Source organism: Bos mutus, chromosome 3 (genome assembly GCF_027580195.1).
Source record: "Bos mutus isolate GX-2022 chromosome 3, NWIPB_WYAK_1.1, whole genome shotgun sequence".
Taxonomy (NCBI): Eukaryota; Metazoa; Chordata; class Mammalia; order Artiodactyla; family Bovidae; genus Bos; species Bos mutus.
This window is the reverse complement of record NC_091619.1, coordinates 38710533-38782621: the sequence shown is the minus strand read 5'-3', so window position 1 is coordinate 38782621 and position 72089 is coordinate 38710533.

Genomic DNA, 72089 nt, shown 5'->3' with positions numbered 1-72089 from the left:
TAGGAAGCATCACTACAAACAAAGCTGGTGGAGGTGATGGAATTTCAGTTGAGCTATTTCAAATCCTGAAAGATGATGCTGTGAAAGTGCTGCACTCAATATGCCAGCACATTTGGAAAACTCAGCAGTGGCCACAGGACTGGAAAAGGTCAGTTTTCATTCCAATCCCTAAGAAAGGCAATGCCAAAGAATGCTCAAACTACTGCACAATTGCACTCATCTCACATGCTAGTAAGGTAATGCTCAAAATTTTCCAAGTCAGGCTTCAACAATATGTGCACCACGAATTTCCAGATTTTCAAGCTGGTTTTAGAAAAGGCAGAGGAACCAGAGACCAAATTGCCAACATCCACTGGATCATCGAAAAAGCAAGAGAGTTCCAGAAAAACATCTATTTCTGCTTTATTGACTATGCCAAAGCCTTTGACTGTGTAGACCACTATAAACTGTGGAAAATTCTGAAAGAGATGGGAGTACCAGACCATCTGACTTGCCTCTTGAGAAATCTGTATGCAGGTCAGGAAGCAACAGTTAGAACTGGACATGGAACAACAGACTGGTTCCAAATAAGAAAAGGAGTACGTCAAGGGTGTATATTGTCACCGTGCTTAGTAGATCACCTGATGCCAAATGTATTCCCTTCCCCATTTCATAGCAGCAATGCAACCTTAACAAGCAGAATCAATTTACCTCCGACAAAGTGGTAACCCTTTTCTTGACTCTGGTATCTTAGAAGGAAGAGACAGAAGTGACAGGGAAGCAGCTGTAGTTTAGTTTATGAGACTTTTGCTGTGACCCTTGTTGGAAGCAGTGCCTATCTGGGAACTAGGGTGTCTAATCCCAGGGTTCAGGGCCAGGAAGCACAAATTCCCCAGGTTGGTTCCTATATGGTAAGTGGTAACTCGAATGTAATGGTAAGTGGAACTACTTCTACTTTTGCCCTTAGTTTCCATTCCATACCCAAGTATTCTATCTAGTGATGACACAGAATTATATACTAGTTGTTGACTTAGTGTGTATAATGTATTCTTAAAGATGATGATTAATCCATACAAAGTAGCATCACTAAGTTGGTGCCTTGGTCATTATCTTCAAAAAACTATCTATCCCATCACTCTCTCAAGCCAGCAACTTCTGAGTAATGCAACATGATATAACTCATGTATCCCATTACCATGCATTCATTGCTAAACTTCCTTTGCTGATTGAAAGTGAATTTCTTGGTCTGATGTAATGTTATATACACTCTGCTGGCAGATCAAGCATTGCATCAACTGGTCACGGCCATGTAGGTAAGAAAGAGATAATATACCTATGGTCATGATTTAATACAATCAAGATAAATCATTGCCACTCCCAGAGTGAAATGGGTACAATATTAGCTTGATAGATGGGGAAACAGTGGAAACAGTGTCAGACTTTATTTTTCTTGGCTCCAAAATCACTACAGATGGTGACTGCAGCCATGAAATTAAAAGACACTTACTCCTTGGAAGGAAAGTTATGACCAACCTAGATAGCATATTCAAAAGCAGAGACATTACTTTGCCAACAAAGGTTCGTCTAGTCAAGGCTATGGTTTTTCCTGTGGTCATGTATGGATGTGAGAGTTGGACTGTGAAGAAGGCTGAGCACCGAAGAATTGATGCTTTTGAACTGTGGTGTTGGCTAAGACTCTTGAGAGTCCCTTGGACTGCAAGGAGATCCAACCAGTCCATTCTGAAGGAGATCAGCCCTGGGATTTCTTTGGAAGGAATGATGCTAAAGCTGAAACTCCAGTACTTTGGCCACCTCATGTAAAGAGTTGACTCATTGGAAAAGACTCTGATGCTGGGAGGGATTGGGGGCAGGAGGAAAAGGGGAGGCCAGAGGATGAGATGGCTGGATGGCATTACTGACTCGATGGACGTGAGTCTGAGTGAACTCCGGGAGTTGATGAGGGACAGGGAGGCCTGGTGTGCTGCGATTCATGGGGTCGCAAAGAGTCGGACACGACTGAGTGACTGATCTGATCTGATCTGATCTGAAGTGAGCTTGGAGGCTCAACATTGACCATGGTTTTTGTTGTGGGTCTGTGTGGGCTTCCCTGGTGGCACAGATGGTAAAACATCTGTCTAAGGCAGGAGACCTGGGTTCAGTCCCTGGGTAGGGAAGATCCCCTGGGGAATGAAATGGCAACCCACTTCAGTACTTTTGCCTAGAAAACTCCATAGATGGAGGAGCCTGGTAGGCTACAGTCCATGGGGTCGCAAAGAGTCGGACATGACTGAACAACTTCACTGGTTGCAACTTCACTGGTGCATGGGTTGGAAAGGAATTTCCAGACATGAGACAGAATGAGAGAAGAATAATGTTTATTAGACTGAGAGACACTGTTAGAACAGCAGGCCAGCTGCAGAGAGCCAAACCCTTTCACAGGCTAGCAATCAATATTTATAGCCTCAAGACAGAGAAAATTTCTATTGGAATGCTGGCATTTGGTGATTGATTAGGATGCTGTAGGGTAATATATTAGGTATTTGACCTAGTATGGAGGTCAGAGAACTGGCCAGCTTAGATCTGGAGGCTCATGGTAACAATTGCTGTGGGGCTTAGTCAGTGCCAGAGATTTTTATCCTATGACCTTGGTATAGTGCTCCAGAATTTTGATTGGATATCATCAGTGGCAATTATTTTATCTGCACTTGTGGTATAAGAGCTATTATAATAGGAAAAGTGAAGTCAAAGGCTCTAAAACTAACCCTCTCCCAATCAAGATTGTAAAATAAAAACATTATATCACAGCAACAGAAGTGATGTGGTGGCAGATTTTTGAGCCATCCTTAAAGACGTGAAGGAGTAATCAGATCCTGGAGGAGGATATAAATTTGCCCATTCCTACAGCTCCTCTTTCAGATGTGACATTTTTATGACAGCAGATTAACATTGTCTCAGGTACATGGTATGCACTCTTTGATCTGGTGAACCATTCTTTCCATCCCTATCAGGAAAGAAGATTAGACACTTCAAATTTATTTGGGACAGAAAGTAGTATGTATTTATGGCCTAGCTCCAGGATATGATAACTCTCCTGCCTTCTGTCATAATATAGTCAGAGAATCTTTTACCATCTGGCCATTCTGCAGAATATCATCCTCATCCTCTATATTGATGACATCATGTTAAACTGAGTGACCACAGTGTGTTACCCATGCTGGAGGCCATGGAAAGTCGCCTATGCTACAGAAGATAGAAGATAAAACATATGAAGATTCAGGATCTGTCCTTTCAGTGAAGATTTTTGAGATCCAGTTGGCTGTTGCATGTCTAGACAAGTTATTCAAAGTAAAGCATATATATAAAATTATATGTGTATGGTACCATATACCTTCCACCATTAAAAAAAGAAGGATGACATTTGATAGAAGACCTCTTAAAGTTTCAGAGGTAGCATATTTCATACTCATAAATGTTACTCTGCTCTGCTTACTGGATGATACAAAAGACTGCTAGTTTTGGATAGGGTGGAGAATAGGAAAGGCATCTTCAGTAGATCCAGGCTGTATAGCAAGCAGCACAAGTGCCCTGGAGTCCTTATGGTTTTAGAATATCAGTAGTGGAAAAAAAATGCTGTGTGTGAGTTTTACAGAAAGCCTCAGTTGAAGAATTTGGAGCTACTTGAATAGGAATGAAGTTTAAAGAATTTCGCACTATATGTTACTGTGCCCAAGAGAGCATTCACAATGAAAGGAGCACCAAATTAGAGAAAATGACCAGTTGGCAAAAGCCAACATCTATGATTGGCTATCCCAGTGTTGGCACAAGGAGTATAATGGAAGGGCTATGACGACAGAAATGGAGGCCATGCATAGGTCCAGTTAACATGGGTCAGCTGGAGCTGGACGAGGAACCAGTACCTGAGGATGACAGAGCAGCTGATGCAGAAGATCTGGTGAAGAAGCCAAATGACCACTGCCAGAGTCAGCAGCTGGGCTGTGATGAATGTCCAAGAGCTGGACATTCCTGGAGCCTGAAGACCCAGACATCAAAACCTGAACCTGCCCTTACTTCTTATATGAAAATAAAGCAGAAAAAAATGCAGATAAAATTACCATCACTGATGACATACAATCAAAGTCTGGTCAAAGTTGAGCATCCAATACAAAATTATCTTTCAAGGAAACTAACCAGCCATTTTGTGACAAGTTGATTACATTGTACTCTTTCACTATGGAAATTCCTGATTGTACAAGATCCTACAGTCATTTCAAAGAGGGTATCATCTCTTTCCTTTTTTAGCAGGGCCAGTGCTTCCTGACTGGGTCATTAAGAGTTATGCTGTGGTGCACAGCAGTGTGCATGTTTCTTTAAAGAAGAGATCTCTGAATCATCTTCCAGAAAACAGGTGTGATAAAGCAGAATATAATAGAGTGAGAAAATTCTGCACACCCAAAGGATTCAGAGGAATCTGAAGATTCAAAATTTTTCTGAAACATTGAGTCAGAAATACTCATCTGATACCACCAAACCTCACATTTCTCTAATCAGGGCTCAGGGTGGTGTGCCAGACTTTCCCAGGTTGAGCATTCAACCTCCTCTAGAAATCAATTACAATTATGTACTGGACCTGATGCTCAGTTTTTTCCGCAATACACTTGAAAAATAAAAGAACTTCGTTGACTGCTGAAGGGGCTTCTTGGATTTTGTACATGGATGTTCAGTTTAGTTCAGTTCAGTTCAGTAGCTCAGTCATGTCTGACTCTGTGACCCCATGGACTGCAGCAAGCCAGGCTTCCCTGTCCATCACCAGCTCCTGGAGCTTGCTCAAACTCATGTCCATTGAATCAGTGATGCCATCCAACCATCTCATCCTCTTTTGCCCCTTTCTTCTCCTGCCTTCAGTCTTTCCCAGCATCAGGGTCTTTTCCAGTGAGTCAGTTCTTCACATCAGGTGGCCAAAGTATTAGAGCTTCAGCTTCAGCATCAGTTCTTCCAATGAATATTCAGGACTGATTTCTTTTAGAATTGACTGGTTTGATCTCCTTGCAGTCCAAAGGACTCTCAAGAGTCTCCTCCAACACCACAGTTCAAAAGCATAAATTCAGATGTTCAGTCATTTCAGTCACTTAGTCATGTCCAACTCTTTGCAGCCCCATGGAATGCAGAATGCCAGGCTTCCCTGTCCATCACCAACTCCTGGAGTTTACACAAACTTATGTCCATTGAGTTGGTGATGCCATACAACCACCTCATCCTTTGTTGTCCCCTTCTCCTCCCTCCCTCAGTCTTTCCCAGCATCAGAGTCTTTTCAAATGAGTCAGCTCTTTGCACCAGGTGGCAAAAGTATTGGAGTTTCAGCTTCAACATCAGTCCTTCCAATGAATATTGAGGACTGTTTCCCTTTCGGATGGACTGGGTGGATCTCCTTGCAGTCCAAGGGACTCTCAAGAGTTTTCTCCAACAATGCAATTCAAAAGTTGGTGACTAATCATCTCATGCTTAAAATTTCCTTTTATTTCTCTCATATGTCAATTACCTCCAGCAGCAGTCATCCAGTTTCATAGTTTTTCTTTCCCTTGAACTCCTGATATGCCTGAGATATTGCATCTGCTAGGGGGAATGTATTATATTAATTATTACTATTATATTCCTATTATTATCATTATTTTAGAAATTTTAAAGGCAAAATTTAAAAATCAGGTCTCAAGTGATAGCATTTCTTATAACATGTTGGCATTTATTTTTCCAGCTCCCATGAAAACATTAACTTATTATAGCTTCCCCAAATGTACATATCATAACCCTTTTTGGAGAATCATAAAACCATTCATTGATAATTCAGATTCATATTCAGACTTGAGCTATGCAAAAATATTTTATATTGAGAAATGTTACAAGTTTCTAAATGTTCGTTTCTCTGTGGCTTTTTTCTATATATAAGAAAATGAAAGCCTGAACGAACTTCAAGGTGGCAGGCAGAGAATCTGTGTGGGAGTGTTCATAAAGGAACCCAGATTTCCTGCTTTCTGCCTACATGTTTCAATAACTGGTTTTCTTTGGTTTCCACTGTCTCTTTATAAGCATTAAATTTTGTTAAACAATACAAATTTTAAGTTAAGCACATTGAATCATTCTGACAATATTTGAAATTAAAGTCATTGGGTTTTAGTTCTGTAAATCTACACCTTTATATTATTTTAAATAGAATGATTTTAAATGTGTGTAATGAACAAAATCAAATGACTTCCACTTATTCCTGCATTGCCAATGAGGATAAATTGTATATAAAGTGGCTAGATTTTCTGTTCGTCTTTATTCATTTTTAGTGAAGTTTCAGGCATTATCAAAAGTTTTTCAACATTTATTGAATATTTACAGTATTTTTGGCACTGTTTTATATACTTGACAAAAAATAACTCATTTTCCTAACACTTTTATAAGGTATATACTATAAAGTCCCCATTTTTCAGATAAAGAAAAGGACAGAGAAATTAAAGAATTTGCTTGAGTCATGTAGCTTGAACTAGGAATATTGTTCCTTCATCTGTGCAAAAAAAGGGCTGGCTGATTCATATCTTGGAGTTTCTGCTCAAATGTCACTTCCTCAAAATGACATTTCCTGGTCATTCTATTTGGGGTTCTACAATATACTTCACAGAAATTATAATCAGGAATTATCATCCACTTATGTGTTGACTAGTCTATTTTTGATATTGTCAATCAGATTGCAAGCTTCATGAAGGAATAAAGTTTACCTGTCTGCTGCTGTGTCATGAATGTCTATCACTGAGTAAGGAACTCATTAAATATTTCACAAGTGAATGAATAAACACTTCTTTGAAATAGCACATGAAGTACATCTCCATCATACTTCTTCAATTAAAACAACTCTTCTCTACTTTCAGATAAATTTCAGGATCATTTTGTTTAAGTTTGATCAAAATTGTTGTAAATATTTAAATTAACTTAGCATGTATGAAGTTTTTTGAAAAATTCATTTTTTACAATCCAAGAGTATAGTATATATTTAACTTAGGTTTTATTTTTCCTGACTTTCAGGTATTGTTTTGTTATCTTTATAGAGCTCTCTCCTATTTATCAATGTATCAATAAACCCTTGGGGTTTATTGTTGCCATGGTCTAATAGTAAGAAAAGTCCTAGTAACATGCTAGTAGTACTAGTACTGCACCAGCTCTTGGTGACAGTGCTAAGAGAAGAAGTGGGAGTCGAAAGAGAGTAGGAAGAATAAGAATAACTGTCCTAAGCAAATTAGTGTAGGAGTGGTAGGAATTATTGCCATGTGAGTAAGGATTTCTCTCAATTCTTATTTTCCAATTACTATTGGTTAATGGAAGCTATTAACTTCTGTCAAACAGAACTGCTTTATGAATTCTAACATTTATTCATCTAGTTTCTTAGATTTTCTTAAGATATAAAATGCACAGCTTATTCTTATCTGGAAGATAGAAAAACTACCAGCAACATTAGATAAACAATAGTGGTGGTAAATGTAGGCAGGTTTGTGACACAGGCAGGAATGTGACACATTAAGGGGAAAATGCACATAATCTGTGTATCTCTTATGGAAAAATAAGCCTAGATTTTCCAATTAGGAACACAAATTCAGTTCAGTTCAGTTCAGTCGCTCAGTCGTGTCCGACTCTTTGCAACCCCATGAATCGCAGCACGCCAGGCCTCCCTGTCCATCACCAACTCCTGGAGTTCACCCAGACTCACGTCCATCGAGTCAGTGATGCCATCCAGCCATCTCATCCTCTGTGGTCCCCTTCTCCTCCTGCCCTCAATCCCTCCCAGCATCAGGGTCTTTTCCAGTGAGTCAACTCTTCACATGAGGTGGCCAAAGTACTGGAGTTTCAGCTTCAGCATCATTCCTTCCAAAGAAATCCCAGGGCTGATCTTCAGAATGGACTGGTTGGATCTCCTTGCAGTCCAAGGGACTCTCAAGAGTCTTAGCCAACACCACAGTTCAAAAGCATTAATTCTTCAGCGCTCAGCCTTCTTCACAGTCCAACTCTCACATCCATACATGACCACTGGGAAAACCATAGCCGTGACTAGACGAACCTTTGTTGGCAAAGTAATGTCTCTGCTTTTGAATATGCTATCTAGGTTGGTCATAACTTTCCTTCCAAGGAGCAAGCGTCTTTTAATTTCATGGCTGCAGTCACCATCTGTAGTGATTTTGGAGCCCAGAAAAATAAAGTCTGACACTGTTTCCACTGTTTCCCCATCTATTTCCCATGAAGTGGTGGGACCGGATGCCATGATCTTCGTTTTCTGAATGTTGAGCTTGAAGCCAACTTTTTCACTCTCCTCTTTCACTTTCATCAAGAGGCTTTTTAGTTCCTCTTCACTTTCTGTCATAAGGATGATGTCATCTGCATATCTGAGGTTCCTGATATTTCTCCCGGCAATCTTGATTCCAGCTTGCGCTTCGTCCAGCCCAGCATTTCTCATGATGTACTCTGCATAGAAGTTAAATAAGCAGGGTGACGATATACAGCCTTGATGTACTCCTTTTCCTATTTGGAACCAGTCTGTTGTTCCATGTCCAGTTCTAACTGTTGCTTCCTGACCTGCATACCAATTTCTCAAGAGGCAGATCAGGTGGTCTGGTATTCCCATCTCTTTCAGAATTTTCCACAGTTGATTGTGATCCACACAGTCAAAGGCTTTGGCATAGTCAATAAAGCAGAAATAGATGTTTTTCTGGAACTCTCTTGCTTTTTTCCATGATCCAATGGATGTTGCCAATTTGATTTCTGGTTCCTCTGCCTTTTCTAAAACCAGCTTGAACATCAGGAAGTTCATGGTTCACATATTGCTGAAGCCTGGCTTGGAGAATTTTGAGCATTACTTTACTAGCTTGTAAGATGAGTGCAATTGTGCAGTAGTTTGAGCATTCTTTGGCATTGCCTTTCCTTGGGATTGGAATGAAAACTGACCTTTTCCAGTCCTCTGGCCACTGCTGAGTTTTCCAAATTTGCTGGCATATTGAGTTCAACATTTTCACAGCATCATCCTTCAGGATTTGAAACAGCTCAACAGGAATTCCATCACCTCCACTAGCTTTGTTCGTAGTGATGCTTTCTAAGGCCCACTTGACTTCACATTCCAGGATGTCTGGCTCTAGGTCAGTGATCACACCATCGTGATTATCTGGATCGTGAAGATCTTTTTTGTACAGTTCTTCTGTGTATTCTTGCCACCTCTTCTTAATATCTTCTGCTTCTGTTAGGTCCATACCATTTCCGTCCTTTATCGAGCCCATCTTTGCATGAAATGTTCCCTTGGTATCTCTGATTTTCTTGAAGAGATCTCTAATCTTTCCAATTCTGTTGTTTTCCTCTATTTCTTTGCATTGATCGCTGAAGAGGGCTTTCTTATCTCTTCTGGCTATTCTTTGGAACTCTGAATTCAGATGCTTATATCTTTCCTTTTCTCCTTTGCTTTTCACTTCTCTTCTTTTCACAGCTATTTGTAAGGCCTCCCCAGACAGCCATTTTACTTTTTTGCATTTCTTTTCCATGGGGATGGTCTTGATCCCTGTCTCCTGTACAATGTCATGAACTTCATTCCATAGTTCATCAGGCACTCTATCTATCAGATCTAGGCCCTTAAATCTATTCCTCACTTCCACTGTATAATCATAAGGGATTTGATTTAGGTCATACCTGAATGGTCTGGTGGTTTTCCCTACTTTCTTCAATTTCAGTCTGAATTTGGCAATAAGGAGTTCATGATCTGAGCCACAGTCAGCTCCTGGTGTTGTTTTTGCTGACTGTATAGAGCTTCTCCATCTTTGGCTGCAAAGAATATAATCAATCTGATTTCAGTGTTGACCATCTGGTGATGTCCATGTATAGAGTCTTCTCTTGTGTTGTTGGAAGAGGGTGTTTGTTATGACCAGTGCATTTTCTTGGCAAAACTCTATTAGTCTTTGCCCTGCTTCATTCCGTATTCCAAGGCCAAATTTGCCTGTTACTCCAGGCTTTCTTGACTTCCTACTTTTGCATTCCAGTCCCCTATAATGAAAAGGACATCTTTTTTGGGTGTTAGTTCTAAAAGATCTTGTAGGTCTTCATAGAACCGTTCAACTTCAGCTTCTTCAGTGTTACTGGTTGGGGCATAGACTTGGATTACTGTGATATTGAATGGTTTGCCTTGGAAACATCAGAGATCATTCTGTCATTTTTGAGATTGCATCCAAGTACTGCATTTCAGACTCTTTGGTTGACCATGATGGCTACTCCATTTCTTCTGAGGGATTCCTGCCTGCAGTAGTAGATATAATGGTCATCTGAGTTAAACTCACCCATTCCAGTCCATTTCAGTTCGCTGATTCCTAGAACGTCGACATTCACTCTTGTTTGACCACTTCCAATTTGCCTTGATTCATGGTCCTGACATTCCAGGTTCCTAGGCAATATTGCTCTTTACAGCATCGGACCTTGCTTCTATCACCAGTCACATCCACAGCTGGGTATTCTTTTTGCTTTGAACACAAATTAGGTAACCAAAAAGCAAGTGATATATACTAATAATGAAGTAAGTGAAGAACAATTTTAAAAACACAAGGAAAATAATACCTTTTTTCTTAGGGCTTTATATACTAAATAAATATGTTATGACTAGATAGTCTGTTATTTTGTTTTCCCACAAATTTGAAGATATTTCTGAGGTGCAGAATAATAGTTGATCCCAAGTTTATTTCCCTGGAGAAGAGACAACTCTAACAATTGTCACAGTGATTTTCTAGAGTTGAAGTTGCAAAACGCAGACATTGCAAACTTGGAGAAAGTTTCACACTATACAGAACATGGATAGATTTGGGGTACAATAAATCCACAAACATTAAGACCAATTTAGATATTTATAAGGAATATATAGGGAGAGTTGAGAGGAGAACTTTGACTAGCTAGAAAAAGGACTTCTTGAAAAATATTTAACAAGATCATTCAAATTGTGTGCCTAAATGAACACTGAAGTTAGGGAGAATGAAAATTTTATTTAAATACATAATATCAGTGTAAAGGATGCATGCATGCATGCATGCTAAGTCGTTTCAGTCGTGTCCGACTCTGTGCGACCCCATAGACGGCAGCCCACCAGGCTCCTCTGTTCCTGGGATTCTCCAGGCAAGAATACTGGAGTGGGTTGCCATTTCCTTCTCAATGCATGTATGCATGCTAAGTTGCTTCAGTTGTGTTCAACTCTGTGCAACCCCATAGACGGCAGCCCACCAGGCTCCTTTATTCCTGGGATTCTCCTGGCAAGAATACTGGGGTGGGTTGCCAAAGGATAGTATACTATAAAGATAATAAAAATAAAAAGAATAGTCTGCAAAAGAGTTGAAAGTCTCCATAAGCAAGGTCATTGACACTTAGCTCATAATTTTGTATTTATAAGTTTCATTTTTCATATTATATTTCATTATTTCATACATACTTTATCTGTAGATATTTCCATAATGAAATTCTGTTTACTTCAAAAAAAAGGAAGGAATATATAATCTTTTAAAAAACCTCTCATGAAGAAAGGATATGTTTAGCTTACATGTTCAGAGTAAAAATGTTGTTTTACTTATCTATGTATTAGAAAAGCATCAACAAAATCAACTCTTCTCTCTTTCTCTTAGACACACACACACAGAAATAATGAGCATCATGAAAATTACAGATTTAAAAGATCAAGTTGTTCACATGAGATTATTTAGAGATTATAAAGATGATTATTTTCTCAAAGATAATGTCTACATTTTGGATAGCCTCAACAAAAGTGTTTGTGTTTTTTAAATCTGTCCATGGAATGTCTTTAGGTGTGATAATACTGAATATTGTAACATATGGAAAAAGAACAATTTGTGCCGTATTTCTTAGAAGTGAAAATGATCTTTCCACTGGAATAGCCAAGTACTGTCATTCCAAATTTTGACAAGTTTCTTCAAAGACTTTTATAATAGAACAGAATCCAGGTACTCAGGAGACCTTTCTGCTGAAATGGACTGCAATATCAGCTTGTGTTTTCCATGCAGTCATATTGGCATTCAAATATATAGCTCAGAATATATCTAAAGTAATTTACTTAATGAGTGCATATAATTTGTTTTTGTGGTTGTTGATTTGCTAAGTCATGTCCAACTCTTTGGGACCCTGTGGAATGTGTAGCCCCCCAGGCTCCTCTGTCCATGGGATTTCTCAGGCAAGAATTCTGCAGTGGGTTGCCATTTCCTTCTCCAGGGGATCTTCCCCACCCAGGGGATCAAACCCACGTCTCCTACATTGCAGGTGGATTCTTTGCCACTGAGCCACCAGGTAAGCCAATATGTACATCCATATCTATGTTCATGTCGTCCCACTATCATAAAGGCTCCCTGGTTGCAAGAACTGCACAGAAACCAAAAAGTGATTATAAGTGATTTTTGTTTTATTATGTGAAGTTTTTTCTATAATAAATAAATATTTATTTTGTTTTCAGTAAAAATGTAATTTTAAATGAGTTTTAGAATAACTGCAGGGGCAACTGAATAGGAATACTATCAAAGATCAAGTTTAGTTTTGAAAGGCAGGGCCCCCTGGACATAATTTAGATTGAAGGAGATTAGACACAGAATTAATTTAGTCTCCTTAATAAATCCACAGAAATGAAGCAGGAGGTCCTCCATGTCTGTCTGTTGGGTACAAAGTAGGGTTGGTGTTGACATCTGAAATAAGAACTTGTGGAGGACTCAGCAACATTATGGCAGGCAGATACTGGTTCCAGAACTTTAAAACAACAAGGATGTCTTTTGTGCACCTTTGATTTGCAAAACCCAGTATTTCATAGAACATAGCAGGCAAACATATGGTCTCCAGTGCAGGAAAATAAGCTAGATAAGAGGAAAGTCCCAGGCCTGAGAATACAAGAAACTTCAGAAGAGGTTAAGGCTGGATTGACTAGATTAAGTGTCCCACCCACCATTTACCCTATCCACTCCAAAGATACTGTACAGTGGTTTTAGCTTTCCACTGTACTTGCAAGGAAAAGGGTAGTACTTGTGTTTGTTTCTGATTGTGTGTGTGTGCTCAGTTGTATCTGACTCTTTGAAACCCCATGGACTGTAGCCCGCCAGGCTCTTCTGTCCATGGGATTTCCCAGGTAAGAATACTGGAGTGCGTTGCCATGTCCTCCTCCAGGGGATCTTCTTGACCCAGGATACAACCCACATCTCCTGAGTCTCCTGCATTGGTAGGTAGATCTTTACCACTGAGCAGTCTAGGAAGCCCTCAGGTCAAAATATATATCCAGGTTAATAACTGATATCAGTACTTCCTAACTTTGTTGTTTAGTCGCTAAGTTGTGTTCGATTCTGCAATGCCTTGGGCTGCAGCATGCCAGGGTCCTCTGTCCTCCACTGATTTCCAGAGTTTGCTCAAATTTATGTCCATTGAGTAGGTGATGCTATCTAACCATCTCATCTTCTGCCACCCCATTCTCCTTTTGCCTTCCTATTTAGGGAAAACCTTAACCTGTGTTAAGTGATATTATGGATTTCTCCCATCCCTTTTGCTAATATTTGATGAAGAAATGAAAGCAAGCTGTAATCTGTGCTGGAGACCAGTAAGAGGATATGGTGTGTACTCATGCATGTTTAGTACATCTATAGCTGGATCCACCAATATCAAAATTAACTTTTTTTTGTTGTGTATTTAAATTTATTTAATTTTTTATTGAAGGATAATTGCTTTACAGAATTTTGATGTTTTCTATCAAACCTCAGCATGAATCAGCCATAGGTATGCATATATCCCCTCCCTTTTGAACCTCCCTCCCATCTTCCTCCCCATCCCATCCCTTTAGGTTGATACAGAGCCCCTGTTTGAGTTTCCTGAGCCATATAGCAAATTCCCATTGGCTATCTATTTTACATAAGGTAATATAAGCTTTAATGAGACTAAAGAATAAAGGTGCTTTCTTTCATATTTACTTTGGCAAGTTTGATTTACAGACATGAGGGGAATATAATTTAGTTCAAAGTACCTATATTTTTTTTGAAGTTTTTGTTCTTATACAGTCAGTAGGAAATTGCAATTTAATTGAGGAATTTATTTTCTTATAAATGTGTGTTTGTGTCCTAAATTTTATATTTGCTTTGCTAGATTGTATGAAAGGGAAGAATTTTTTCCATTTTTGACAGTTCACTAACATGGTTTTAAAGAGATTTCAATTCTAAATCAACTTCACCAATGTATGTTGTTATTTAAGTGAATTCAGGCAACACCATTAACTAATCTATCCTCAGTCCCTCATTTATAAAAATAAGTTAACTGAATTTTTAAAATATTCAATATTATTTTAAAATCTGATATTCTGTGAAATGATATGCAATAATGAGCATTTAAAATGATGAGTCTTTTTCAATACTAAAATTAATTTTATTGCTATGTGGATTTTTTATTCACAGAAACTTTATGTTCTGTGAAAATTTATATTCTTTTATGTTTTCAGTAGCAGCCAGAGTAGTGATAGGCAACTGCTACATTCCCTAAAATGTTTATTTTTAAAACATTATAGAAACTTAAAAAAATTATTATTTATTCATGCATTCAACACATTTTAATGATTGCAAGTTTACCATACACATAGAATTACTTCCTAGAGATAAAAAGAGTGGGAAAAACAAGTGTTTGCCACTAATAAGTTCACAGTCTCTTGATATCCTTTTAGCAAATTAATATTATTTTCAGAAAATATTTGTCAAAAATGCTTATTGAGGAAATATTATAAAATTATAAATTGCAGTAGAAAATGTATTTAATCTAAAATTTAAATGTATCCTTATGAATGGGTAAGACAATATTAAAAATGTAGAAATTGTTACCCAAACTATAGAATCTTAGCAGGTAAAAGTATATGGAAAATTCCACCTAGGATGAAGTGGGCCTAGAAATCCAATTCTATTGCTTCAGAGATCAGTTATTACAGGACAACCTAAATATGGGGGAAAAAATTTGATCGTGAAACCAAACTGACTCCTTTCTTTGTGACTAATATTCTATTTCTGGAAAATATGCATTTCAAAACACCATGAAGAGCTGAAATTATGAAAGAGGAATTCAAAGGTCTGAAAGCTCAGCTGGTCTGAGGTGAGGAAAAGAATGTGGAGTTTGAAACACCAAAGTAAATTACTCTGGGCATGAACTCTGGGAAATCAGGAGCCATACTCTAGAACAACCTTTTATTACTATTTATGATTATTAAATTCCATACCCTTTATTTTTTAATCAAAAGTCTTTTTGTTCTATCCTAATCCTTTGGGGATGAAAATATTTAGTTTGAAATGGCTTCATTATTTTCCAAAAAGTGAATTCATTGCAGTTTTCTATTAATGAAACTCTTGATCTTATTTAGTATTGGCATAATCATACTTATAGACACATGATACACACTTTAAGAACAAAAGCAGCCATATGTAATGAGGAGCACTTTAAACTAGAATGGTCTTTTAGAACACTGAAATGAATTTTGTTGGTATGTTGGTATCCTGTTAAAATTTTAAATAGGTACTTAGTCATTCGTTTTTTACCTAAGTATTCAAAATATGATAACTATATGACCATAGAGAACTTTATTTTGAATGCTTAGCCTTGAGTCAGACCAATATTTTCAATTAATATTTCAGGAGTCAGATCTTCTAATTTAAATCAGCATCATTAAAGCTATCATCTCTGTCAGAAAAAATTAAAGTTAGCACATCTGCAAGGCAAAGCAGCTCGCCAAGTCCCACTGTCTGCAGGCAGACTGCCCAAACAAACAAAAAATAAATAAATAAAATAATTAATGTCACTTTCAGCCATTTGTGCTGAAGCACAGTATTACTCTTAGCTTGAATGGTGCTAGTGGAAGGAGTTCAAAAACAGGAAATGAAAGGGGAAAAAAGAGGCTCTTTCATGAATTACTGAATCTTTAGACACCAAACTGCCTTTACCTTTGAATTCTCTTCTCATAAAAATTCTAATTTACCTTTATTCTGGAAAAATAAAAATATATAAAGTAATAATCTGATATAACTTTAAATGTAAAAGTCAATTTCATCTTTTTCATAAGCTTGCCTTATCAGAGTTTGACTGGCCAGAGAATCTGAAGAAAATACCTCCTTATTAACAGTCCCTCTCTAAAAAACTGCCATTTCTCAAAGAGATGAAAAATAGTCTAATTTCATGTACAGATAAAAAGTTTTGCAAATTTTGTATGTGCTCTAGTATAAAAGAAGATTGATGCTAGTAGTAGAAAACTACATTTGGGGTTTCTAATTTCCATGAAATTTTTAAGTTATTATTTTTTTAAATTTCAAGGTCCTTAAATGGAAGGAAAAAATGCATTTTTAGTTCATGGCCTGGTTTTAATTTTTTCCACTCTACTTCAGTTGACTACAACCATGTAAAGAAACCAAAAAATTATTTCACATTAAATGTACTGTAGGAAGGGAGTGGTGCTAGTGGTTAGAGAGTGGGACTTAGTTCAATTTTGTGAGTTCTATTTCTTGCTTAATGCCTGGCAAGCCCTGTGGTTTTGTGATCATCACTTATATGGTCATTTAGGGATTTGCTTGTCTAACAACTTGGTGTTATGAGTGCTCTGCCCTCCTAAGAAGTCATGTTAAAGAGAGACTTGCATTCAATTCCCTACACAATGTGAATCAAGTTTGTATTTTAAACTTGTCATCTGACCCCACCTCTTGTGATACAATGCTTAAAATGTTTTATTTCAGATTTGCCCCAATAATGTTCTCTTGTACATACCATGTGTAATATCCACCATATATTGAAATTGTACCTATCCTCCATATCCAGCTGTATCTCATTGGGTCCTAATTACTAAAGTTTATTTGGTTATGAGAAACAGGAATCTTCTCTGGTTAGGTTAGGCCACAAAGGAAATCATTTGGAAATGTTCATCAGTATCTCTCTGAAGCCAAGGAGAAATTGATCAACCATGCATTAAGGGACATGGGAATTAGAGTAGATTCTAATTCTATTTATCAAAATAATTTATGAATTCTTCCACTGAGATACTGTCAATAGTATGGTTCTGTTTCCATGGTTCCACAAGTTTTTTCATTTTAATACTGTACTCCAAATGCCTAGGAAAAGACTGTAATTGGCATGTCAATATGGAAAGTCCCATTTCTAAATTGTCTTTTTGTGTGTGTGTGTGTGGCCTGGGCATAAGATTATTTTATTCAGCAGGAAGTTGCCATGAATATAAGAAAGAAAAGACAATTCCCAGAAGCAATTCTTGGGAGATAAAATAATAGGTCTCTAGTATATTCAAAATTCATCCATTATTCAACATTTTTAACTAATTTTTTATCATTTACTAGATACTGTAAGATGGTCTTAGAACACAAATGTAAATATAATGGCATCTTTGCCTTTGAAGAATGTTTGGTCTATGTGGGAAAAAGACAAATAACAATACATTATGCAACTATTACAAGGTAGGTTTGGAAAGAAATTTAATGTAATAAAAATGTATAAAGAGGAGAACAATTAATTCTTCCTAAAAAAAGCATGGAAGTTATATAGACAGAATTGCTTCAAGTTCCAAGTAATAGAAAACCAAACTGCAACTACTTGAAATGAGGTGTTTTATTTGTTTTGTTTTGAAGCACATAATAAGAATTCTGAAGGTGTATGGTTATTGACATTTGGTCAACAGTTCAGTGAATGATGTCAAATTTATGTCCACAATTAAGTGCTGGGAAGCAGCCTGGAAGTCAGCAGGATCTCTTTTATCAAGAAAAAAAAAAAGAGCTTTCCCCATAAACCCCAAGCTGACACTGTTTACTTCTCAAGGTCATCAGATCAGCTATAGATATAAAATAAGCATTTGTCTTCCCCAAGACCTTTAGCGATATTGCCACTGACACTAAGGGACCATAGAGATTGTTCTTCAGAAAATGTTGCAGGAAGTGTGATTGTCTGCACTTCCTATTTCTATATTGCCTCCTCATTTTCCAGTCTCGATTCCAGGTCATCTATGAACATAGTTCATGTCTTTGCATGACATCCAAGAGCTCCTCCCCCTCACAGTCTTCACACTGTGCTCTCATGAACCCTGGTCTTCCCTGGTGACTCAGCAGTAAATGAGACCCGAGTTCCACCCTTGTGTCAGGAAGACCCCCCTGGAGAAGGAAATGACAACCCACTCCAGTATGCTTGCCAGGGAAATCCCATGTACAGAGAAGCCTGGTGGGCTATGGTCCAGAGGGTCTCGGATTCAGACACGACAGAGCACACATGCCATACATCATTCTCAAGCTCTTCACAAAATATACATTTCTCTTTGCTTGACTGAAATTCACTGTCTGACTTTTCCACACACTTTGCGCCAGGAAGTGAGGTTCATTTCCTCTTTGTTATTCAGCTATTTCTTAGAAATTATTATTTCTCCATCATTGCATAAAAACTCATGCATATTTGACATTTTAGCTATTTGGTCTTCTGCCCTTCCTCATTATTTTGCTGCTATGTACTCCAATTATCAAAGATTTTACCATTGCTTTAGAATTTTCTTCTCCATTTTAACCTCTGCCATTGTCTTGGAAGGGCTTCCAGGTGGTGCTAGTGGTAAAGAACTCGCAGGACGCAGGTTTGATCCCTCGACTGGGAAGATCCCCTGGAGGAAGGGACAGCACCCGACTCTAGTATTCTTGCCTGGAGAATCCCATGGACAGAGGAGCCTGGCAGGCTATGGGTCCATAGCGTCGCAAAGAGTTGGACATGACTGAAGCAATTTAGTGTGTTCTGCACTCATTGTCTTCAAAGGATTATTAAATTCAAATGGATAACTGACATAACACATGGCTCTTTTTCCATGTGGGTGGGCAGTTAGGCTCTGATAAAACCCCAGTAGGTTAGGTACTGCTAAGACAGTTTCTCCTGGGGGCAGACCTTATTAAGAAAAACATATGTGTTCCACCATGGCTCATTTTCCCCTTTCCCTTCCAAAAGCATGAGTATATTTCTCTCTAGGATTCAACGTGAGAACCTAGTAGGAGGCCTAGAGCTGAAAATCACGAAGTGTAGGTATTATGCCTGGGTCCCCCTGAAGTTTCTGACTCTCAGAATTTTCCACACAGCCTCTAGCAATTCATCAGTTACCGCTCAGGTTTTCCTATGCTGGGTACTGGTTCCCCCTGGGGTTTCTACTTGTTGGCTTCTGCTCAGGTTGTAATTCTTTGTCTGTTTCTCCAATTTGGGGTGCAGCAGTTTGCTCTCTGATGAAGGTAAGAAGAGTTGTTAATTTTTTGGTTTGTTCAAATTCTTACTTGTTAGGATGCACTGCCAAGCATTTTACTTATGAAAATTGGAATTTCATTTAAATTTTGTGGCCTATCTCATGGTAGAAATCTGTCTTCACAGCTCAAGTTCTAGTATTTTTTTTTTAAAGTGTTCATTTAAAAATTGTTTCTTACACCGAGTAGTTAGAATTTCTGAGTATAATTTTTCAGAAGTTAAAAATATTTATATTTTAACAACATACTCCTAGATATTCTTTCAAATGGTCTCTAAATTTCATTTAACATTTATAACTTAGGCATTGATAATGTAATTGTAAAGAAAATTGACAAAAACCCCTTCCTATCTGGAGTTTTGTTTCTAGGAGAGGAGACAGAATTGAACAAGGTAAGTAAGATATGTATCATATTACATAATGAAAGAACTACAGAGGAAAAATAATCCAGAAAGGCAGTTATAAAATGGTGTATGCTTATGAAATTTCAGTTAGCATGGTAAAGGAATACCTAATAATAAAGTATATTTAAAACAAGGAGGAAGTGAGGGAGCATGCCAACAATGTGACCACAGTAAGTACAAAGTCCCTGAGGCAAGACTGTGTATCACAGGGTAGAGAAAACAGCAATGAAACCAACCATTGTGGCTGGTGTGGAGAGAACTGAGAGACCTTGAGGGCTACAACAAGTACTTTGATTTTTAATCTGGGCAAGGTAAACTGCCACAGAGTTCTTTGATCAGGGCAGTGACATCATTATGTTTTAACAAAATCTTTCTGGCTACTTTGCTCATAATACACTGCCAGGAGGCTAAGTACAAAAATAGGGAAAACTATTGGGAGGCTGGGACTTCCCTGATAGTTCAGACAGTAAAGAACCTGCTGGCAAGTGGGAGACCCAGGTTTGATCCTTTGTCAGGAAGATCCCCTGGAGAAGGGAATGGCTACCTACTCCATTATTCTTGCCTGGAGAAATCCATGGACAGAGGAGCCTGGCTGGCTACAGTTAATGGTGTCACAAAAAGTCCAACATGACTGAGCAACTAACACTTACACTTTTCATTAGAAGTCTATTGTAAAAATCCAGGTGAAATATTATGGAAGCTTGGACTATATTGATAGCAATGGAATGGGAGTAGACAAATTGCAGAATATTTTGAAGACAGACAAGCTTCTTAACCAATGATTCTAAAATTATTATGATAGTAGGGGGTGTTACTTTAATACATGAATATAATTAATTATAGTGTGTTGTGAAATAATTATTTTGAAACCTCATTTTATTTTATTTTTTAATATAAATTTATTTATTTTAATTGGAGGCTAATTACTTTACAATATTGTATTGGTTTTGCCATACATCAATATGAATCCGCCACGGGTGTACATGTGTTCCCCATCCTGAACCCCTCTCCCACCTCCCTCCCTGTACCATCTCTCTGGGTCATCCCAGTGTACCAGCCCCAAGCTTCCGGTATCCTGCATCAAACCTGGACTGGCGATTCATTTCTTATATGATATTATACATGTTTCAATGCCATTCTCCCAAATCATCCTACCCTCTTCCTCTCCCACAGAGTCCAAAGGACTGTTCTATACATCTGTGTCTCTTTTGCTGTCTCGCATACAGGGTTATCGTTACCATCTTTCTAAAATGCAAATATATGCATTAGTATATTGTATTGGTGTTTTTCTTTCTGGCTTACTTCACTCTGTATAACAGGCTCCAGTTTCATCCACCTCATTAGAATTGATTCAAATGTATTCTTTTTAATGGTTGAGTAATACTCCACTGTGTATATGTACCATAGCTTTCTTATCCATTCATCTGCTGATGGACATCTAGGTTGTTTCTATGTCCTGGCTATTATAAACAGTGCTGCGATGAACATTGGGGTACACGTGTCTCTTTCCCTTCTGGTTTCCTCGGTGTGTATGCCCGATTGCTGGGTCATAAGGCAGTTCTATTTCCAGTTTTTAAAGGAATCTCCACACTGTTCTCCATAGTGGCTGTACTGGTTTGCATTCCTACCAACAGTGTAAGAGGGTTCCCTTTTCTCCACACCCTCTCAAGCATTTATTGCTTGTAGACTTTTGGATAGCAGCCATTCTGACTGGCGTGAAATGGTACCTCATTGTGGTTTTGATTTGCATTTCTCTGATAATGAGTGACATTGAGCATCTTTTCATGTGTTTGTTAGCCATCTGTATGTCTTCTTTGGAGAAATATCTGTTTAGTTTTTTGGACCAATTTTTGATTGGGTTGTTTCTTTTTCTGGAATTGAGCAGCAGGAGTTGCTTGTATATTTTTGAGATTAATTCTTTGTCAGTTGCTTCATTTGCTATTATTTTCTCCCATTCTGAAGGCTGTCTTTTCACCTTGTTTATATGCAGAGTACATCATGAGAAACACTGGACTGGAAGAAACACAAGCTGGAATCAAGATTGCCGGGAGAAATATCAATAACCTCAGATATACAGATGACACCACCCTTATGGCAGAAAGTGAAGAGAAACTAAAAAGCCTCTTGATGAAAGTGAAAGTGGAGAGTGAAAAAGTTGGCTTAAAGCTCAACATTCAGAAAACGAAGATCATGGCATCCGGTCCCATCACTTCATGGGAAATAGATGGGGAAACAGTGGAAACAGTGTCAGACTTTATTTTTCTTGGCTCCAAAATCACTGCAGATGGTGATTGTAGCCATGAAATTAAAAGACACTTACTCCTTGGAAGGAAAGTTATGACCAACCTAGATAGCATATTCAAAAGCAGAGACATTACTTTGCCAACAAAGGTTCATCTAGTCAAAGCTATGGTTTTTCCTGTGATCATGTATGGATGTGAGAGTTGGACTGTGAAGAAGGCTGAATGCTGAAGAATTGATGCTTTTGAACTGTGGTGTTGGAGAAGACTCTTGAGAGTCCCTTGGGCTGCAAGGAGATCCAACCGGGCCATTCTGAAGGAGATCAACCCTGGGATTTCTTTGCAAGGAATGATGCTAAAGCTGAAACTCCAGTACTTTGGCCATCTCATGCGAAGGGTTGACTCATTGGAAAAGACTCTGATGCTGGGAGGGATTGGGGGCAGGAGGAGAAGGGGACGACAGGATGAGATGGAGGGATGGCATCACTGACTCAATGGACGTGAGTCTGAGTGAACTCTGGGAGTTGGTGATGGACAGGGAGGCCTGGCGTGCTGCGATTCATGGGGTCACAAGGAGTCGGACAGGACTGAGTAACTGATCTGATCTGATCTGATAGTTTAGATACGGGCTTCCCAGGTAGCACTAGTTGTAAAGATCCTCCTGCCAATGCAAGAGACATGCAAGACATAGGCAGGTTCCATCCCTGTGTTAGGAAGATCCCTTGGTGAAGGAAATGCCAACCTACTCCAGTATTCTTTCCTGGGAAATCCCATGGACAGAGGAGCCTGGCGGGCTATAGTCAATGGTGTCACAAAGAGTTGGACACCACTGGACACATACACAACAATATTCTATTTGTCTTTTTGATCATTGTAATGCTAAAGTTTAAAAGATTCATTGATTTTTTTTTTGTTAGGTTTGAGGAATAAATGCCAATTTGATTTTTAAACAAATGAGTCCCTAGTCTTCATATGCAGACAATATTTAGAGAAAAAATTTTTTTGTTTTTGTGTTTTTATAAAAGAGTAGAAGAAAACCACACTAAATCTGCAGTTGTATAATTCATGTTTCCCTCCAATTCTTTGCTATCAATAAATGTGTAAGTTAGTATTCTGAATAATTCTCCCATTTATTACGTTTCTTGTATATGTTAGCAATTGCTGGAGTAAAGTTAAAGCAGGAAATGTGAATAATTTGACAATCATCTTCATTTTCTTATTGGCAAAATGCTAACAAAAGCATGTAGAAATTTTAAACTTTTTACATTTAGCAAATTATATTGGTAGATTTTTTAAAAGTGTGATTTTTTTTAATTTTTAAATTAAATTATAGCATACATATAGTACAAGAAAATGCAGTTCCAAAAATTTTTTTACAAAAAAGCTAATCCATGTAAGTAAAACTCAGATAAAAATTGCAACTTTAGGAAAACTGATTGTTTCCTTGTAAGAATGCCCTCTGGTGATCCTTCTGATTATTACCCTTCCTCAAGATTAAACTGATTTTCACTTAATTTTTAACTTTATAGAAATGGAATCATATAGTATATATTAACTTATATACAGTATATATTTATATCAAACATTGTATATTAATATAATTATATTAATTTATATTAATATATTAATATTCCCTCAACAATGTATTTGTGATTCACCATTGTTATTGCATATAATTGTAGTTTGTTTATTCTTATTGTTGCATATAGTATTCCATTATTAATCTACCACAATTTATCCATTGTGCCATTGACAGATTTGGGTGGTTTCCACTCTTGGCATTTCAGTGTTCATAATAAATGTTCTGTTGAGCAGATACTCAGGAGTAAAAGTGCTGGGTTATAGGGAATGTATTTATTCAACTTGGGCTTCCTCAGTGACTCAGCAGTGAAGAATCTGCCTGCAATGCAGGAGACACAGGAGACACAGGGTTTGACCCCTGGGTGGTAAAGATCCCCTGGAGAAGGGAATGGCAACTCACTCTAGTATTCTTGCCTGGAGAATCCCATGGACAGAGTAGACTGGTGGGCTACAGTCTATAGGGTTGCAAAGAGTAGGACACGACTGAAGAGACAGCATGCACATATGCATGTTCACCTTAGATAATGTACTTCCATAGTAATTACACCAATTCATTCTTCAATGGCAGTGTATGAAAGTCTTAGTAGTGCAGGATATTTTAAATGTACATTTAAGTCATAATTTTTTCTTATTATTAATTTAATCATTCTTCATCAGAGCCATGAACTTCTAAATATCATTTGCTGTCTTGTCATGATCTGCCCCAGGTAGATATCAGGTTCAGTTCAGTTCAGTGGCTCAGTCGTGTCCGACTCTTTGCGACCCCATGAATCGCAGCACACTAGGCCTCCCTGTCCATCACCAACTCCCAGAGTTCACCCAGACTCACGTCCATCGAGTCAGTGATGCCATCCAGCCATCTCATCCTCTCTCGTCCCTTTCTCCTCCTGCCCTCAATCTTTCCCAGCATCAGGGTCTTTTCCAATGAGTCAACTCTTCGCATGAGATGGCCAAAGTACTGGAGTTTCAGCTTCAACATCAGTCCTTCCAAAGAACACCCGGGACCGATCTCCTTTAGGATGGACTGGTTGGATCTTCTTGCAGTCCAAGGGACTCTCAGGAGTCTTCTCCAACACCACAGTTAGATTGGGTCAAATTAATTTAATTGATTGTAACTTTTTGTCTCAATTGTTTACCTGTCTTTTTCTTAAGTATAGTTGCACTTATAATTTGTTTATGTTACTATGTGAATAAGACACCCCTTTTTATTTCTACAAATTCTATGTAACAGATTTTATCTGCTATCCTTTCCATCTCTTTCTATCAAAAAAAAAACTTTGTTGTCAGTAGTTATCATTATGCCCTAAGATGACTTCTAGTATTTTATCCTGAGGTTTTTCTATTTCTGTGTGCATACGGTTTTCTTCTTTTATATAGCTAGCTAGCTATAATATTTATCACATATATTTGATAAAATATATATGATATGATATATACAATACAAACATGTATATATGTATAATACTGGGCACTTTCTGTATACCTGTTCTGTGTTGGGCAGTAACCCAGGCAAATAGTTGCAGGTGAAATGGCCACTTATATTGTTGAACAACATACAGGGAAATCAATTATTACTTTTCGCACTTGGACTTCCTTTCAAAAAGAGTCCCATATTGAGGCATTGTTCATAATTCCTTCATTAGTAAAAGATGGGGCAAAACTTTGGGACTTTCCTTTTCTAATAGGAATAAAATCAGTTATCCCAAAAGTGCTTCATGAAATACAAAGAGAACTTAATCTGGCAACAAGACAACTCATTTGCTTCTGGAAAATCAATTTTTGTCAATTAGTTGAATGGACATCCTTTAGTAGAAGGTAACCTGCTGAATTTCAAGTAAGATTGTCATTATTCCTGGAAAACTTTGTTTGGAGCATGCACTTAGGATGACCCCACACAACTTACAAATTATGTTATGATATCAAATGGACTTTTACAGCAGGGAAGTGTTTTAAGAATTATGGCGATTTGATAGAAAATAAAATCCTTACAAAGAAATACTGGTTTCTAACATATTTGTATTCAGGGTCAACAGTGGAAGACTTTAAGAGGTAGCTGGAAATATTTTGAGCCAATTTCAAGGTGACTTTAATATTAATCCAGAGACATTTACAAAATGAGCCTACTTAGTCCTGGGAAAAGAAAAACTAATGAGGGTAACTTGTCTCAATTCTTCCTAAATTGGAAAACACATGTATTAATATTGACATCTCTAATAGAGCCACATTTGCAGGTGACAGTAGAAAATAATAAAAGAGCTAATGCTGGGTTCAATTTCAAGATTTCCAATATTCTAAAAAGGAGTAAGAGGCAGAATAAAGATAAGTGCAACTCAAATGATAAAATGCCCACTTTGACAGAGTTAAAATCAAAGTCTACTTTTTTTGTTTTCAAAATCTATCGTAGAACCTCCTATTAGGGCATAGTAGTGTTGTAGTGTTAGTCGCTCTGCCGTGTCTGACTCTTCGTGATTCCATGGACTGTAGCCTGCCAGGCTCCTCTGTCCATGGGATTTTCTAAGCAAGAATATTGGAGTAGGTTGCCATTTCCTTCTCCAGGGGATCTTCCCAAGCCAGGGATCGAACCCATGTCTCTTATGTCTCCTGCATTGGCAGGCAGGTTCTTTACCACTAGTGCCACCTGGGAAGCATTAGGGCATAACAGGACCCTAAATTTGGGAATAGCTGGCCTCAAAACAATATTGATTTTTCTAATTAATCTACCTGAAATACCTATTTATTTATATCTCCTTTGATTTTTTTATGATAGTTTTTTTTAATTTTATTTTTAAACTTTACATAATTGTATTAGTTTTGCCAAATATCAAAATGAATCTGCCACAGGTATACATGTGTTCCCCATCCTGAACCCTCCTCCCTCCTCCCTCCCCATACCATCCCTCTGGGTTGTCCCAGTGCACTAGCCCCAAGCATCCAGTATCGTGCATCAAATCTGGACTGGCGACTCGTTTCATATATGATATTATACATGTTTCAATGCCATTCTCCCAAATCTTCCCACCCTCTCCCTCTCCCATAGAGTCCATAAGACTGTTCCATACATCAGTGTCTCTTTTGCTGTCTCGTACACAGGGTTATTGTTACCATCTTTCTAAATTCCATATATATTCGTTAGTATACTGTATTGGTGTTTTTCCTTCTGGCTTACTTCACTCTGTATAATAGGCTCCAGTTTCATCCACCTCATTAGAACTGATTCAAATGTGTTCTTTTTAATGGCTGAGTAATACTCCATTGTGTATATGTACCATTTTTTTATGATAGTTTTGTAGTTTTCAGTTTATTTTGTTAGAAAAGTACTTTGTGGGAGGAGGAGATACTATAGTAAGTGGTTTTGCTTGTTTTAATTTCAAAGTACATTTTTTTTTTATTGCTGGTATATAGAAAACAATTGTCTTTTGTATATTAACCTTGTATCTTGAGATCTTGGATGGCTTTTCACTATTAATTCCAAGATTATTTTTGCAAATTCTCTACAAAGGCAATGATTTCACCAGTTTATATACAGCAATTCTATTTCTTTCTTTATAAGCTGCACATGTTTTTCTTTGTCTTCTTTTATTTCTTATCTTCTTATTTCTTTGTGGTACTAGCTAGAATAACCAATCTGATGTTGAATAGGAATGGTCAGATCAGATACATTGCTTGTGTTTTTAGTTTTAACCAGTAAACATCATGTTAGCTGTAGGTTTTTCAAATATATTCTTTATTAGGTTAAAGAAGCTCCCTTTGATTCCTAGTTTTTTTGAGAGTTTTGTTTTTTATGAATAGGTGTTGAATTTTATTAACTGGCAATGGCACCCCACTCCAGTATTCTTGCCTGGAAAATCCCATGGACAGAGGAGCCTGGTAGGCTGCAGTCCATGGGGTCGCTAAGAGTTGGACATGACTTCACTTTCACTTTCACTTTTCACTTTCATGCATTGGAGGAGGAAATGGCAACCCACTCCAGTGTTCTTGCCTGGAGAATCCCAGGGACGGCGGGGCCTGGTGGGCTACCGTCTATGCGGTCGCACAGAGTCGGACACAACTGAATCGACTTAGCAGCAGCAGTAGCAGCAGTTTTAATTAACTGATAGTATAATAAGTTATATTGATTGATGTACAAATATTGGATCAGCCTTGCATTCCTGGAATGACCATACTTGACAGGAGTTATCCTTTTTATTTTTTGCTGAATTAAATTGATAATATTTTGTTTGAAATTTTTTCTCCTATATTCCTGAGGGATGTTGGTCTGCTTTCTTTTCTTCTAATGTCTTTATTTGATTTTGGTATTAGGGTAATGTTAACCTCATAAAATTAGTCAGGAAGTGCCCATAGCTTCTATTTTCTGAAAAAATTTAGTGAGGGATTAGTATCATATTTCGGAGAAGGCAATGGCACCCCACTCCAGTACTCTTGCCTGGAAAATCCCATGGATGGAGGAGCCTGGTGGGCTGCCGTCTATGGGGTTGTACAGAGTCGGACACGACTGAAGCAACTTAGCAGCAGCAGCAGCAGCAGTATCATATTTCTTTTAAATATTTGGGTCTAGTGATTTTCTTTCTTTTTTTTTTTGAAGATTTTATATTATTGACTCTATTTTTAAAACAAGCATAAGAGTATTCTTCTTATCTTTGTGTGTGCAAGCTCAGTCTTTTGAGACCCCACGGACTGTAGCTCACCAGGCTCCTCTGTCCATGGAATTTTCCAGGCAAGAAATACTGGAGTGGGTTATCTAGAGAATTCCATGGACAGAAGAGCCTGGCAGGATACATTCCATGGGGTGCAACGAATCTGACACAAATGAGCAACTAATACTTTCACTAATAAGGAGCAATGTTCTCTTGATATCTGGGCCTGCATTCTATGAAAGCCTCCTGGTCAAGTTATTTTAAGAGCAATGGGAAGCCAATAAAAATTTTTAATAGGGTGTAAAACTGATCATATCTGCATCCCCCAAACTTTGCCTGAGATATGTAGTGGAGAACAGATTGAAAGTAAGCCAGCGTGGATGTGTGCAGAATATTTAAGGATCCATTGAAGTATCCATGTCAGACAAAATGTGAGCTTGAATGTGCTGTTGTTGTTCAGTAGCTCAGTCATGTCTGACTCTTTGTGCAGCATGCCAAGCTTCCATGTCCTCCAGTATCTCCTGGCATTTGCTCCAACTTATGCCTATTGAGATGGTGATGCAATCCAACCATCTCATTCTCTGTTGCCCCCTTCTCCTCCTTCCCTCAATCTTTCCCAGCATCAGGATCTTTTCCAGTGAGCTGGCTCTTCCCAATAGGTGGCCAAAATATTGGAGCTTCAGCTTCAGCACCAGTCCTTGCAATCAATATTCAGGGTAGATTTCCTTTAGGATTTATTGGTTTCATCTCCCTGCTGTCTATAGACTCTCAAGAGTCTTCTCCAGCACCACAATTTGAAAGCAACAATTCTTCAACTCTTGGCCTTCATTATGGTTCAACTCTCATGTCTATATATGACTCCTGGTGAAACCATAGCTTTGACTATATGGACCTTTGTTGTCAGAGTGATATCTCTGCTTTTTAATATGCTAGGTTTGTCATAGGTTTTGTTCCTTTAGTGTGAATGGTGGTGAAAATGACTAGACTAGAATAAACACGAGATCTTTTGAAGGTAAAATTGACAGTTTTAACTTATTCGTATGTCGATGAGGCTGTTGACAGCAGAGTTGCAAATATAATTTGATCTCTATAATAGGATAATTCTTGCGGAAATTTGCATTTCCCAGAATATCCTGTTCAGTACTTCTTGGGTAATGGAGATTTTAGGTATGAAATTGGGACCAATATAAAATGCATCCCAGACCAAAGTCATCTGTGATATGGAGAGACATCAAAAAATACATGGAAAGAGATTGATGGGAAAATAAGGGAAGGGACTTTTGTATTATAGTATAAGATAATTTAAAAGCAGGATTTAAATCTGAAGGACTCATAATCATGTTGTCTCAGCTAGCAAGTTGAAATAGAATTTTTTCTTAGTTGCTCAGTTGTGTCAGATTCTTTGCAACCCTGTGGACTGTAGCCTGCCAGGCTCTTCTGTCCAGGGAATTCTCCAGCTGGTTCTTAAGATAGGGACAAGTTACTTAACATTCTCGAGAGTCCCTGGGACTGCAAGGAGATCCAACCAGTCCATCCTAAAGGAACTTAGTCCTGAATATTCATTGGAAAGATTGATGTTGAAGCTGAAACTCCAATACTTTGGCCACCTGATGCAAAGAGCTGACTCATTTGAAAAACCCTGATGCTGGGAAAGATTGAAGGCAGGAGGAGAAGGGGACAACAGAGGATGAGATGGTTGCATGGCATCACCAACTCAATGGACATGAGTCTGAACAACCTCCGGGAGTTGATGATGGACAGGGGGCACTGGTGTGCTGCAGTCCATGGGTTCGCAAAGAGTCAGACACGACTGTAAGACTGAACTGAACCAAACTGACTTAATACCTAGATCTTAATACAGTGGTAATGTAAGGTGGAGACTTAAAATGTGAAGACAGTGAGTTTGGATTCAGCTTCTTTCCCTGTAATGTTAAACCAGTTGAATGCCAAGGGAAAAAGTCTTCTTTAAATCTATTCACTGTGAAAAATGATGAAAACATATATTAGTCTCAGAAAATTATCTATATAATTAACCTAATTTAAGATTGATGAACAATTGGGTGTAAATCCATGTTTTTTTAAGGAAAGATTTAATTGATATAAACAAGTCCAGACAGCATTTTCAGTGCATAATGTTAAAAATATAGGTTAAGAAACAAGTCTGACTTATTTTAAATTTCATATTTACTACTTCATGACTAGATGACTTTGTAGGAAGTACTTAAATTCTCTTGGCCTCAGCTGACTCATCTATAAATTAAGAAAATAATACTATCTCATATGCTTGTAATAAGAATTAAACAATAGATATAAAGCACTTGAATGACTTTTATGTGTGTATCTATTTATCTATCAATGGCTCAATAAATATTGACTTACCTATTATTGGGAGAAGGCAATGGCACCCCACTCCAGTACTGTTGCCTGGAAAATCCCTACGGAAGAGCCCGGTAGGCTGCAGTCCAAGGGGTCGCTAAGAGTCGGACATGACTGAGCGACTTCACTTTCACTTTCACTATCTATTATTATTCTTGTTTTCCATACCTGTAAAATTGATTTAATATACAGTTCTGAGGTATGGTGAGGCTTAACTAATGTAGGTGATTTAGTTGCTAAGTCGTGTCTGACTCTTGAGACCCCCATAGACTGTAGCCCACCATAGACTGTAGCCCACCAGTCTCCTCTGTCCATGGGATTTCCCAGGCAAGAATACAGGAGCTGTTTGCCATATCCTTCTCCAAGTGATGGTCCCAACCTGAGAATCAAACCTGGGTCTTCTGCATTGCAGGCGGACTCTTTACTGAGTGAGCCACCAGGGAGGCTGTTTTTATGATCTCTGAATGGGACAAGAACTCCTTGGTGAGGATGTCAACTGTGTTTCTTCTGAAATAGGCATTCTTAGAATATACGTTCTTAGAGTGTGAATGACGATGACCTAAGCTATCATGAAGAGTGACCTGCCATGTGTAAGAATTAATAAGAATTCCTGCAGGTATCATTTCTAATATTCATCCTGTCACTCACTATGTAGCCTGACCGTTCATAAATGGTTTGGGCATTTTTAGTTAGGAGGGACTCTTAAGAATTAATCACCTTTCATTCACCCTGAAAGCATAAGAGTTACTTGGGAATTCCCTTTTGAATAATCTCTGTCAAACATTGTTTATTTTTAAAGAAGCATATCTATCCCAGGTATATCTACAGCATTTATTTCTGAATGAACATTTCTATCCCAAGTTTATTTAATATAAACTTCTGTGAAATTCTCTAGATACATCTTTAATTGCCACAACCCACTGCAAAGGGCAATAAATAACACTAGAGTTTTTTTCTAGATAAATTTTTGACACAGATGTTTAAGTTTTTTTTTTAATGTGTTGAAAGGATAGGCATAGTTTCAGAGAAGAATTCAGGGTGATTATGAGTATTCAAGAAAATAGTAAGTCAAACTTGAGGTATGTTTAGATGAAGGGGGAAAAGGGCTTTAGGCAAGGTGCTGTGCAGTGCTTAGTCACTCAGTCATGTCTGATTCTTTGTGACCCCATGGACTGTAGCCAGCCAGGTTCCTCTGTCCATGGGGATTCTCCAGGCAAGAATACTGGAGTGGGTTGCCATGTCCTCCTCCAAGGGATCTTCCCAACCCAGAGATCAAACCCAAGTCTCCTGAATTGCAGGAGGATTCTTTACCATCTGAGCCTCCAGGGAAGCCCAAGAATACTGGGTTGGGTAGCCCATCACTTCTCCAGGGTATCTTCCTCACCCAGGAATCGAACCGGAGTCTCCTGTGTTGCAGGCGAATTCTTTACCAGCTGAGCTACCAGGGAAACCAAGGAGTACTTTGTAAATTAAAATTTGCATGAGAAATCAAACAATGTCAGTAAAGATATATTCTTAAGAATATTTCCCAACTTCAACTTGCATGCCTTAACCCTGACTTTGTGTACTTTTTGAAACTTTTGTGATATATGATATCTCTATTACCACTTTGATACATTTGTATTCTACTGTCTGTGAGATAATATTATTAAAATAATTTATTTTGCACATAAGAAAATTGAATATATTTGTGAATATATTGTAAGACATATTGTAAGATACTCTAAATTTTTAAATGTGCCTACCTAAAGCAAAAAATGAAAGCACATCCAATACATTCATTATTAAATATGACAGCATTAGAGTGTGTGCATCCTTTGATTTCAAAAGATAATTTATTATGCTTCTCTTGACTTCTGCAAAGTGATTGATCCAAAGATAAAATTCTTTTAATTTTATGTGGCAAAGAACAAAACTTTTTCAAGGCCATTGCTGATTTAAGGTTAGTTAGATATCATTTACTGCAAAACAAATCTCAGAATTCAGTGGCATAAATCAATTACCGTTTCTTATGCTTGCAGTTTTATAGGTCCAACGTTCAGATGCACACAGGTTGGATGATGGTCTCTGCTCCATGATGTCCAGGGTCTGACATGAGAAGATTGAAATAGTTGGAAGTAACTTAACAGGCTGGGAACTGAAATCATTTAGATACATTTTCACTCATTTATCTTGTGCCAGGGCTGGGATGACTCAAATTGGGTTTAGCTGGAACTGTCAACCAGAATGTCTTCATGTGGCTTTTCCATGTAACATGGGCTTCCTAATGGCATGGAAACCTCAGAGTAGTAGGACTTCATACACCATGACCCAGGGTTTCAAGAAGAAATGTTCCAGATAACAAGATGAAGATGTACAGTCTTTCATGAGCTTGTATGCTGTACTGTATTCATTGAAACAGTCACAATCTTGCCCAGGTTCAAGGAGAAGTGATATAGACCCTATATCATGATGAGATAAAGCAGCCCATCAAATAATTTGTGACTACACTGGGCTTCACTGGTGGCTCAGACACTAAAAAATCTGCCTGCAATGCAAGAGACCCAAGTCCAATTCCTGGGTCAGGAAGACTCCCTGAAGAAGGGAATGGCAACCCACTCCAGTATTCTTGCCTAGGAAATCCCATGAACAGTGGAACCCGTTGGGCTACAGTCTGTGGGGTCGCAAAGAGGTGGACAAGACTGAGTAACTTTCACTTTCACTTTTTAAAAGTGCCACAACCTGGGTCCTTGAGAAGTTATCTTTACTGTTTTTGTAGATTTGCAACACAAAATGTTTCAGAACACTAGGTGTTTCTAGTATTAGCATAACAAATATCCTAGATGAGGTCTAGATATTACAATGTGTGTGTGCTCAGGTGCTCAGACATGTCTAACTCTCTGCGACCCAATGGACTGTAGCCTGTCAGTCTTCTCTGTCTATGGGATTTTCCAGGCAAGAATACAGGAGTGGGTTGCCATCTCCTCCAGGTGATCCTCCCAACCCAGGGATATAGCCGCTTCCTCTTGTGTCTTCTTCACTGGCAGGTAGATTCTTTACCACTAGTGCCACCTGGAAAGCCCAGATTAAATATTAAATCACAATTTCCATTTTCTTCAATCATCCACTATACCTAATATTTTAAAGAACAAGACCTACATTTAAAATATCACCAGGTGGACATGGATTTCTAAATATGTCTTATAAACGTACTTTTTCCCATTTACTGCAGATTATTATATCCAAGTCAATAAAATAGTATTTGAGCTTTTTCATATACCGTTTTCATGCGTTCTGGAAACTGGAAGTACTCTTTTGTGGAGAACTGGCATTAAAATGATATTTGTTAAAGTGGAATTCCACATATACTTCAAAATCTGACAAAATACTGGAATGCAACATGTTAATGGAATGAGTGAAAACAGAAAGCATTGTATTTGACATTGGTTACTCTCAATTGAAGATACTATGTCTCAGAAGGAATTTTAATAGCCAGGACATGGAAGCAACCTAGATGTCCATCAGCAGATGAATGGATAAGAAAGCTATGGTACATATACACAATGGAGTATTACTCAGCCATTAAAAAGAATACATTTGAATCAGTTCTAATGAGGTGGATGAAACTGGAGCCTATTATACAGAGTGAAGTAAGCCAGAAAGAAAAACACCAATGCAGTATACTAATGCATATATATGGAACTTAGAAAGATGGTAACGATAACCCTGTATATGAGACAGCAAAAGAGACACTGATGTATAGAACAGTCTTTTGGACTCTGTGGGAGAGGGAGAGGGTGAGATGATTTGGGAGAATGGCATTGAAATATGTATAATATCATATATGAAATGAGTTGCCAGTCCAGGTTCGATGCACAATACTGGATGCTTGGGGCTGGTGCACTGGGACGACCCAGAGGGATGGTATGGGGAGGGAGGAGGGAGGAGGGTTCAAGATGGGGAACACGTGTATGCCTGTGGCAGATTCATTTCGATATATGGCAGAACCAATACAATATTGTAAAGTTTCAAAATAAAATAAAATTAAAAAAATAAGAGAATGTAAGGCAATTGGAGCATATACAAAGAAATCAACCAAAATGATGATTTAAAAAAAAATAGCACTGTTTTTAAAAGTTTAAAATATATAGACTATTTTCCCTCAATTAATCTTTTACATTATATAATATTTTGTTGTATTCAAATCATTTAATATGTATATTTTACACCGAATCTTTACAAAAGCACTGAGTTATTTTTTTAGGATTTTATTTCTTTATATAATTTATTTTTTTTGCTGTGCTGGGTCTTCTTTGCTTTTTGTGGGCTTTCTCTAGTTTCAGTGTGTGAGGGCTCCTCTAGTTGTGGTGCATGGACTTCTCACTGAGACGGCTTCTCTTGTTGCAGAGCACAAGCCTTAGGCGTGTGGGCTTCAGTAGTTGTGGCTCATGGGCACTAGAGTGTGGGCTCAGCAGTTGGGGCACATGGGCTGTGTTGCTCTGCAGCATGTGGAATCTTCACGGACTGGTGATCAAACCTGTGTCCCCTGAATTGGCAGGCAGACGCCTATCCACTGTGCCATCAGGGAAGCCCAAGCACTAACCTTTCTTACGTATCAGGGAAATGGAATCAAACAAACTATGGAGCCAGTTAGGGGAAGAGTAAGGAGAAGAATTTTACACAAGATCACATTATAGTAACTTCACCTTGAAGAATGAACAATTATGATCCTTTTAGGAATTCAGAAAAGTTGTTGGTGTCATAAGTATCCACAGTAAAATAAATATTATTTTTATCCCGGGGCTTGGGGAAAGAGTTAAGGAAAAATAATTAAATGCCATAGAACCATTTATGTTCGGTTTGTTTACACCAAGTAATAACTTGGGACTCAAAAAGAGTAAGAAAACACTTGCAACACCTCAGAACATTGGTTTCTAAAATCATGCTAACGGAGATTTTTTAAGTTTCACTTCCTCCTGAAAATTGATTTAAATGAGACTGAACAAAAAAAGAAGTATAAATCTACAAGGACAAAGAAAATGGGAATAGATGTAACAGCAAACATGTCATGTCAATAAAATTTTCAAAGCCAGAAAATGGATGGGAAATAGGGCTTGATTGAGAAGACTGGAGACAAATAAAATGTAGGCCTATAGGCAAGAAGCCAGAAACTGAGGCTTTCATGTCAAGAATCCACTGAAGTTTAGGGCTTGGGAGCATCAGGTACAACTAAAGAAAAGATGTTGGCTAATTTGAAAGTTTATAAGAAATATTTACACCCCCTGAGTCTTGCCCCTGCTTGAAGAAACAGTAAATTCTTTAACTAAACCAAGCAAAAGTATATGAAAAGTTTTACCGAGATAATCTATATTCCATGATAAAAGCAAAGAAAGAGTGAGCACGAAGCAGTGTTCTTTAAAAAAAAAAAATCTGGATGATTAAGTAAATGTTAATATAAAAGTCCCTTCCACTTCTGAATTCTCAAAAGTCCCCATTGTGTTGCTTTGTGGGAACTGAAGCCTGGGGAAAAGGCAGAGGAAAACGATGATCTGGCTATTGTTATTGCTGCGAGTAATAAACTGTTCTTTTTCTCTGACCCAGTAGTTTTATGTCCTCTGCCAGAATCCATGAATGAGGCATGCTAATGTGTTTGCTTAAATTTGGGGTGAAATATCAGTTCCATTCACAGTTCTTGGTAGTCATTTACAAATTACAAGATAAGATTCAGAGAGGTTAGGGGATTTGCAAAAAGGTCACACAGCAAACAGAGAGCAAAACTTTGGTGTGAACTTCCTGTGTGACTGCAACTTCAAGAATCTGAGTTACTGCTTTTGAAAAAAAGCTGATAAAGGATCAGAGAATTATCCGTGTATCACTTTCAAGTGAGGTGAAAGCTGACTTCCAGTGGCATGGGTATTAAGAATTACCCACACATTTTTCAGAAGAGTTAAGCTTTTGTGTGCGAGCTCAGTTGCTCAGTCATGTCCAACTGTTTGCCACCCTATGGCAAACAGTTTGCCTGCCAAACTTTTCTGTCCATGGGATTTTCCAGGCAAGAATACTGGAGTGGGTTGCCATTTCCAACTCCGGGGAATCTTCCCAATCCAGGAATCGAGCCTGCGTTTCCTGAATTGCAGGCAGATTCTTTACCACAGCTCCAGCCACCTGAGAAGGCTTAATGTAAGCTTTACCTTCCTTTAAAGCAAGCAAAACTCTAAGAATGATCTTTAAAATCAACAATGAACGTTTAGACTGTGAACCTTTCCTTGGTACCATTATAATATGCTTCTTTGAGAGATTTCTGGATGGCATTGGTTATAACAGTGAGATATTAAAGCAATGTGATTAAGATTTGGACTCTGGTCTTTATAATCCATAGTTTCACAAGAGTGGCAAGTGTTTAGGCTGAACAGAAAATAAGAATCAAACTAAAAAACCACAATGCGATTTCAAACATGTGAAACTGCAGCTGCCGACTAATGGTTAGCCTTGCCCAACATCTGTCTTTCCCAACTTCTTATGATTCCCTTCCAACTATGGGAACCACAGGAATTGACCCCAGGCAAACAAAGCCCTGGACGTGTGATGGTAATCTTTGCCACAAAATAAATGAGTTGGTCTGGAAAACCTCAGTTTCAGAAGGAGACTTTCACTTTTTGTTAGTATATTCTAATATTTTCTGAGATACCTACTTAGGAGGACTCAGTGAGGTTATGTACTGGGTGAAAAAGAGGAGAGATACATACTATTTCCTAGAAAATTTAGAAAAACATGTTTATCTGAATATTATTTTTTCAGTTGTTTTTGTTCCAAACTCTTAACATAGTGCTAGAGATAGAAGTTTAGCTATCCAAAAAATATACATCTTTAAAAAATTCAAATCTCTCTGGGAACCATGAATTCTGCTGATCTCTCATAGCTTCTCAGAGCACTGGAGGGAGCCCAGCAGCTGTCAGAGGTAGGGAGGAACGGAGCAGCAATAGTCTCCTGCCTTCCCTCCTCAGTCACAGTCTCAGCTCCCAACTCAGTTTTACAGATATGGAAACAGGTGCTCTAGACATCTGAGCAGCAAGATATACAATTAGTAATTAATAGACTCCAGATTCAAATCCAACAGGCCCCAGCCTGCAAACTGTAATATATCTATTTCTTTATGCTGCTCTACCATTGGAAAATATCTTAAGGGGGGATGAGAACAAAGAACACTAAAATGTAGTAACAAACACCAAGACCCAATTTCCTCATTTTGGAATTTTCCATAGTCAACCCTGGGCTTCCCAGGTGGCTCAGTGGGCAAATAATCCACCTGCAGTGCAGGAGACAGGAGATGCGGGTTTGATCCCTGGGTCAGGAAAATACCCCGGACGAGGAAACAGCAATCCAACTCAGTATTGTTGCCTGGAAAATCCCAAGGCCAGAAGAGCCTGGTGGGCTGCAGTCCATGGGGTGGCAAAGAGTTGGACACAACTGAGCAACTGAGCACATAGTCAGCCCCATATAGTCCGCAAAACCCAAAAGAATAATGAAAGGTAGATAGAAACCACAGATTATTTGAGAGCAAATTTTAGGGCCAAATCAAAAACTTCAATATGTTATTTTTCATTAAGATTTCCTTCAGTTATTTTTTTCTCAAAGGAAAAGTACCATGAAAATGAATGTAAGAATTATAACTGTGTCCACTAGTATGTTAAGTATCATGAGATCAGGGTATTTATGTTATTTAATGGTATATCATCAGTACCTGGAATGGTGTTGGTTATCTAATAAATTAGCAATAGCTATAAGTGAAATCGGAGAAGGCAATGGCACCCCACTCCAGTACTCTTGCCTGGAAAATCCCATGGACTGAGGAGCCTGGTAGGCTGCAGTCCATGGGGTTGCTAAGAGTCGGACACGTCTGAGCGACTTCACCTTTCACTTTCATGCATTGGAGAAGGAAATGGCAACCCACTCCAGTGTTCTTGCCTGGAGAATCCCAGGGACGGGGGAGCCTGGTGGGCTGCCGTCTATGGGGTCGCACAGAGTCAGACACGACTGAAGTGAAGTGACTTATAAGTGAAATATGTGAATAAATCCAAAGTGATTTAATCATTTTTTCTACTCAAGTTAAACTTCAGACAATTCTGTCTATGGACTCATTCCCATCAAAGTTGTGGCCTAATCTGGAGCACGCCTGAATGTAATAGTAAATCTGTCTAGCCTAGTGGTAAAGTCTGGAATTAATCTTGTGAATTTATTAGGTGAACCATAAGCTCATGTTGCCATTAAGCCACGCTGATGCAGCTAAAAAGAATGTTTTACCTTAACTTTAGCTGTGTATGTCATGCTTATATGAATAGGTACATTAGAGGATCAGAAATCTGTCCTATTTCATAGAAAACAAATTTATGATTACTAAGGGGGAAAGGGGCCAGAGGGATAATTTAGGAGTTTGGGATGAACAGATACACTACTATATATACAATAGAAAACCAACAGGGACCTACTGAATAGCATAACAGACTATATTCCATGTCTTGTAATAGCCTACAATGGAAAAGAATCTGAAAAAGAATACATATGTATATACATATATGTATATGTATGTATGTTTATAACTGAATCACTTTACTGTATACCTGAAGTTATGCAAATTATAAATCAACTATACTTCAATAAAACATCATTTATTTTGGAAAAAAACAAACAAACAAATACTTCTATCCTACTGGATGAAGCTTTGATCTCCAGTATACCTTCACCTTCTTTTCACAAAACCTGGACAGCTCTTGTGTTCCAGCAACTGATTGGTTTGCTACCTTGCTAGAGACACCAACTACCACACCTTATTCATCTTGAGAAACCCATCGAACTACATGCAAAGTGAGAGTGAAAGTTGATCATTTGTGTCCGACTCTTTGCAACCCCATGGACTATACAGTCCATGAAATTCTCCTGGTCAAAATACTGGAGTGGGCAGCCATTCCTTTTTCCAGGGGATCTTCACAACCCAGGGATCAAACCCAGGTATCCCACAGAGCAGGCAGATTCTTTACTGTCTGAGTCATAAGGGAAGCCAATGGTGAATATCTTAAGATAAATATATTCTTAAGATATTCATCTTAAGGAACACATTAGACTACATGCAAATACTTATATTATTTAATGCATTTACATTTTCCCCTAAATTTTAAATTCCTCAAAAGCAATAACGTTTGCTTTTTTAATCCATGCATTAAATCACCATTTACAACTTTATCTTTCCTTGAATGTAGACACACCCCAAATACAATTTTATCCCTCCAGGTGCATTTTGAAAGATGCATCATTCTTTGAAGAGTCGGATGGAATCACAAGCTGTCCCTTCCCTGCCATGTTCAGTTCAGGCAGTGGGGATCTCCTCCCTGGGTCTGGGGACTTGAGGGGTTGTGGTGTGAAGCCACCGAATACTTTCAGTGTACTCAACTAGTTTGATTATAACTTAATAAAAAATATAATAGCATCTTTAAAAGCTTAGTAATACAATGTAATATGCCATTTGTTGAAACATTTCAAAAGAAAATTAATGTCATGTCAATTAAAACATGTCAATTTTAAAAGAGAATTAATTTGTCTTTAAAACTCCAAAAGCCTTAACCCTGTAGTCAAGACAAAGGAAGTGGAAAGAACTAAAAAATATACTTAAGGAAATGGGTCAATAGCTTGCTGAATGATTTCAACTTAGAAAATATATTTAATATACTTAATTGTTGAATTTAATTTTACATTGAGAATAATTGTATATCTGATATTTTCCCCTTCAGATAGCATACTTGGTTAAATATCTATCCATGGGATTTTCCAGGCAAGAGTACGGGAGTGGGGTGCCATTGCCTTCTCCGTGGTTAAATATAAAGGGGAAAATAAACATACAAAAAGTAAGTTTCCCAAACCAAATGAAAGTGGCTTATAGCAGTCCTGGAAGAGCACTTTTACCTCCTGGCTTTTGCTATCAACATGGTTTATAAGTCCTTTCCTCTCAACTACTTAAAACTGTATGATGGTCTTTGTTATGAAGTTGTCTAAATTTTATTTTTCTATGTTATGTCCAAAAGATACAAAAATAAGATGAAATATCAATTACCTAACTTTTTTATAACAAATACTTGGAATAAATCTGGATATAGGGGAATATGTATCATTGATCAAGAGCTTTCCTTTATTTGTAGATATTTAGAATTAGGTGTATACAGTCACTGTGTGGCTAGAATGCCATCAGAGTTTTAGCTAGCATATAAAGAAGTAATAACGTAATTTCCAAAAATGCATTTTAAAATTTAGTTCATAAGTTCAGTATTTCACTGCCAGGTGATTGATGTAAAATACAAATTCTGCAACATAAGACCTGTTGTGTGGCTAAAAAAGCAGTCAAGTAGTCTAAGCCAATCAACTTTATAATACATAGTTCAGACTATATAGTATGTTTTTTTAGAATATACAGTTTAGATTGCTTTAAAGCCAGCAATTCTTTCGTATATATTTAATTTTCAATAGGTTGATTGTTTGACCGTACCTTCACATCAGCTCTGATAGCTGAAGTAGGTGGTATTGAGCCCTGCAATCCAATCATTACAGCCCTGAAATGATTTCTTTTACACCCTCAAGACAAACCATTTCAGCTCCTCAATTGTGGTTTACCACATGTGAATGCAGCCTCTGTGAATGACTAGTCACTACATAATTTAGGTGCAAAAGAATAACCATTATGACATTCAGATCCTTATCATTATGTTGCATTTCTTGTGTTTATTTCACAATAGCTGGGACACCTGCCTTATAACAGCTCATCAAAATAAAACCTTCAAAGGTATCAATCACAAAACCCCGTATTTGGTTTTGTGTGTGGAGATTTTAGACATTTATTAGAAATCATTAGCTTTTTGCAAGTAACAATAGAGTTAGCCTCATGTATAATTGATAATTAGATAAAATACGTCTTCAATGTCTTCATATTACACTGGCAGTTCATTTTCTTGTCTCCACTGACCAGATGAAACACTTTTTCTTGCATGCCATGCAGAAAAGTTTTGAAATACTGTTTTCACTTGTTCATTTCAAATTTGATATAAAATGACTATGATTTTAATAGTAGTGAAGGATAAGTTTTACAGAATATTATATATTATAAACTTTAGTTCTTTAATTGGATTTTATGATAACCTCAGAGTAACATATTTAGCTCATTCAGTTTATGAGAAATGTTGCCGTATAATCCAATTGACAAAGACAGTCCTCTTTGTAAAATCAATTAGCCAAATAATTTTTTTTGGCAAAAAGAATTAGACTTTATTTTTAAAATTATTATATATGTACATATATGATAAATATATATAGGTGGCTCAGACAGTAAAGAATCTGCCTGCAATGCAGGAGACTTGGATTCACTTCCTGGGTTGGGAAGATCCCCTGGAGAAGGGAATGGCTACCTATTCCAATATTCTTGCCTGAAGAATCCAATGGACAGAGGAACCTGGTGGGCTAGTCCATGGGGTCACAAAGAGTCAGACACAACTAAGAGACTAACACTTTCACGTTTCATGTATATATATGTAAATGTGTATATATATATATATATATTTATATATTGTAAACTTCCTCACTTTTGAATTTCAGCCATAAGATAGTTAAGGAAGAAAGTGAGTAATGCCGTGAAACATTGCCTGGAGTGGGGTCACAAGAATAAAGTTGGACATAGACCCCATGAAACTATCTTTGCCTGGCTTTTACTGAGAAGCACATTCCTTTGTTTGATGCCCTGGAGATTTTTTGATCCTGGGCTGCAAAGATTCTCCATAGAAGGGAATATGCTTTCTTTCTTAATGACATAGAATGGCAACTTAAAAAGGGAGCTGAGATAGGAGATTTGACAGACTAAAAATGCTTTATTTGCTGTCGTTGTTTAATTGCTAAGTTGTGTCTGACTGTAGCCCACCAGGCTCCTCTGTCCATGGATTCTCCAGGCAAGAATACTGAAGTGGGTTGCCATTTCCTTCTCTAGGGAATCTTCCCAGCCCAGAGACTGAACCCATGTCTCCTACGTTCCTAGGCAGATTCTCTCCTAGGCAGATCTCTCCCAGGCGGATTCTCTACCACTGAGCAACCAGGAAAGCCCCAGAAATGTTTCTTAAGGAAGAACAAAAATGGGAAAGAATAACATGGAAGTTGAGGATCTAAATATCAATCCCTTCAATGATCCTGATGTCCACCATACTCACATATCCTTGGGTGTGTGTATATCCAAATTGCAGACCACTTTAGGAGATCAATGGTCTTTGATTTTCCTAAAATATATATATATATATATATGTAACATGTATATTTCTAATCTTGATCAATTATAAAGTTATTTGCTATTATTATATAAGTTTCAGGTATGAAATTTAAAAAACTCAATTATTAAATCTTAAAAATATGCATTCGATATACATTAACAAAACAGACATTGTTCTAGCTGCTTGGGTTATATGATTGTGGTAGACTTCACTATTGTTTTCAGTTATCCACTCCTCCTGTATAAGATAATTGTCTGTGCTCAGACTTACCATGAATTCTTGTAAGTTTCTCAATCCATTGTCAGTCTTGTTCAAAGCATAGTGAGTGAGCCCATTATATGTCTCATCCAAGGAGAAGCTTACAATTTTTGCTAAATGTCTTGGTAGTGTGCTCTGCTTTCTACAATAAGCACATCCCAGAAAATGGTTACATTTGTCCTATATCTCCTCAATCTGGTCTGAGAAGCTACATACATCTCCACAGAACCCAGCAGGATCCAGCAGAGCCTTGATTGACCCATAGCCCTCATGTAACCTGAATAAAAAAACAAGTATTTTGGTAGATACCACTGAAATTTGTTAGCTATGCAACATTTTTTTGCAACTTTAATAAGAAATTTACTAAGAGAAACAAAGAAAATAAACAATACTCCTACTCTCATGGAGGTTACAGTTTACATATGGTTAGTATATTATAAAAAAAATAATTAGTATGTGGTCAAATATCACAATGTAAGTGCTTATTCATATTCTTTTTAATCTGTGTTTTTGTTTTAACTTCTTTTGATTGGTCTTTTTCAAAGTTGCAGGAAACAAAAGCAATATTTGCATAATATGGATGAAATTTACGTTTGAATTCTTTGTACTGATCACAATTCCAGTTGAAGCAATAATAACAAACAAAATATGTTGCAATCTAACAAGTTAATTCATCTTGCAATGAAGAAAAGAATCTATTTGGAGAAAGGAAAAGAGAAAGAAGGTTGAACTGTGCATAAAACCCTTAAGTAAATACAAAATATGAAAGTATTAGGCTGAATGAAATTATTTTGTCCTTTCTTAGACTGTGAGGTTGTTTAAATCCTATTCCGGAAATTTTTCTCTTCCTGTGGACATTTACCTCTCCTACGTGCCAAAATCCCTTCATTCAGTTCACCTTTAATGGGTGTCTTTGATGTACCATGACCATTCCTATATGGCCTTATTCTTCCTGGGTCACAAGTGTAGAGGAAGTTTAAATGTTTTATAAGTTTCCTTCTTATTATACATTTCCTGTTTTTTATAATGGGTTTTATGGGGTTAATGCCTCAATCCTAATACCAAAATTTTGAGGAATAATTCATTCAAAATCAGTATTATTATGTATATGGCACTGACAGCAGCATGACTGATACAGGGGAAAAAAAGGGGAGTGGGGGGAGATCTCAAGAAAGTCAGGAGAGTTCTTGCCTTTATACAGCTTACATTCTAGAAGTCAAAGGAAAGGATGAATAAATGGAAAAAGTAAGTTATAAAAATTCTATACACATACAAGCACAGATAAAAATAAGTTTAAATTTTTAATTGTTTGGTGGGCAAATGCTTTGCTGAGAAATTGATAATTAAGTGCCCAAAGGATGTAAGGCAGCAAGCCCTATAGGATTCTAGAGAAAATGAATGTCGAGCAGAGGAAACAACGTGTATATTAAAAGGTCATGCTGTGGGAGCATGTCTAACAGAATAGAAATAGAATGGAATGAGCATGGGAAAGGGCAGATGACTTGGATAACAAGGAATTACCTCACATGGGGTCTCGAAGGCCAGTGTAAGCATTTGGCTATGACCATCAAGAAGGCTAAGTGCTGAAAAATTGATACTTTTGAACTGGTGGTGCTGGAGAAGACTCTTGAGAGTCCCTTGGACAGCAAGGAGATCAAACCAGTGAATCCTAAAGGAAATCAGTCCTGAAAATTCATTGGAAGGACTGATGCTGAAGCTGAAGCTCCAATACTTTGGTCACATGATGTGAAGAGCTGACTCATTAGAAAAGACCCTGATGCTGGGAAAGATTGAAACCAAGAGGAGAAGGGGGCAACAGGGGATGAGATGGTTGGATGGCATCACTGACTCAATGGACACGAGTTTGAACAAACTCTGGGAGATAGTGAAGGACAAGGGAATCTGGTGTGATGTGGTCCATGGGATAAGACATGACTTAGTGACTGAACAACAACAAGAGGCCACTTCATTTCAGTTCAGTCGCTCAGTCGTGTCCAACTCTGCAACCACATGAACCACAGCACGCCAGGCCTCCCTGTCCGTCACCAACTCCTGGCGTTTACACAAACCCATGTTCGTTGTGTCGGTGATGCCATCCAACCATCTCATCCTCTGTCGTCCCCTTCTCCTCCTGCCCTCAGTCTTTCCCAGCATCAGGGTCTTTTCAAATGAGTCAGCTCTCCATATCAGGTGGCCAAAGTATTGGAGTTTCAGCTTCAACATCGGTCCTTCCAATCAGTCCTCTCAGGACTGATCTCCTTTAGGATGAGACCACTGGAGGATTTTAAATAGGGAAGTGGAATAATTTTACTTATTTGTTAACTTATTTGACCAGTGTTGAGAAACCACGGAAGTCACGGAGAGCAGTAGAAGCAGAGAGACCCTGATAGGGAGAGCTGAATAGCTGCAGTAAGAGAAGATGCTGACTTGGTCCAGTAAAGCATTAGAATTCCATGACATGCTATCACTTGAATGTGGTCATATTATGTACCTTCTCTTTAGACCATATAATTGTCATTTCAGAGATAGGCAAGTGGGATAGGTGAGTGATTAGTTGTAAAAACCGTTTGCTGTAAAATAAACACAAAATTGAAACAAAATATTCACTAGAGGATTCAAGGGCCCATTATAGAAACATAAGATAAGGCATTCCTTTAGATAAGGAGCATTGGTTGATTTAGACATAGTAAGTGCACATGATTAAATTTTTAAAATGAGCAATATACTTGGAAGTTTAGTTCATGGCCTTGCATTATACAGCTAGGAAGTTCATTGAATATGTACATTAGCAAGAGGTCTCTCAGTGTTATAAGGCTATATTTTTTGACACTTTGTACGGATTTAACTATAGTGATAGGTTATTTGCTTTATACTTTTAGCACAGATAGATGTTCCATAACAATATAGAATCTAGTTTATTAATTTTAGGTGGGTCATATGTATGTATTCTTCTGTAACTTTTCTCTTATACTACATTTTACATTTATAAGCTGCATCTCTGGTGATATATTATGTAGATGAGGTTCATTTTTGTTTCATAATGTATATTTTCCTGTTCTCAGGTTGATGAATAGTTTGAGTTGTTTCCAATATTTTGGTATTATAAACTATTCTGTTAATATTCTTGTGTCACCTGGAACATAATGGTAGAGGATATCATGGTACTTTTCCTAGAGCTGGAATTGTTTAAATGTAAGGCACCTACATCTTCAGCTTTACAAAATTGTGCCAAATTGCTTGTCAAAGTAAGGGCTTTGGACTTTATGTAGGGGCTTATAGACTACACTCCATTCAGCAGTGTACATGAGTTCCTGTCATTCACATGCTATGAACACGTAATATTAGCTGCTCTTTCGATTTCCTCCATATGAGTACATAAAAGATGATGCAAAGTGAAGTGAAGGTGAAGTTGCTCAGTCGTGTCCGACTCTTTGCGACCCCATGGACTGTAGTCTACCAGGCTCCTCTGGCCATAGGATTTTCCAGGCAATAGCACTGGAGTGAATTGCCACTTCCTTCTCCAGGGGATCTTCCGGACCCAGGAATAGAATCCGGTCTCCCGCATAGTAGACAGACACTTTGCTGTCTGAGCCACCACTGTGGTTTAATTACAAATTCAATTTATGTTTATTCAGCATGTGTTTTTAAGAGTGAAAGTGAAAGTGTCAGTCACTCAATCATGTCTGGCTCTGCGACACCATGGAATGTAGCCTACCAGGCTCCTCTGTCTATGGGGATTCTCCAGGCAAGAATACTGGAGTGGGTTGCCACTCTGGGATGGAAGTCTGGTCTCCTGCATTGCAGGCAGATTCTTTACCATCTAAGTCACCAGGGAAGCCCTTCAGTTCAGTTCAGTTGCTCAGTCGTGTCCGACTCTGCGACCCCATGAATCGCAGCACGCCAGGCCTCCCTGTCCATCACCAACTCCCAGAGTTCACCCAGACTCACGTCTATCGAGTCAGTGATGCCAGTCAGCCATCTCATCCTCTGTTGTCCCCTTCTCCTCCTGCCCCCAATCCCTCCCAGCATCAGAGTCTTTTCCAATGAGTCAACTCTTCGCATGAGGTGGCCAAAGTACTGGAGTTTCAGCTTTAGCATCATTCCTTCCAAAGAACACCCAGGACTGATCTCCTTTAGAATGGACTGGTTGGATCTCCTTGCAGTCCAAGGGACTCTCAAAAGTCTTCTCCAAAACCACAATTCAAAAGCATCAATTCTTCGGCCCTCAGCCTTCTTCACAGTTCAACTCTCACATCCATACATGACCACAGGAAAAACCACAGCCTTGACTAGCTGGACCTTTGTTGGCAAAGTAATGTCTCTGCTTTCGAATATGCTATCTAGGTTGGTCATAACTTTCCTTCCAAGGAGTAAGCGTCTTTTAATTTCATGGCTGCAGCCTAGGCATGTGTTTTTACTTGCATGTAAATATTTTCTTATTTTTATAAGTTTCTTGCATTTTATCATATTAATTTTTCCCTGAATTTTCACTTTATATGTTTGGAATATTAATCCATTGTTGGTTCTATAGTTTTCGGTTGACACCTCCTAGGTTATGTCTTGCCTTTTTTTCTTAATGTTTTAAAATGCTACATAACACATATAATGATAGCTCTTTTCAGGTCTCCAGGAATATTTATATTAGATACAATAATACTGGAAGGACATTACTATGACTTTTTAAGGAAGAAGAAGTCCATTTATAGGATAAAAGAGCCTTCCAAAGTCAGTCAAAAGTTTTTTGAAACCCAAATTATGTTCTAGGCCATGCTTTTTGGTTATGCTTTAGAACACGTTATTTCAGATCACTTTCCTTTAGAATAAATATTTTTTCTTTTGTGAAGGTTGGATCCAACTGGTGTTTTTTTAACTTCTTGGAGTGTTTGACTTATTAACTGAATCTCTTGACTCTAGATTTTGGATTATGATTTCCTTAGTCACTTCCTATTGGCACTCAAGCAAGCAAAATCAATATATTTTTGCTTACAACCAAAATACACTGGGCTTCCCTGGTGGCTCAGTCAGTAAAGAGTCTGCCGGTAAAGGGGGAGACTTGGGTTCAATCCTTGGGTAGGGAATATCCCTTGGAGAAGGGAACAGCTTCTCACTCCAGTCTTCTGGCCTGGAGAATTCCAGGGACAGAGGAGCAGGGAGGGTTACAGTCCATGGGGTTGCAAAGAGTTGGACACAACTGAGCGACCTCCTTCAGTTTCACTTTTTACTTTCACTTTCAAAATCTATTAGACCAATAAAGTCTGTAGTATAAATGTAGCACAAAACGAAAACATCATATAATTTTGTCATTTGATTTGTGCTAGAGCTACGGAGATAAAATCAAATTTTAATGTTTTAAATGTTGTAAATACCATAAATATTGGATCATCATTCATTCCAAGTACCATCCAATAGTTCAATAGTTAGTATAGCGTTTCTCTTAAAATGAATAAAGGCTGTGTATAAACTAAGTTGACGCATATAATACAATGTCTTCTTTTACCCAATGAAAATATTACTTTAAACAAAAAGATGAAACTGTACCATATAACTAAACTCTCTATGCTGAGATTTATTACATATTTTAAATCAAACCAAAAAGTTTAACAATTTGCACCAGTGTTTGGTCCAGAGTTCACGTATTTTTAATAAAACCCTCTATTGTGTGTTTGCAGTTGTTTATGTATCTTCTTCATATGGTCAGCAGCTGGGAGTTATGCAACATCAAGACCATGAAATGTTGTTCTACATAATTCCCAATGCCCTCCGTATGCAAATCATAGCAGTAACAGAGTTATGAATTTGAGCCTTAGATAAACAGTGTATTTTAATGCATTCTAAGAGAAAAGACTTTAGTGTTCTATAATATCAAAACACCTGAGGTTTTCACAACAGCTATAATACTAAGTGACTGAAAGTCCAAATGTTGGTGCAAAGGGATCCAGGATGCCTCTTGCACCACTGTAGGCTGTATGGAAAAGCATGCATTTTGGAAATGGACTTTAGTTTGTATCTTAATTCTCCTTATTACTAGCTGCATAGTTTATTTTAACCTGTAAAACAGGGCATTTATTGGTAGTCTGGTTAGGCTACAGTACCCTAATCCCTATAAACCTAAGTAGTTTATTAAAAAGTTACTGGGTTGTGTGTCTGTCATGAATTGACAGACTTCATCATATTTGCTCTCTATCATATCTGTTCAGTCTGTGACATCATCTGATTCAGAAACCATTATTTCAAAAGTTGTGATTAGCTGAAGCAGAGGAAAAGAGCTTTCACAAATAAACGATTCAGTCTAGAAGTGACCATCACTGACTACATGGTCCCACTCAATCATGGTGTAATCTGAAAGAGTAGTCTTTTTATCTACCTTCAAAGCAAAGACCCCCAAATACTAGATGCAACATGAAAGATCATTATGGGGTTATCAAGAATTCATTAATAATTTGCATAAAGTTTCTGGCATGCCATCCATTAAATACAACAGTAAATGTCTGGAAGCATTCTTCATTAAGGGTTGTTACTAAGCAAACAATATTGGCATTAGGAAGAAAGGATGAAATGACATTATCCAGGAGTAGATTTTTTTTATACTTTATTGTCCATCTTACGTTAAGTTTCTTTTGTGAATATATTTTAAACATATAGAAAAAAAATTTTTCATTTTAAAATATTAAAAATGGCATACTCACCACCACAATGATCCAGCTAATATAAAAGCTAGAAGTTAAGTCTGAAAACCAGAGGACACATGTTTCCAGGCATTCTTTGAATCTTTTCTAAATTTATTACATGGCAGGAATTTTTTTTTTCTTAAAGTGACATTTTAGAGAATAATTCAAATAAAGAAAATCAAACAAAAATTTTATGGTTCAATCCTTCAGATTTTTTTGAGGCAACTAGACCCAGAAAATTAATTTTTTCCCCAATGCCATGCAATTATTTGCTGGCAGGGGTTTGAAAATTGTCTCTTTCATTTCTTTTCCCCCTGTTGTTGGTGGAACAGCTAGAATGAACACAAACATGTTCTGATTTCTAAAAGCTTGTTTTTTTCTATATAATTCCTTACAGAATTGTATGTATAGCACTAAAATTTCTACAATGAGTGAAGAAAATTTGCTGTTACATTTCCAAGCATCTGCATTACTATGAAAAGCACATTTTAATTCCATTTGTTTTCAATGAATATTTATCATAAACAAAAAATTATAGGTTTATATCAAAAAGTAAGAGTCTTGAAAGACCAAAAATATTTTTTGTAACTATGTCTTGAAAAAAGATTATGTATTCCCATTTTGACCTCCAGATAGATGAGTAACTAATAAATACAAAAAGATAATTACACATTATAAGTTATTTAGAATACAGGTTGTTGTTCACTCACTAAGTTGTGTCCTACTCTCGTGATCCCAGGTTTCCCTGTCACACTTCACTGTCTCCCTGACTTTTCTCAAACACATGTCCATTGAGTCTTTGATGCCATCCAACCATCTCATCCTCTGTTGTGCCCTTCTCCTCCCACCTTCAATCTTTCCCATCATCAGGGTCTTTTCCAATGAGTCGACTCTTTACATCAGGTGGCCAAAGCACTGGAGCTTCAGCTTCAGCATCAGTTCTTCCAATGAATATTCAGGACTGATTTCCTTTAGGATTGACTGGTTTGATCTCCTTGCTGTCCAAGGGACTCTCAAGCGTCTTCTCCAACACCACAGTTCAAAAGTATCAATTCTTCAGTACTTAGACTTCTTTATGGTCCCACTTTCACATCCATACATGGCTACTGGAAAAACCATAGCTTTGACTATATGGGCTTTTATTGGCAAAGTGATGTCTCTGCTTTTGAATATGCTGTCCTGGTTTGTTACAGCCTCTCTCCCTAGGAGGAAGCGTCTTTCATACCATGGCTGTAGTCACCATCCACAGTGATTTTGGATCCCAAGAAAATAATATTTGTCACTGTTTCCACTTTTTCACCATCTATTTGCCATGAATTGATGGGATCGGATGCCATGATCTTCATTTTTTGAATGTTTTGTTTTAAACCAGATTTTTCATTCTTCTCTTTCACTTTCATCAAGAGGTTCTTTGCTTTCTGCCATTAAAGTGGTATCATCTACATATGCGTGGTCGCTGATATTTCTCTTGGCAATCTTTTTTTTTTTTTTCCTCTTGGCAATCTTGATACCAGCTTGTGAGTCATCCAGCCTGGCATTTTGCATGATGTACTCTGTAAATAAGTTAAAAATAAGCAGAGTGACAATATACAGCCTTGATGTACTCCTTCGCCAATTTGAAACCAGTCCATTGTTCCATGTCCAGTTCTAGCTGTTGATTCTTGACCTGCCAATTTGATCTCTGATTCCTCTGCCTTTTCTAAATCTGGCTTGTACATCTGAAAGTTCTTGGTTCATGTACTGCTGAAGCCTAACTTGAAGGATTTTGAGCATTGCCTTGGTAGCATGTGAAATTAGAACAATTGTACAGTAATTAACATTCTTTGGCATTGCCTTTCTTTGGAATTGGAATGAAAACTGAACGTTTGCAGTCCTGTGGCTACTGCTGAGTTTTCCAAGTTTGCTGGCATATTGAGTGCAGCACTTTAACAGCATCATCTTTTAGGATTTTCAATAACTCAGCTTGAATCCATCATCTCCCTAGGTTTGTTTGTAGCAATGCTTCCTAAGCCCACTTGACTTTACACTCCAGGACTTCTGGCTCTAGCTGAGTGACCACACTATTGTGGTTATCTGGGTTATCAAGACCTTTTTTTGTACAGTTCTGTGTATTCCTGCCACCTCTTCCTAATCTCCTTTGCTTCTGATAGGTCCTTGCCTTTTTTGTCCTTTATTGTGGCCATCTTTGCATGAAATGTTTCCTGGTAGCTCCAATTTTCTTGAAGAGAACTCTAGTCTTTCCCATTCTATTGTTTTCCTGGAGGAAAAGTTGCTTACAGTAATGTAATAATTGATAATTCAAAACAAACAAAAAAATAATCTACAGCTAACATCATGCTTCACAATGAAAGACTGACTGCATTCCTCATAAAATGAGGTTAAGACAAGGATATCAGTTTTCATCACTCATTCAACATAGCTGTTAATGAGGAAAGAAAAGGAAATAAAAGGCATATAAATCAAAAAAGAAGATATAAAACTTTTTTTGCAGATGACATTATAATCTACATAGAAATTTCCAGGAATCTACCAATCAATTGTATTTCCATTTATTAGCAATAAAAACATAGAAACCAAAATTAAAAACAATACCATTTACAATCACTCAAAAACCAAAATACATACATATAAATTTAACAACACATGTACAGTATTTGTATACTGAAAATCACAAAGCTCTGGTAAAAGGAAACCAAAAAAAATTTAATTAAATGAAGGCATATAATCATTTTAATAATTTGGAAAACTCAAGGCAGTAAGGATGTTGATGATCACCAGATTAAGTTATTGATTTAATGCAAACTTACCAAAATTCCTGTAATATATTTACAATGATTTATTTATAATTAAACAGATATTCCTAAAGTTATAGATTCTTTGGGATTTGTAAGCTTTAATATTCAAAAATATAATTGTACTAAATAGCATGATCCTTAATGTAACTTGGGGTGAATTAGTGAATAACCAAAGACTGTTCATATTTGAAGAATGTTTAAAGCCTTGTACATCTGTATTTGCAGTTTGCTATCCAAGAGTCACCAAATATAGCTATCAATAGGATCAGCCTCTAAAAGACAAACAGAAGAAATAAGTGAAATACTTAGAAAAACTTTTTCAATTCTAACCTGATTCTTATCATGTTCTATCAAATTGAATGTGGAGAATAGAATATATAATTATGTGAACGCAATGGTTCACTAAAAGACAGAATAAAATAAAATCATGAGATACGTTTTTGCGTAGAAAACAACCAAATAACTTAGAGTGACCAAGAAAATGCTCCCCCTCAGTCTAGTTATTTCCCTTTGGTTTCATTTCAGTTCCCATTTGACCTGTAGCATTTTTTATCTTGACACATTACAGTTTAAACCCATGAACATCCAGAGAGTTTAGTGCAGCCAGAATTTATTGCCCCAAAGATAAGAGGATAGTTTAGTTTTTCAAATACCTTTTGGATAAATGTTGAGGCAACCTATCACCAACCCAAAATCTCAAATGAAGAACATCTTCAGAAAGTTCTACTTCTGTGATATTAAAAAAAGAAGACCATCTGTGATTGGTATTTGATGAATAAAATAATTTTTTTGTCTGAAATATTTTTTCTATTTACAAATTACACAATGTGAATTTAATTGGGCTGTTAAAATCTGACTCTTAACATTTCAAAATTTATTAAAGCCCAGAGAATTGTGAATTCATCACGTGACACATTTTTTGCTTGTTTGATTATCCCCCCAGTTCTTTCTCCTGCTCTCCAAATGACTAGTCAGTGGAAGCTAGCAAAAGAAGATGAATTTATATTTATTTATCTTTATAATAACAAATAACTAGTTAATGGAAAGCAGAGCTAAGAACTAAATATGGCTCTAAAATTTAAAATAAATAATGAAGGAGGTTACCCAATAAATTATGATTACTAGCTGAGTTTCAGGTCACAAGGGTTAAGATCACTCATATATTCTTCAATTTAGGGAGAACAGAATTAGCAGCTTGAGAACACGGGCTTAAAAAAAAAAATCTGGGTTTGAGTTGTATCTCTGCTATTCACATGCTGTGAACATGGATAGTTCATCTTCCATTCCAAGATCAGTTTCCCACGCTATGAAAGTGCATGGTAAATGAGACCAGTTTCATAGAGTTATTGTCAGATTTAAGTGGCTTAATCTACTATAGCATTTTATAAAAGATCTAGCACAAAATAATTACTCAATAAATCTTAGCTATTTTGAGTCCTGTGTATTCCCCAGGAGTACGGGAAATGTAAAATTTTCTAGCTACAATGAATACACTCTAGTTAGTCTACTCTTGACTGACAATTCAATGGCTTTTGGAAAAAAATAATTAAGGAGAACAAAACACTGGTGATTTTATTAACAAATTAACCTGTTCATGTGCAAACCTCAGTTCATCATTTCCAAAACATTTGTCTCCAATTATGCAGCTATGGCATTAATAGCTTTTCTATGAGAAAGTTGGGAATGGAATTGAACAAAGTATGAGGTTAATGTTTTAGCTAGACAATAAAAATTATTGTGGACCTAATCACATTATGAAAATTAGTACATGCTTTTTATGGAAAATTTGAAGTGCAGAAAGGAGAAAATAAGATGTATTTACTATAATTTATGGCCTGCTGGGTTTTGTTTTTAAAGATTCTTTTTTTCTTTTTTCATGAGCACTTTTTCATGTTGTTAAGTTGTCAATGAAATCCTCATTTTTAATGGCTGTATAATGAGTCCAGTGAATTCTGAAAACTATATACAAGTTGCTTAGTGTCTTTGAATCTTAGTTTCCTTGTCTGCAGCATGGTAATGATAATAACCATCCCAAAGGTTTATTGTGGGGACTAAATGAGGTAGTGCTTGTGAAAAAGCTGCAATGGTAAGCTAGAAATTGCTACACAAATGTTACTTAGTATTAGCTCTATTACTGGATATAGGGAAATCCTGATGGGGTGGACATTAGCAGAAAAAAGACAAGCTTTAACTGCTATTTTGTAGTGATTTCCTGTTTCAAGAGGAGGAATGGATTTTATTGGTTTTTCTTGTTTTCTTTTTTTTACTTATGAGTTAATATTTGGTACCATATAATTAGAATAAATCCTCCAAAAGGTAGAAAAAATGTCAAAGTCTGCAAGTAGGCAGAGAAGAAGTAGGAAAACTTACATCAAGTGGTCACACCATTTTAAAAATTATAAAATATTAAATTGGATTATTTAAAATATTTTAACATTTTCATACTTGTATTTTAATTTTTAATATTTTGAGATGTATTTTGGTTTAGAGAGCCTCAAAAAGCAGGGTCTATCTTCCATTCTACTCTTATTCCTGCACTCCTTTGACCTTAATAAAATCAATATTCAAAAGTAGGGGGGATACTTTAATTTTATAAATATGGATGAATGTTTCAAAAAGTGTTGTTACTCCCAAAAACCTCTTGATAGAATTCATGCCATAGTAAAATATAGAAAAAAACATTAGGGTGGTTTTTGGTCTACTGCTTCTTGGGAAGTTATGCTTCAAAAGTTGAAATATGTCAGAGAGCCACATACCCAGTTTTATTGCTAAGCACCACAATCCACTTTTCTTGGTAAAGTTCGACATGATGAAAAGCAATTCTTGTGTACCACAGGCAAATCATAAGAATGCATTAGACTGCATGATAGAAGACCTTCATTCAACCATCAATTCTGCTGGTTCTGCTACCAATTTGGGCAATGACTAATAGCAAGCAAGTATAAAAGGCATTTGTTTATAATGCAAGTCGAATCCCATCTCATACATACAAGGTGTTTTGCAGTCATCTGTCATTTCAACCAGAATTTATTGCAGTCTTTTCTTTCTCTACCTCAAGCATATAGTTTTTTTTCCCCCCTGATTTATATGGTCCTCATTAAACCCCTCTAAATCTTCCCTGAGTGTATTATATCACCACCATCTTTTCTTTTTTCAACCTGTCTTTCTTCTTTTAAGGAGACATAAAAATGTATTACAAAAGTAAGCTGAAATTAGCTTCATTTCCTGAAATTGCAACTTGACTCTCATGAAGGCCACTGAGAGTAACTCAACGTTTCTCTGTAGTTTGTGAAGAAAAATTGTGAAAGATAGGGAAAAATTTTTTTTTCTCCTTACCTGAATACTTTAGAAGAAAATACTAAGGGATTATATGTAGACAGAAAAACAACGCTGTTTGAATATCACATTGTGAAAGTCGCTTAGTCCTGTCTGACTCTTTGTGACCCCATGGACTATACAGTCCATGGAATTCTCAAGGCCAGGATACTGGAACGGGTAGCCATTCCCTTCTCCAAGGGATCTTCCCAACCCAGGGACCGAACCCAGTCTCCCACATTGCAGGCGGCTTATTTACCATCTGAGTCACCATTCTATTTGGGGAAATATGAGTTAAAGAGGGCAAACAATTAAAAACCATGAAACCTCACACATAGTTGATGAGTCAACAAGTATTTATAGAGTGGCTAATAAGTAGCTAACCAACCACTCAACTGTGTGGTCCAGAGGAGGATTGTAGGAGTTAAGAGCGAAGAGTACCTACATGATCCACTACACTTCCAAAATGTTTGTTTTCAATATTATGAGCTCCTATGAAGAGTGTTTGGTATGTTGGCCAGGAACCAAACCAGTTAGCTGCTTTGAAGACAGCTAGTTTTTCTAAATTAATTCTGTAATAAAGGCAGAGAACCCAGGATGGAGCAAAAACAGAGATAATGAGTCCATTAAATGAGACCACACTCATTGTCTGAATGAGTACTTGCACTTGCATCTGAAGAAGTTTCCAAAGGATGCAAGCTTGCTTAATTTGGAAAAGCCTCAGAGAAAGAGTAGCATTTGGGCCCAAATTCAATAATCTCATGCTCTTCTGAGCTACAAATTGCTACATTAATTTAATAGGTTTGTCACATTCTTTTTATACTTTCCCAAATGTTTTTAAGTCATATTCTCTTAACATGAATTCAAATAAATTTTGTTGTGATTCCTTTTTGGATGCTGACAGCTCTAAATTTTTCTATGAAAAGTAAGGAGTTGATCAAGGCATTGCTTTTTGCTCAGCTCTTGGCACTTTGTGAGCACTAAAAAAACTAAGCTAGGGTTGGGTGATATAGAATGACATTAAACTTGGTGTGTTTTAGAATCTATGTTAGCAATAGTTGATTTGCTGAGTTTTGTTGAGTAATCACTGATGTTCATTTTCAGTAATTGAGTTGAGAACTGCTCCTATAGTTCCTCTCTCGTATTCTTCAAGGTGAAACATGCTATGTGAAAAGTAGAAGTAGCCACATATTAATAGTCCAAGAAATTCTTTAGGCACTATTTGGCTCAATCCCCTCTGCCCTCTTCCTACCTGATTTTCTTGTTTCTATCCTGTGTCCTTATACATAATTTTTTCTCTTTCTTTGCCCTGAAATTGATAAACAACTTGAATATGTTACTCAGATGTTAGTTTTGACTTTGGTTTTGCTTGTGAATATTGCCCCTTGAATCACCCATTTCAGCAAAACCCAAGCAAAATCAACTCAGCATCTCCTCAGTTCCATTCCACCCATAACTCAGGGAAAAACAGCTCGGGTGTCCAGATTGCCTGGAATTAAAGAAACTGTTCCAGGATTGTAATCCCCCTGAGAGTGCCCCATAATGCCTGCAGGGACAAAAAAAAATTGCTTTCTCCTTTTCCTAAGATCTAACAGTTATATGATAGTCCTTAAAATATTCCTAAATCAGCATGTCCTGATGAGGTTTTATACATGTAACAATAATTTCTATAAAAGACTTGTAAATGGTTCTTCCCTTGATATCTATTAATTTAACAAATTCATTCAGAATAGTTAAAATACATTTTCTGGGATCTTGAGAACTAATACTGATTAACCATGGTTTTGTTTTAATCTCTGCATTATCTCACAAGAAAATATTGGTTGGTAGGTTGTTGGCTGTGTTGTTTATGAATGACAGCTTTGCTTATCTCTTGGTTTCTGACAATACAACTGAGTAAAGCAGAAAAATCTATTAAAAACTACTCCTGATTTATTTTCTGTAATAAAAATAATATAGATAGCATTAATCTGAATTTTTATGTTAGAAATTTTGTTCTAGTTCTAAAATTAATCAAGTAAATGTTTTTCATTCTTTTCATGATAAAAATTTCTTAAATTTTAAGAAATTTAAAAATTAGTCATGATTTTATTTATTGACTGCTTTCTCAAACTCATATTCTTGTATGTTGAAAACATTTGTCTTCTTTTTTTGATATCCTTTTATTACACTTTTATAGTATTATTGGGGAAAGAAGAAAAGATCTAATCAATTTTATTGATCTGTTAGAAAAGATACATGGACTGACAGTTGAAAATCACTGGCCTGTATCCTCTTTCCTGAGTTTCACAAAATATATTTCCAATATTTTATTGAAAGGTCAAACTTCATCTCACACTTAATTTATCCTTCACCAACAAGTATCCTCTTCCTCAGGTTAGTCCTCACCCCATAATCCTTATTCTTGTTAAATAGTATATGCTGTCAATTAGAAGTAGTGAATCATCTTCAACTCCCATCACATATCACATTTTTTTTTTAATTCTCCAACATCACATCAATTACTAAAAACTGTAATTAAATCTCAAAATTGTTTCTTAAATCTGGTTTTCCTTATCATTCTGTATTAGTGCCACCTAACTCAAAACATAATCATGCTTTTCTCAGTCATGTTTTAGTCACCAGAAGCTTTCTTCTTTCTACATGGCTACTAGATTTATCTTCTTATATAAAGCCAATCTCCAGTCAATCATTCAGTCATTTGGTCATCTTTTATTCTCTCATTCAAGAAATACTCAAGCAATACCATTTCTGAGCCCAAATTTGGTTTTGCTTTCCTTTTTAGGTTCCCCATTATAAAGTTTGAATCATCTTTATAGCTCACTCACCACAGATGTGTAAGTTCATTAGCAAATACATTGGCACACCAGCTTCATTGCTTACTCCATTTAATATAATTCTCTCTTATTTACTTTTTCTATTTCATCATTGTCTTGAGTTATGTGTCACTTCAAAATCAATTAAGTTGTGTCACAAATGAAGCATATATATAGTCAACCATGCACATTTTCCAAGTCTAATTTTACTGACTACAAAAACTATTCTTGAGTCCTTAATACTCATTAAGTAAAGTACAAAAATGGAGAAGGCATGGCACCCCACTCCAGTACTCTTGCCTGGAAAATCCCATGGATGGAGGGGCCTGGTAGGCTGCAGTCCATGGGGTCACTAAGAGTTGGACACGTCTGAGCGACTTCATTTTCACTTTTCACTTTCATGCATTGGAGAAGGAAATGGCAACCCACTCCAGTGTTCTTGCTTGGAGAATCCCAGGGACAGGGGAACCTGGTGGGCTGCCATCTATGGGGTTGCACAGAGTCGGACACGACTGAAACGACTTAGCAGCAGCAGCAGCAAAGTACAAAAAAACCTTATCATGGCTGCATTGTCTGATTGCTACAATTTTTCAGCATCACATTCCGGAGTCAAGTGTTCAAGACCACAGATCTTCTAAGGAGTCACTAAATAAATCCTAGCTTTTCAACTTTCCACATCTTTGTATTTTGATGATATCTTCAAAGATACTCTGAGAAGCAAAATTATTTCACATATAACTCATATGAAAGTTATAGTATCAAGTAAGTTTGGAAAGTGGCATATACCACACTCTTCTTATGAAGACCTGACTGCACATTTGCTTAAATTGGAAGTATTAATAGTATTTTTCAAACCTAAAGGTTATGAGAATCACCTGAGAGATCTTTTTTTTTTTTTTTTTTTTTTTTTAAAGTCTGGATTCTTGTGCATGTGTGCTAAGTCGCTTCATGTCCGACTCTTTGCGACCCTATACCCATAGCTCTCCAGGCTATTCTGTCCATAGAATTCTCCAGGCAAGAATACTGAAACAGTTGCTACGCCCTCCTCCAAGGGATCTTTCCAACCCAGGGATAGAACCAGCGTCTGTTACATCTCCTTCATTAGGCAGGTGGGTTCTTAACCACTAGTGCCAGCCTATTTAAAGCAAGATTGTGAATCACATATCTGAGGTGAGCACTGTGGTCTGAATGTCTGTTGCTCCCCCAACCCCTAATTCACATGCTGAAATCTTAATGCCTAGCGTGATGGTGGCTTCTCTGTTGGCTTAGTCCGTAAAGAGTCTGCCTGCAATGTGGGAGACCTCAGTTCGATCCCTGGGTCAGGAAGATCCTCTGGAGTAGGTAATGGCAACCCACTCCAGTATTCTCACCTGGAAAACTCCGTGGACAGACGAGGCTGGTGGGCTACAGTACATGGGGTCCAAAGAGTCAGACACGAGTGAGTGACCACCTTTCTTTTTCTTTTTGGAGTGTGATGATATTAGGAAGTGTGGCCTTTGGAAGGGTCTTGGGTCGGGTGGGGGGCGGTTCTTTGGAAGGAATGATGCTAAAGCTTAAACTCCAGTACTTTGGCCACCTCATGCAAAGAGTTGACTTGTTGGAAAAGACTCTGATGTTGGGAAGGATTGGGGGCAGGAGGAAAAGGGGACAACAGAAAATAAGCTGGCTGGATGGCATCACTGACTCAATGGACATGAGTCTGAGTGAACTCCGGGAGTTGGTGATGGACAGGGAGGCCTGGCATGCTGCAATTCATGGGGTCGCAAAGAGTCGGACACGACTGAGCGATTGAACTGAACTGAACTGAACTGGGTCATGAAGGCAAAACTTTCATGAATGAAATTAATATTTTTATAAAAGAGGATTGAGATCCTAAGCCCCCTCCACCGTGAAGACAGGATGAAAAATCTGCAACCCAAAAGATCGCTTTCACGAGAATTCAGCTATGGTGTTCCCCTGATCTCATACTTGCAACCACCAGAACTGTAGGGAATAGATTTCTGTATATAAACTACCTAGCCTGTGGTATTTGTTACAACAGCCTGAATGGACTAAAACAGTGAATTTGTAAAATCTGTATTTTTATTAAGTGACCAAAGGTATATTTATAATCCAAAATTTTAAGAAACACTTGCTAAAGTTTCTCAGAATGCTGCAATAAAGACACCTTTATTACCTTTGTTTGCCCAGTATTTGCCAAGCATATTTAGGTATGGGCATCCCTTTTTTAAATATGACATCTAATTCTCAGAAATGCTGGCTTATGTTATTCTCACTACATAAAATTTTCATACTAGCCAGGAAAATTCTTGGACATCCTTCAAAATGCAGTTCAAAGCAACTTTTTCCGCTAAGACTTTCCTGAGCTCCCCTATGCAGCCCTACTCAGCATTGTAATATGTATCTCATCACTTTATATTATTTTAACAGTATAATTTATTTCCTTCCTCTATTTCCTTTCTCTAGTTTCTGAGTAACTTGAGGGAACTGAACACACACATATTTTATGTGTTGAATGCATGTGAATCAAAAGGTTCATAAATGAATCCATGGATGAATGGTAAGATAGCATCAAGTCTTCTAGAGTAATTATGGATCAATCAGCACAAAACAATCAGAATTAATGGTGTAATAAAATTCCAATTTTATTCTTTCTGAAAATTTAACTCATTACTAGAGCATATGTTAATGTAAGGTAATCTTCACATGTAATATTAGAAAAATCTATTCCCAAGTTTATGACTATCACCATTCACTAGGTTCACATTTCTCTTCTAGACTTTTCTTCTTTGATCAAATCTTTTCTGGACTTTAAGACAGCAGAAGAATCAATGCTTTCTCACATGGCCATCTTATGCATTTACCACATTCTTCCTGAGCTAATTACTTAAGTATATTTTTAGAATTTATAAGAGAAGAAGAACAATTCTGTGAAGTATTTGTGTGGGCAGATGTTTTATATAAGATACAGAAAAGCTGACTTCAATATAAATTTACTGTAATACTTTCTTAAGGATCTTATTGTGGACTAAAAATATGAGCCCAGTATTTTTTCAATTTTAAATTTTTGTTTGATTGTTTTCATTTTCTTATATAAATATTTACAGAATGCTTCAGTACAAATGAAGAGAAAATCTAAAAATGTACATTAACTGAAAGTTTGTGAAGATTCTTAGCAAAAGAAATACCTACAACATGCATTGAAATGTTTATTCTTGTGGGGTCTATTTTGGCATTATTATTTCCACATAGTTACCCAAAACAATATGCAATATGTTTTTCTTTTTCTATTCTGCAGACATGCACTTTAATATCCTATTGTTAATGTCTCAGTTTGAAAAATATTTTTAGAATAGAATGCATTCAATTAGCGGCTGTAGCCAACTGTGCTAGTGTTCATAAAACTAATTCTGTTCAAGTTTAGACTTAAAAAAATAAAATCCAGAATTTGTTTTGAGAAATTAATGATTAACTCTATTGCATGTGTTCTTAAAAATGTGACTTTATCCTTTAAGTCAATATGTGCCTATGTTGTTACCAATAATACATAGATTAATGACTTCATAAAGCATACTACCATTTCTTTGAATTATGTATCATCTGTCTTTGAGTGAAAAAAAAAAAAAAGATTTATCTGTTTTAAAGCTGAAGAATTCCCACAATAAGGCTTTGTATATAAAAGGCAATAAACATCTATTAATTTTTTTATCTGTCATCTTCATTTGAGTACTCACTGAGTCAACTCTAAAAAACATACAGAAATCAACAGAAGAATGATCCTGATCTGTGATGAAGAAAATAAATATTGAAAAAAAAAGGTTTCAAAGGTTAAAAAAAAAAAGTAAAAGGGTTTGTACCTTCTAAATGTAGAAAGGCCTGCATAAATAGCAGAGGCCTCTGGATTATTTTTAAATAGCCAAAAAGATTCTTTTGACTGGAAATTTATTACATTGGTTCAGACAAAAATGTGACTTATTTGTATATTATTAACGGTTTTGCATTTCCCATAAGCCACTTATGAGCAGTGGTAGCCAACACATACACAAAGAAGCCACAGACAAGGAGAGAGAAAAGCCACATTCCATTACACAAATGCATGTCCCCTGGGCTTGCTTCCTAGAGAAATGTGGGTGCACACAGACAGAGGCTTGCCAGCCCTAATTTTCACTGGTACAGGAAACCACCTGCAGATGGTTGCAAGGTTATGGGAAGTCACTGGTGGTATTTCCATCAGCATGCTTTAGGTAGTTCAATCTCTGTTTTCAGCTCCCATTCCTCCATTAACCAAGACAGGTGTGGCCAGTTTCCTTTAGTCTTGATTCACTGGTTCTTGTTCATGGAAAACTCCCTGGTATTTACTCCAAGAAATAATAGCAATTCATATCAAATTAGCCATTTAATTTGTTATTAAATTCACTGGCATGCTGTATGACAGAGAATTATATTAATGGATTACTGAACTTCCTATTTCTGTCTTTAATTCAGATTATTTTACTTTTACCTTGCACTCTGTAGAATACAATAATTATGGCTTCTACAGTAATGTCTGTACCTACTCACACAAATACAGTTTATATGCTCCATTAGGCACTTTGTAAATTGGCTCCTTAGAAGTCCTAAGAAAAGCTTGTTGATATTTACCATTTCAGAATATGTCTCATAAATTAAATGTTACTTTGAGTTTAAACTTACTTTTATCATAAATGGATGTTGAATTTTGTCAAAGGCTTTCTCTGCATCTATGAAAGCAGGAATAGAAGGAACATACCTCAACATAATAAAAAAGCTATATATGACAAACCCACAGCAAACATTATCCTCAATGGTGAAATTTTGAAAGCATTTTCCCTAAAGTCAGGAACAAGACAAGGGTGCCCACTTTCACCACTACTATTCAACACAGTTTTGGAAGTTTTGGCCACAGCAATCAGAGCAGAAAAAGAAATAAAAGGAATCCAAATTGGAAAAGAAGAAGTAAAACTCTCACTGTTTGCAGATGACATGATCCTCTACATAGAAAACCCTAAAGACTCCACCAGAAAATTACTAGAGCTAATCAATGAATATAGTAAAGTTGCAGGATATAAGATCAACACAGAGAAATCCCTTGCATTCCTATACACTAATAATGAGAAAATAGAAAGAGAAATTAAGCAAACAATTCCATTCACCATTGCAACGAAAAGAATAAAATAGGAATATATCTACCTAGAAAACTAAAGACCTATGTATAGAAAACTATAAAACACTGGTGAAAGAAATCAAAGAGGACACTTAATGGATGGAGAAATATACCATGTTCATGGATTGGAAGAATCAATATAGTGAAAATGAGTATACTACCCAAAGCAATCTATAGATTCAATGCAATCCCTATCAAGCTACCAATGGTATTCTTCATAGAGCTAGAACAAATAATTTCACAATTTGTATGGAAATACAAAAAACCTCAAATAGCCAAAGCAATCTTGAGAAAGAAGAATGGAACTGGAAGAATCAACCTGCCTGACTTTAGGCTCTACTACAAAGCCACAGTCATCAAGACAGTATGGTACTGGCACAAAGACAGAAATATAGACCAACAGAACAAGATAGAAAGCCCAGAGATAAATCCACGCACCTATGGACACCTTATCTTTGACAAGGGAGGCAAGAATATACAATGGATTAAAGACAATCTCTTTAACAAGTGGTGCTGGGAAAACTGGTTAACCACTTGTAAAAGAATGAAACTAGAACACTTTCTAACACCATACACAAAAATAAACTCAAAATGGATTAAAGATCTAAACATAAGACCAGAAACTATAAAACTCCTACAGAAGAATATAGGCAAAACACTCTCTGACATACATCACAGCAGGATCCTCTATGACCCACCTCCCAGAATATTGGAAATAAAAGCAAAAATAAGTGAATGGGATACAATTAAAATTAAAAGCTTCTGCACAACAAAAGAAACTATAAGCAAGGTGAAGAGACAGCCTTCAGAATGGGAGAAAATAATAGCAGATGAAGCAACTGACAAACAACTAATCTCAAAAATATACAAGCAACTCCTGCCGCTCAATTCCAGAAAAAGAAACAACCCAATCAAAAAATGGGCCAAAGAACTAAACAGACATTTCTCCAAAGAAGACATACAGATGGCTAACAAACACATGAAAAGATGCTCAACATCACTCATTATCAGAGAAATGCAAATCAAAACCACAATGAGGTACCATTTCACGCAGTTTGGATTGCAGGTACCATTTCACACATTTCACACATTTGGATTGCAGTCAGAATGGCTGCAATCCAAAAGTCTACAAGCAATAAAAGCTGGAGAGGGTGTGTAGAAAAGGGAACCCTCTTGCACTGTTGGTGGGAATGCAAACTAGTACAGCCACTATGGAGAACAGTGTGGAGATTCCTTAAAAAACTGGAAATAGAACTGCCTTATAACCCAGCAATCCCACTACTGGGCATGCACACTGAGGAAACCAGAATTGAAAGAGACACGTGTACCCCAATGTTCATTGCAATACTGTTTATAATAGCCAGGCCACGGAAGCAACCTAAATGTCCATCAGCAGATGAATGAATAAGAAAGCTGTGGTACATATACACAACGGAGTATTACTCAGCCATTAAAAAGAATACATTTGAATCAGTTCTAATGAGGTGGATGAAACTGGAGCCTATTATACAGAGTGAAGTAAGCCAGAAAGAAAAACACCAATACAGTATACTAACGCATATATATGGAATTTAGAAAGATGGTAATGAAAACCCTGTTTGCGAGACAGCAAAAGAGACACAGATGTATAGAACGGTCTTTTGGACTCTGTGGGAGAGGGAGGTGGGGAATGATTTGGGAGAATGGGATTGAAACATGTATAATATCATATAAGAAACGAATCACCAGTCCAGGTTCGATGCAGGATACAGGAAGCTTGGGGCTGGTGCGCTGGGATGACCCAGAGGGATGGTATGGGGAGGGAGGTGGGAGGGGGGTTCAGGATTGGGAACATGTGTACACCCGTGGCGGATTTATGTTGATGTATGGCAAAACCAATACAATATTGTAATTAGCCTCTAATTAAAATAAATAAATTTAAATTTAAAAAAAAAAAAAAAAAAAATCCAGGGCAGAAAAAAAAAAAAAAAAAAACGTACTTTTAAAAAGCCCCTGAAGATTTACTAATTTTTGAAAAATTGATATTTATGGTAGTTGGATATTTACAGTATTTTTCTTTTTACTGATTCTGATTTTGTATTTCTGAGTCTTTATACTCTGCTTATGCATTTTTCTCTGGTCTTTGTTAATACCCGAAGTGGGTCATCTAATCCAAAACAGACTTGCTGCTATTTTCAACTATATTCAGTTTGTAGGTTAAATATATGAGATAGAAATAACTGTAGAAAATGTGAATTTCTGAGGCTAGACATTCCAACTAGGTCTTTGTAGCCAGGAATGTGGATTAGTCTGGGCAAGGAATGGTAAACCTGAGTTATTTTAAAGTAATAGGCAATGGATGTGAGTCCTGAATTTATGTTTATCTATTTAATTTATACGAAAGGTTGTGTTAGAAGAAGACTGAACTTGGAAGGTCTTATAGAAAATGTACCCAAGTACAAACAAGTTTGGTGTATGATGTAAGACTAAGCACACCAAAAGTAAGTGATGCAGAAGGAAATGTAGTTCAGCTTCCTCTGTCCTTGTCCAGCTATCAGTCTCTGGTATCAGCCCTTTCAGTTTAGTTGGGAAGGAAATAGGAAATTAGAGTGAATGAACACACACATTTGTTCAAATAAGGAGACTGAAACAGGATGTACATGCTGTGGTTAATAACAGCAAAGCACCCTTGCATTTACAATTCCTGCCCAGACTAACTCACATTCCTATGTGAACAGCCTAGTTGGAATGTCTCCTACCAGTAACCCTGCAGGCAGAAGTGATGGGCACTGACAGAAGAATGGCTTCCACATGCTTGCAATATGGTGAAAGTTTCAGGTTACAGACTGATTTGATTGGCCACCCTCATGATTTGGGAGGGGCACCAAAAAGAGATACTTTTCACAGATCCATGTCTGTTTTTTAGGGGGAAGAAAAAGGTCAAATAACAAAACTGAAAAGCTGTGGCAATAATAAATCAATGAAGCATATTCAGTAGCGTATGTGAAAATTCCAAACAGTAGTCAATGCAAGAATAAATGACTGAAACAAACAAATGAGCTACAGTGAAAAAAAAAAGTCTTCATCCAAAGTAATTTCTTCCACTTACAAAGAACAACTAACTCTTAGGAAGCATAAAATAATAAGTGACATTTCTATAGTTACATGCTCTTTACCATAAGGAGTATATGCTCCAGTGATGTTTCTCAAATCAAATATATACCAGATAGTAACATAGTGTAATATGCAGCAAACCTGGGGCACTGAGGTCTGTTATTCCATGTCAGATAAACAAGATGGTTTAAGGTATTTAGCCTAACAAAATAGTCTGCATTTCAAATTATGCGTTGCCTCATTTGCTTAGCCACAGAGGACAGCCTGACTAAAATTAGGTTCCTGTTGTAAGGAAAAGCAGACTGTCCTACCTTGGATTGTCTCTGTTCTTGGGGCTCAGGGAGATTAAACAACATACCCTGGATTACATAGTCAGAAATTTGAAGATCTAACATGAAAATCTAGGATTGTTACTCCAAACCCTACATCCTTTCTCCATCTCGCGTATCTCTAAAATTACGATTTAACCGTAATTCAAGCCACTGACCATACTAAAATAAATCATATAGGCTTTAGGACTCTATCACTAATCTTCCAGTTCTCACTAGGACAGTACAGAGACAGACAATAAAATGGACAATTATAATTAACTACACTAATACAGAAACTTTTTTTAAGAAAAGACAAAGATAAAACTCTAAAGAAAACTAATATTTAATGGCTGGCAGAAGAAGAGTAGCTAGTGGAAGCCACTACAGAGAAGCACACAAGAAAGTGCAGAGATGAAGGCATGGCCAGTAAGCACCCTTCTGTGTCCCATTATCTATCTGTACAAGTGGAGAGTATGAAAACTCAGTGGGTATGTCACATCGATGTGTTAATATAGATCCAGTTCCTTACAAAGTGATCCATAATGTATTTTCAATTAAATTATTATTATTCTATGAATTAATGTCCACATGATTTGCACAATTGGAAAATTTGGAGTAATGTTTAGATATTTGTAGCATTTTCATTGAATTATATGTTAGCATATTAAACAACCTATCAATGTATTATTCTAAAAGTATATTTGCATATTAATATGTAGCCAAGACTATCCCTCAAATCTATCTGTATTTGTTCTTAAATAGATCACTGTCCCTGGTGGCTCAGATGGTAAAGAATTGGCCTACAATGCAAGAGACCCAGGTTCGATTCCTGGGATGGGAAAATCCGCTGGAGAAGGGAATGGCAACTCCTTGCAGTATTCTTATCTGGAGAATCCCATGGACAGAGGAGGCTGCTGGGCTATAGTCCATGGGGTCACAAAGACTCTGGCACGACTGAGTGACTCACACATTTTAGACCACTGTTAAGGATTCTAAAAATGAAATTTTCAAGGATTTTTGTTCCATATTTTTAAATTTTCCTTAGTATGACAGAAACCTGAATATTGTGCTTAGTACCAGGATGTTTATCCTATAATAACATTACTGGCATTTTACTCATTTGTCTTTCCAGTACTTCTAGTTTTATACATTTGAGCAGATATACCAGCTTGAGAGTGTGGGCCAGAGGTTCTCTGCCATGAAAGAAGGAGATAGTGGAGACTTGGACTCTAGTCTCATCTATGTTTATAATGCCTAAAATCTTGGGTAATCCTTGGATTGAGGCCCAACATTTACTTAATAAATGAGAGCTAGAAGTAAGGTGCTATGATAGGCATTATAAGAGTTTGAGGGCTGATGAGCCATGGTATTGTCATTTAAAATCTGACAACATAGCAGGGGAGAGTGAAGTAAGCCAGAAAGAAAAACACCGATACAGTATACTAACGCATATATATGAAATTTAGAAAGATGGTAACAATAACCCTGTATATGAGACAGCAAAAGAGACACAGATGTATAGAACAGTCTTTTGGACTCTGTGGGAGAGGGAGAGGGTGGGATGATTTGGGAGAATGGCATTGAAATATGTATAATATCATATATGAAACGAGTCGCCGGTCCAGGTTCGATGCATGATACTGGATGCTTGGGGCTGGTGCACTGGGATGACCCAGAGGGATGGTATGGGGAGGGAGGAGGGAGGAGGGTTCAGGATGGGGAACACATGTATACCTGTGGCAGATTCATTTTGATATATGGCAAAACCAATACAATATTGTAGAGTTAAATAAAATTAAAAAAAAGATTAGCATAAAATAACAAAAATATATGTTAAATGTAATAAAAGCTATAGAAGTAAAATGCCAGGAGGGCTATCGAGGGAACTTGGGCTTCCCTGGTGGCTCAGATGCTAGGGAATCTGCCTGCAATGCAGGATATCTGGGTTCTATCCCTGGGTTGGGAAGATCCCCTGGAGGAGGGCATGGCAACCCACTCCAGTATTCTTGCCTGAGAATCCCCATGTTCAGAGGAGCTTGGCCGGCTATAGTCCATGGGGTCGCAAAGAGTCAGACACGACTGAGTGACTAAGCACACATGGCTGCCAGCAGTGGTTACCAGAAAAGGCATGTTACAGTACAAATGGGAACCCTTCTCTTCATTGCTGAAACACAATACCGAAATATTTTTAGTAATTGAATTTTAGACAGTGCTACAGAAAGTAGAATATAATTGTTATTTTTAACTACTAAAACTATGAAATTGTAAGGGTCACCATAAAACGTATTTTTTTTCTTTGAACACTGAATAATGAATGTCAGAAATCATTAGATAGTGTAGATTTCACATGCATTCAAATATATACTCTGCAATATACCTTAGTATTTCACATTTACCAGCCTATAATTTTTGACCTAAGTATATATATTTTCAAATTACAGCTTGTAAAATAACCCTTTACTTATTTAAGACAAAATTATGATACTCCAACTAGCTATATCCTAGATCAAATTTTCTGCCATTTTTGCCACTTGAAAATAAAGCAGCTACCTTTTCAGTACTGAAAGAATACTTTCTTTTAAAGCCATAAAGCTGTATTAATAGAATCCCAAACATTCCATAGTGATGTCTCAACACGCTAAAATGTAAGTTCAGAAAGCCCAATTTGATTCAAACTGTTTACTGTGATTTTCAGCAAGGGACACTGAACAAGGGTCCACAGTTCAGTTCTTGAAGCTGTGGTCTAGGTAAGGAACCACAGGGAGGTGGACTGGCAACTCTCAGAATGCCAGCGAGACAGGGCAAAGGGTTGTTCCTGACATTTTTCAAATGACTTTCTAAACAGAACTCTTCTATTAAAGTTTTTGAAAGGGGGTTTCAGTAGTAACAGAGCAAGATTCAGAAATGGGGAAGTTGCTATTAACATGGTGAAAAACTGCATTTTGGTGGATAGAATCAAGTGAGAAGGAAAAAAAGGAAAAGGAGACAGAAAGAAAAGAAAAGCATGGGCTAACTGACAAAAAATGGCAATGGTATTTTTTCTCAAAGTATCTTATTTGATGTTTATACAAAAATGCAAACGGCACCCCATGAATATAGTGGGTTTTCTAAGACAGAGAAAGAAAACTATGTCAATAACCCAAACATTGAATTTCACCTGTGTAACCAGAACAGGGCAGCCACATTTAACAAGACAGAACAGGCAAACATTAGGTTAGCACAACAGTCCCTGGAAAAGATGTTCCTTTAATATTCGCTCAATCATACTTCCTTTGCATAGATTGGCAAAAAGTCTTGATTGCAAATTTGGTAAGACTTTAATTCTGTTTTCAGTGGAAGTTTGGATTTAAATAACTTTCTTGCAGATATGACTGGTTCTTTGATAAACTACGGGCACTCATTCAGAACTAAGTTCTGCCTCTCTATCAGAAATGATTTATCTATCTCACTCACCACAAGGGAAGTTCCTTTAGAGAAGACCCTTCCTTACTTTATCTACTTCTGATACCGTGATGCTTACCACAATATCTAATACATAGTAAGAGCTCATTAAGTTGGCTGAATGGAATTGAAATGTCCATAGTGGAGCAGAACCACCTCCATTCAACAGCCACCAGTCACAAGCATGGGAACCAACTCCCTGTCTGAAATGCAGAAGGATTGTAGCTTCAACACAGCCCTTTTGGGGCACTTTCTGAATAATGTCTTTCTTCACCATCCTATCACAAGTTATGAAGTTCAGCTGGAAAAAAATTACAAATGAAGCACCTTTCCTGCTAATTCAACCATGGGAATTCAAACATGGCAATTGAGTTTTGAAAAGCAAAGGCTATTTCATCCACCTGACTGACACAGCATTATCAGTTGACAGACTCATTACCACACAGTTATCAACTTACTCAAGCAAATGAAAATTTCATGAATACCTAGCAGTCGTGGCAGATGTTAGCAGAGGCTGGCAGAGAGTTTTAAAACATATTATGTACAAGTTTCTCATTTCTTATTACAAATTGTTTTCACTTTACTGATACGAACTGCAGAAATTCTCATGCTTTTATCCCGTTGTTTAGATCAGTACTCACTGCAAAACAATTCATTGCATTCAGTCCTTGCCAATTTTGATAAGGTGCAAATATTTTTTGGATAGGTATAATGAAGCAGAATGAAAATTTTTATACAATTTTTGTCTATAAATGCAATTACTAAAACAGGTCAAAAGTGAATTTAGAATAATATCATAAAGGCTATCATAATAATATCATAAAGGATATCATTATCCTACACTAAATCACTGTATTTTTAATTTTAGTTTCTTTGCCAAATTTTAATTTCTTTGCCACCTAAGCTACAAGGGAAGTTCGAAATTTTTAATAGTAAACCTGATTATTGAGATCTCCACTGTAAGGAAGAGTGGATATTATTTTTGTCATTTTAAAATAAACATATAAAAAATGTTTAGTCAAATCTAATCGACAAAGAAGTGTGTTGTTTTCTATATTATTTTGCTTTTCCATTCTTTTGATTTAAGTATTTGCACTATCTTTGAGACAGACAGGGTTGAAGGGTTGAGGATGAAGCAAAGGAACCAGGGTTTGAGTACATTTCAACAGTCATGTAATAAACACTCTGAGCACCTAAAGTGGGTCAAGCACAGTGGACATAACTTTAATTGAACTCATCATTTCCAGTTTAAAATGAGTAAGACAAGCATCTGTCAAAATTTTTACATCCAGACTTTCATATTGCCTCTCATAGACCAGTGCAATTAAGATCAAGAGGATGCTATGTCTTTGTATGGGATAGAACATTTCTACAGTTGATAGCTTTTAGTGACCAGCAATCCTATACAAAGGTTTCCCAGGTGGTGC